General features: G+C 38.8%; 2 protein-coding genes across 3 annotated transcripts; one reads left to right on the top strand and one right to left on the bottom strand.

The window, feature by feature from the left end:
* The first annotated feature begins 29738 nt into the window (after positions 1-29738).
* LOC114313183 (cyclin-C1-2) lies at positions 29739-36284 on the top strand. Of its 2 annotated transcripts, none has more exons than XM_028259553.2 (9): positions 29739-29934; positions 30092-30198; positions 31903-31942; positions 32764-32808; positions 33777-33895; positions 33993-34107; positions 34960-35004; positions 35473-35623; positions 35865-36284. In XM_028259553.2, exons 1-9 carry the CDS (start codon positions 29903-29905, stop codon positions 35967-35969), a joined length of 759 nt encoding a protein of 252 aa, XP_028115354.2. In that variant the 5' UTR covers positions 29739-29902; the 3' UTR covers positions 35970-36284. The 2 variants fall into 2 exon arrangements, with proteins under 2 accessions (XP_028115354.2, XP_028115358.2); XM_028259557.2 differs by having other exon boundaries at positions 35476-35623.
* Positions 36285-36601: 317 nt separating this feature from the next.
* LOC114313197 (uncharacterized) lies at positions 36602-38795 on the bottom strand. Its single transcript, XM_028259569.2, has 3 exons — positions 38177-38795; positions 37168-37316; positions 36602-37089 (listed from the first exon to the last, which is right to left on the bottom strand). The coding sequence occupies exons 1-3, from the start codon at positions 38542-38544 to the stop codon at positions 37055-37057; spliced, it is 552 nt and encodes a 183-aa protein (XP_028115370.2). The 5' UTR covers positions 38545-38795; the 3' UTR covers positions 36602-37054.
* Between the last annotated feature and the right edge of the window lie 33294 nt (positions 38796-72089).

The following is a 72089-nucleotide window of genomic DNA, read 5'->3' on the forward strand; positions in this document are numbered from 1 at the left end:
CCACACTCACATAAGATGCCGATGGCTGAAAATGAAGTGCCTCGAAATGCGTGCACACGGGCACGCAAACCGAGGCAATGCAAAAAATGCAAATTATGGCATGGGAAATGATATGCAAACATAGTAATGGATTTTCAGCAGTAAAATATGGGCGAAAACAGTTCCGAAATGAGGCGAAATGACATGAAATGCATGGAATTGTCCCGAAATGCGACATTAGGCACCCGAAATGATCTATAGCTATGCTAAACATGCACAATATGGATATGCAATGCAAAGACAAAAGCTAGACAGTCCCAAAATAAGCACTTTTCCAGTTATAAACATGGCCAAACAGCAAGTATAAGCATGGCAAAAATAGCATACAAGAATAGGGACCAAGATAGGGGTTGTGAAGCAAGTGGTATAAGCTAAACCCAAACTGAAAAATTTCCTTCTACAACACTGAAGATGGACCAAAAATATGAACATTTACAGTATATGGCAGCCTCAAAATCAGTATACTAATATGCTAAAAATGGGATGCAAAACAAGGCCCAAAAGGTGCTATAACATGAAGTATGTAAAATAATCACCAAACAGAAAAAAAGTGTGAATGAAACATGAATTATAGGCCAAAATAAGACTACTTTCAGTTCGGACCAAGGTCCAAAAACAGAAGCAAAGAGGGCTACTAATTTATGCAAAAAATGGGGCCAAATAGGGGATATAACTACAAGTGACATATGGAAACACCAAACAATGTTGAGCCCTTCTCCAATGTTGAAGAGGGGCTCAAAATATGCCTCATATCAGTTTACAACATGCTCGAAAATAAATTTCTCATGGGTCAAAAATAGCATGCAAAACTATGACATACAAGATGGTCAATGAAGCAAGTGTATTATGGAGGGCTCAAACAGGGTTGAGCCCTTAATGAGAAGTGAAGATGAGCTCAAAATATGGCCCTTTTCTGTTAGGGCCGAAGCTTGAAACCAAAAAGAAATGAGGCTTAGAAATGGAACAAGATAAAGGGTCAAAAGGGTAAAAGTGTAACTTACCCTTGAAGATTCGAGATTTTGTTGCTTCTTGGGTTGATTTGCAGCTTCTTTAGCCCTCAAGAATCCTCCCTTGCTGCTGGAAATGAGATGGTGGTGGTAGAGCTTGGTGGTGTAGAAGGAATGAAGGTTAAGAAGTTAGGGTTTTTTGGAGAATTGAGAAGGATGACAATGGAGTTTAGGGTTTGTGCTTGGAGAGGAATTTTTCTAACCCTAAAGAAGAAGACCCTCCGCTGGTTATAAGGTCAAGAAAGGGGTGTAAAAGGGGGGTGAAATGGAGAGCATAATTCTCTCCCAAAATATCCCCCGGATACAGAAAATATCTGGGGGATATTGCCCCACAGCTGGAAAGGGTACAGTGAGAAGAACACGGCCGGCCTCTCACTTTGGCTGGAGGTGGCCGGCCGGCCACACCCCCTAGCCGGCCGGCTAGGGGTCAAAAGGGTCAACAAGCTTTTCTGGCCGGCCAGGTATTGGGGAGGTAGCCCTATGTGTGTACAACACAACCATGTAATTGAAGTTCCAAGAAAGTGGGCCCAAGGGGTTCAACAATGGCTCGGAAAGAGGGGGTCAAAAGGGTCAAGTTGACTTACTGGCCGGCCATGAACTTTTAGGGGCCTCTCAGGTGTGTACATCACAGATATGTGGTTCAAAGTTCAAGAAAAAAGGTCCAAGGGGTTCAACATTAGCCCGGAAGAAAGGGGTCAAAAGGGTCAGGTGACCTTAATGGCCGGCCACCAACTTTTAGTGGCCTCCCAGATGTGTAGATCACAGATATGTGGTTGAAAGTTGGCAACACTAACCCCAGGGTGTTCAACATTGGCCCGGAAGTCAGAAAAACGGGCGCCGGGAGGCTCCGGAGGAGAGATAACTGGTTGCTGCAACAATTACTAGCCTCCCACCCTTCAGTGACCTTCCTGGTGATAAAACAGAGGTACCTGCCAAAAATGAACGAAAACCGATGCCAAACGAATGTTCGGGGGCCAAAACACGCAGTTCGGGGCCCCGAAAACTGCCCGTTAAACACCGAAAGTGGCGTTCGGCCACGAAGTGGGTTTCTCAGACCCCAGTGTCCCTCAAAAGGGAGAAAATAAGATGTATGCCAAAAATCAGAGCAAACGGAGATGGTTAGGCGGTCCCGAACCGAGGCACACGGCCTGACGGCTCCGAAAATCGGAAACCGGGCTCCGAAATGGGAAAAATGGCCTACGGCCACCAAATGTAGCCCACGGGCATTGAGAGATAGTCTACGGGACCTCTCCCTTCCGCCAGGAAAAGAAACAGAGAAAACCGAGTCTGGTTCGCAAACCGAGACAAGGCACAGAAGAGGGTTCGGAAATCCGGAGGCGGGGCTCGCAGCCAAGACTCTGAAACTTCTGAACGAGCACGTTATGCAATATCACCGAGTGCTCAACTGGTGATGTCTGAGTCTTAAGGTCGGTCAAAAATGGGGTGTCTACAACAGTATGGGAACACAAACCCCGGTTTACCGGGGCACCCTTTTTGACCATTCGACCTAGTGCATATTCGGAATCCATAGTGACCATTCCAAATTAGGACAGGTTGCTTACCCGATGTTAGGTTGTTTGAAAACCGCTGTGTGCGTAGTAAAACCCTAGCTCCTGACAAAATAGGACAGGGAAACCCTACCCCAACATAGGGGTGATTGAGTTCTCTTTACTTGCTATGTGCTTCTAGAATATATTTCTACAGGGAAAGTACATGTCAGTTTGCAAGTTTGAGTATCAAACCTGAGGACACCAGTATCAGTGTCAGTTATAAGGATCAGTTATCTGCGGGTATCGGGTTCAGTTTTTGGGAACAGTGATTTCTGGGAACAGTGATCAGCAGTAGGGTACGGTTGTTTGGCTACGCCCGTGTTTGATCAGTTTGGGCTGAAATGCTGCCTGTTTCTCCTTTCAGTTCAGAGAGTCGCAGAGTTGATACAGAATAGTCAGTGTCTCCCCTTGCCGATGCAAGATTTATGGCGGCACAAAATTCAGAAGAAGTTGTGGTTATGACGGCTGCATTGGAGCAGGGGACCGCTCCGCAGAGTGAGGCCAGCATCAGTGTGTCGCACCCACCCAGGTCACCCGTTGTGCACCCGGTCTGGGCTCCCCAGTTATATCAGGCTCGTGAGCCCACCACCTTCGAATTGATGGGAATGATAGGTGACCTCCAGAGGTCCGTGGCCGATCTTTTTATGGAATGTCGGCTTCACCGCCAGCGGCGCCATATGCCGGGAATTTCATACCACAGGAGCCCCCGCTACTGGGGCGGATTGTGATAGAGCTCAGCCAGCCAGAGGTGGCTTCCAGCTACAGCCGCGACATACCAGCACCAACCTAGACCCTTGATCAGGTTGAGGCCAGAGGAAAGGACAGGGCAAAGGTAGATGCCGATCCTATTGAACAACTGCTGTGGGCAGTCGAGGCTCTGAAAGTCAGAGGGATGAACAAGCAACAAACATCTGCGATCGTGATCAAAGCTGTGGATGATGTTTTCCCCGCTCCAATCAAAGGCAGTTCAAGCCAGGTAGAAAATCGGGATGGGCCCCGTCATGCCCAGACAATTCCTGTCGTTCCCAACCCTGCACCGGGAAAGGTTCAAAAAGCCAAGGTAGTGCTAGCCGACCCTTTCGCTAGCGCATCTGGCAAGAATCCTCAAACTTCAAAGTACCTGCCCCGAGGGCGCAGGGTCTTTCACGACCTCCACATGCCTTTGTCTAGGGCATTGCTAATATTGGCGAAGAATAGGCATCTTAAACCTTTGGAGCCTCGGCCACTCCCGAAGAATCTCCCCGTCGCTCATGATGCTACCTTGTACTGCGCGTACCACCAACAGTCCGGTCACAGTACCGATGGATGTTCCCGCCTTCGTCATGAAGTGCAGGATTTCATCGATAATAAGGTTATCCTCCCACCCACCCCGGCCAAGTCCGTTACCACCCAGTTGTTGGATTTCGAGGGCTCAGATACTGCGAGAATGTGAAGCGAACCGCCTACGGGCGACATTCGGTATATTTTGGATGTAGCGTCTGGCACGCATTTTTGAGCATCGGTGAAACCGAGTTTTGTAAATCCTGGCTTGGATATCGAGTCAGTCTTTTCTTTGAGTCTGTCTCTTTGTCTTGAGTCAGTCTTTTTGCTTAAGGGTCTGTCTTGTTGTGTCGAGTCAGTCCCCTTTGTATATAATACCAGGTGATTCTGGGGTTGTTGTCCCGAACACCGTTTTGTCTTGTAATTATCTGTTTTTGTTTTGAGTCTGTTTCTGCCGAGGGGCCAGTTGCACCAACAAATCTGAACAAAACAGCTGTTGCTATTTCAACTTCGTGCTTGCTTTCAGCATAAGTGCCAGAGAATTTGATTGGGTTGACAACACATCTCGTCTGCTCTCCTGCGCGCCAAACTCATTGCATTAACCTAAGTTTTTCAAAAAAAAAACCTTTTGAACACTGTGGTGATAAAAACGAAGAGGAAGAATTCCTCGGGTTTTGCAAATTTTGATCATTTTGAGAGAAAGAGAGGCGTGCTAAGCCTTCTTATGAATGAAACCATGCTTGTCGGCATGAGTACTGAGAAGGATCCTGGCCTGATCCAGATTGGTTCCACACTATCTTCGGCGCGAGCGATTTGTCGCTTTCTTAAAAACTTTCAAAAACAAATATTTTGCGCGGCCCTGCGAAGACCTGTGTGGAATCCCTCTTGAGGTCGCGCAGCCTAGGATCGCTCTCAGCCTCAAGATTCAACCCGTTTGTTTTCCGACTTTGAACCCGTTCAGAACGTTCAGAAAGTTCAACGGACAAACGCCATGAAAGGCCCGTGTGGCCAGTTTTGAAGTAGCCTTCGATCAAGAAGCATCAAAGCCGAATCAGAAGAAGTAGATCTCGCCGGAAGAAGCTCGTAGAGCAACCATGATGGACTCTCCTATAAATCATTGCAACAGCCGTTCTCCTAGACACAGAGAGGCTTCAATTCAAAAAAAAAAAACCATTTGGCATGGACTTGCTACACTGTTACCCTTTGAGAGGCTCGCTGGGCCGAAAACCCGGAAGGGCGACCCAGGCAAAAGTTAGAGCAAGAGAAAAATACAAAAAAAGCAAAAAATACAAAAAAGAAGAAAAGAAAAGAAAAAAAAAGAAAAAAAAAAGAAATGAACAAAAGAAAATGAAAGAAGCTCGCAAGGTCGAAAACCCGCATCGGGCACCTTGACAAAAGTGAGAGCCTAAAAAGTGAAGGTTAAAATACCCGAGTGTACCTTAACCGGAACTACGTGAGGCTTGATTCCCATGTTTGGGATACGTAGGCAACTTCATCATGAAGTCCAGCCCCCAACGCTTTCATAGCGTCTCAGTCCATGCAATGGTTTCGATTTCATCCCAAAGTCCAGCTGCCAACACCCTCCAGAAGCGACTGTGTCCATATATTTGTTGTGACCGTCTTCGTCATCGTTGTGTCCAAGAGCTCGACCACCGCCAATGAAGACTGTCTACGGATTGCCGCAGCATCATCCCAAACAAGGGGCAACTTTCCGTTGCCACGAGCCGCTGTGAGCCGCCATTCAAACTAGGGGCAACTTTCTGTTGCCTCCCACCCCCCTTCAAACCAGGGGCAATTTTCCATTGCCTCCGATCCGAGGTTGCGCATCTCGAAGGGTAAGTTCTATGCTTGTTGAGCATCAACTGTTTGAAAAATAGTTTTTGAAAATTTTTACTGAGGTTGACTATTTCCTCGAAAACTATTCCATTTTCCAAAACTGGACCATTGTCTTGGACCCAAAAAGGAAAATTTTCAGTGCTTACAACCTGACTCGCATGGTTTTCAAATAAAAAATCGAACGAGTACGTTAATCCGACTCTCATTTTGATCAAAACTGTTTTAGTAGAAAGCAAAAACAAAAAATGGTTAAAATGATGAACTAGGGGCACAGTTGAGCCAGGCGTTCTGTCTTTCCCCCGTCCTCGACGTACTTACCAGAAGAGCGCTCTACCCGCCAGAAGAAATAGCCGTGAGCTAACGGCATTGGGCATGAACCCGCAACTTCCTATTCATCCATCAATCACCCCGGGGAGGGATGAAAAATGAGAGAATGAAGAATAGAGAGGTGTAAATTGAGAGAAAAGTGAGGAATAGGGTTTTGAGAGAAAATCCGAGCTCGAGAGCCGAGTGATGTGAGAATCACAAATCAGAAAGGGTGGGAAACAGTGCCTAGAGAAACTGGCTCCTCGTGATCTGAGGTCCCCCGTCTTCATCAACGCGTCTGTATGTCATGTCTTTTGTTTTGTTTATCTCAACTTGTGTTTTAGGTCTTTCCCGAGCGTGTCTCGTTGTGTTTAGGTCGTGTACCCCTATATTTGAGTCCTCCCCGCTGTGTTCAGTTGTAGGCTCGATATCTCGGTTTGAAAAACCCTCATTCGATTTCAAAAATCATTTACACTCGGAATGCTATGCCATTCTCTACATTTGAACGTGTTTCGACTCCAACCGGTCTCATCTTTGAGGTCCGTCCTGTTAGATTGGGCCGTTTGTTTAGAATTTGCTGTGTGCAGAATGAATCGAATGCTGTGTTATGGGCTGTATGCAGATTAATCCCTAACAGAGTAAGGGCTGTGCGTCCAAGAACCAGGCAGTGGGTTGCTTGGGTTATTTTGCTGTTGGCTGTTTAATTATCTGATTATTACAGTGCAAGTGTTCAATTTTCAGATAACCAATCAATTTCATCTACATGGAGGTGTGGCATGATAGAATGCGATGCAATGCATGAGATACGTAAATGTAACACTTTTTAAGCAAAAATCTGTTCATTTCATAATCTTTTTCAAGTACAAAACTTTGAAGAAAACAAAATCTGCCTGCGGCAGTACAAGGTAATCTATCTACCGACAAAAAAGGAAAAGTACAAGGAAAAAGAAAAATAACAAAATCCGCATCTGTGTCAAGCAACTCCGAAGGGCCGTCAGTCTGTCCTGGTCCTCTTCCTGGACGAGGGTCCAGGAGCATCATCAGCGTCGTCGTCAGAGCCCAAGCTAGAACCGCCTCCGGACTCCTCCTCCGATGACTCGGACTCCGCCTCGGCCTCCGCCTCTGACTCCTCATCATCATCATCATCCGGGACTGGAGCTCGCGAGCTACTCCCGACATGAGTACGCCCTCCCCTAGTACGGGGAAATATCCGGCCCTCCTCATCTCTCCCTCGAGCCGGGACAGAAGGTCCAGCTGGAGCACCTCCTGCCATGGGAATCTGGAAAGGGGGCTGAAAAAGTACATAAATGGGAAATGCATCAGTATACTGTGACAGTTTATCAGTGCAGAATGCAGTGTATGAGTACAGTGTATGAATGCCGTGAGCAGTTTATCAGTGCAGAATGCAATGCCGAGTACAGTGTATGAATGCCGTGAGCAGTTTATCATCGCAGAGTATGGTGCAGAATGCAGTGTATGCAATGTATCAGATACTGTGAGATCAGTGTATCAGGTGTTGTGCCGTGCATCAGATTATGTGAAGCAGTGTATGAATGGTTTGAGGCCAGTGTCAGAAGAACATACCGGTATGCTGTAGAGGGCTAGGAGGTCAAAAGTCCGCTGAAGCATCCCCATCATCGAGGCATTCATCGCCAACGATTGACGGGTATACCCAGAAGAAGCCTGCAAAAGTGTCAGATGCATTAGTATTCTGTGGAATATCAAATAAACTGAAATAAAATGACTGTACGAAATGCAGTAATACATACCGGAGGTAAGTCAGGGACATCGATGAACTCATGATCAGCTGGCGGAGGGGCGAAGGGGATCTGATAGGTCGCCCCACCCTGCCCCTGAAAAGTCAGTACAGCAGGCAGGGCGGGCCAGCCAGTCCCCCGTCCTCCCTGAGCTCCGCTCCTGCCACGGACTCGGGCCCTCCTCGCAGCCCCTACTCCAACTCCCGCTCCGGCCCCAGCCGCCGATGCCACAGGCCTGGCCCCCTCTGCTCGACGGCCGCTCAAAGGTCGCATCAGGTACGTCCGTACGTACTCCTGATAGTCTCCGGTACCTCTGAAGCCGGCCTCCTCCCAGCCGATGGTGTAGTCGTCCATCTGCTCGCTGGTGAGCCTCTCGGTCTCCCTCATATCCGCAGGAGGGGGAACCGGGACTATCTGCTCAGGTAACCCCAGGGTCTGGCTTAGAAAACGCTCCCCCAGGTACCAAGCCCGACAGACCGGGCCCTCAAGCAAGATCCGAAAACGCGAGGCCTCCTCCGCACCAGCGAACCGATCCCGCATCGCCGCCAGCAAGGGAGCCCACGGCCGCCATGTGATCTGAAATGGCAGACAGTTTGTTATCTACTGTTGTGAAAATATACAGTGAAAAAGTGAAGCTTAAATGAACTGTACGTAAAACATACCTCGGCAGGGGTAATGGTATCGAAGTATCGGCGGAAGAAGCCGAATGTCTCCCGTGGTCGCCGGGTGCATCTCCCGTCAAAACGACTTGAAAACGGGACGGCCAGAGGAGTCTCCGCAACTGGCACAGGGGCAAGCCTAGGAAAGTAGGCGTAAACCCACAGCTGCAAGGTAAATACCAGTGCATTTATCAGAAAAAGCAGAATATATAGAATAAAGCAGAAATAGCAGAGTCGTGTGTTGCGTAGTGTATAGTGTACAGTGTACAGTGTGAGCCGTGTGCAGTCAGTGTAAAGCAGAATGTATGTGTGTGCCGTGTGTACAGTATACAGCAAGTGTAAAGCAGACTACAGTGTGTGCAGTGTACAGAGTGTAGAAAGTACGAGACAGAAATGAAAAAACGGAGAAGAAGTGTACCTCCCAAGCCCGCCAGTAGCCTCCAAGCAGCTGGCCGCTGCCGCGAGAAGTCGAGCTCATGTATCCATAAAGGGTGGCCAGAGCGGCGCCACCCTAGTCATAATGCAGGATGTCCCGGACGTCCACCAGTGCGCTGAGAAGACAGAGAGGCACGGTGTTCGCCTGATCGGCGAAGATGGTAGTCCCAAACAGGAACATGAGGAAGCCGCGAGCATACCTCTCCACGTCCTCCTGGGTCATCTCCGCCTCCACCTCCAACACGGGCTGGACTCGAAACTGGACCTCGAACCAGGAGTATCGGACGAAACCTGGGCGAGCTAGGGATGGCGCCTCCCCCAGTAGATGGACCTGAGCGGCGGTCCACTCATCCATGTCAATGTCGAAAGGGATCGGATCACCCCCCACCCCGATGCCTGTGAGCATCGAGAAATCATGAGGGGTCATCGTCATATCCCCTACAGTGGAAAAATGAAAAGAATCGGTGGTGTCCCACCATCTCTCCGCCAGAGCAGCAAGGAGAGGCCTGCATGTGGAAAGCCTGGAGAGTCCTCGGCAGAAGGCGCCGAAACCCGCTCGGTCCACGATGCGCCGGACTGCATCTGGGAGCTCACCGTACCACTCCCGAGCGCCAGTATTCCCATACCCGCGGATGGTATGGGAACCCTCTTGTAAACAGAAAATAACAATTGCAAGACAACATTCAAAATGCAGTTCTGAAAAAAACAGATAAAGCATGTGTGCAAGTTTGTCAGATTCAGGCAAATACCGGGTGCCGGTGTGCTTACAGTGAAATACGCGTAATGTGTCAGCGTGTTTGGGTGTTTCAGAACAGATATAGCATTGTGTGCAAATTTAACAGATTCAGACAAATACTGGGTGCCAGTGTGTATGCCGTGAAATACAGTGAGTGCAGTATGTTTGAGTGATTCGAGGCTAGTGCAGTGTGTGTGCATGTGTCAGTCTCAAGCAGATATCAGTTGTATGTATGTTTACAGTCAACTACAGTCTACAGCATATTAGATTCAACCAGTTAAAGAATACAACTAGCTGTGATAGTTTTTGTATCCTACATTGCGAAAAGTGAAGCAGAAGAAAGAAAGTTACCTCAGAAGTGCCGAATGAAAGGTGAGAGGTAGGCTCACGCAGGCCGTCGGGGGGCAGAACATGGATCGCCGGTCGGTAGGTCGCCGGGTCGAACGGGCGCTCGCTCGGTGGTAGGAGCTCGACCCCAGGATCCATCTCGTGGTTCGGGGGAGTCCCGCCACGTGAAATATCGTCCGCCATATCGAAAATGATGAGAAAATGGCCGGAAGAAGGAAAACCGGACCGGAATGCGAAGAGTCAACCGAAAAGTCAACTCCCGAGAGGGTCAGAAATGGCCGGAAAGGCCGGAATGTGAAAAGGTACGGAAATGAAGAGGAAAGCAAGGGGAACAAACCCCGAAAAGGCGGGAATGCCAAACGAGGCACCGAAACAAAAATGTGATCGGTTGAAAATGTCCGAAACGCGAAGGAAATCGCGAATCCGACGACGAAACGGGCGTAGAACGCGAAGAAACGGAGAAACGGGAAGAAGAAAACACTCTAGAGAGAGAAGGTTAGAGTTTTCGGCGGTGGAGAAGTGAAGAATAGGGTTTTGAAACCCTATTTTAAAACACCCGAAGTGAAAAGTCGAAACTGCCCCGATTCAGCAACTGTTTGCCGGTCGACAATGTTTTGTGCCGGCCGGCACTTTTTTGTGCCGATGGAGTTATTTTTCAGCCGGTGGACAGCCGGTGGCCTCCCCTCCCGGCCGGTGATGTTCCCACAGCCTTGTTAAGGCCATATGAGATGTTTTTGGTCTTCATAGCTCAAGAAGGTGCAAGAAAGTGCATTTCCGACGCTCAACCGGCCTCCGTTTTGACCTCGGGTCGTGTCTTCCGTGCGTAGCACTTCAACCCATGCAAAGTGTATCCTTTTCGTATCGTTTTGAATTTTACAAGGTCCAAAAGTTGCCCCATGTATATCGCATATCATCGCACTGTTTTGTGCATTTCAAACTATCGCACTGTTTTGTGCATTTCAAACTATCGCACTGTTTTGTGCATTTCAAATCGTCGCACTATTTTGTGCATTTCAAATCATCGCACTATTTTGTGCATTGTATATCATTCGCGCTGTGTTGCGCATCGCACTGTTTTGTGCATTATATTTCTATCGCGCTATCTTGCGCACCTCGCTTGTACTTATTAGTACATTGCATTGTTTTGAACACAAACCGGCTTCGCGTAGCGTATAAGTCCAATTGTCAAAATCTTTTTTGCATCTTATGAGGCGTGCGTGTCTCATTTGTATCATCTTACATTCCGTATGGCACGCGTGCCGCATTTGCATCATGTGCATCTCAAAAAACACACAAAACAAAAAAAACAATCATAGTGCATTGTCATGCATTTGCATTGTAGCTTGCATGCATCCATTGCATTTTTCCGAGTAGTCGCATCGCACTGCATTGTCATGCATTTTTGTATCCATATCCATTCCATTGCATATTTGTAGATATTGCATTGTAGATTGCATGCATTCACTGCATCGCCGATTGCATGCATTCACTGCATCGCCTTCCGCCTATGGCTTGCGCCTTTCCAGGTTGAGCTTGGTCCAGTATGTGCCCTTACTTTTCATGTTAAAACACAGTTCTGCATGTGTATCGCGCCGATTCCACGCTGATATGTTGGTTGAGGGTTGCGGCACCTTTTCTGTGTTACACATGACTCGTATGTGTACATGCCTTTTCTAGGCAAGATTTGGTTTGGCTTGCGTGCCATATCCATTGTATCCATATCCATTCCATTGCATATTTGTAGATATTGCATTGTAGATTGCATGCATTCATTGCATCGCCTTTCGCCTATGGCTTGCGCCTTTCCAGGTTGAGCTTGGTCCGATATGTGCCCTTACTTTTCATGTTAAAGCACAGTTCTGCATGTGTATCGCGCCGATTCCACGCTGATATGTTGGTTGAGGGTTGCGGCACCTTTTCTGTGTTACACATGGCCTGTATGCGTACATACCTTTCCTAGGCAAGATTTGGTTTGGCCTGCGTGCCATATCCATTGCCATCTTCCTAGCATATCCATATATATTACATTGTAGTGTAATTTTTGCATCCGGCATTAGGATCGTAGTGCTTTCTCCAGCGGGTCGTTTCCCCACTTATGTCGATTCCACCCAATACTTGTTCTTGTGTCTGTCTACAATACTCATAGTTCAGTTGACCGTTCTATGGTAGACAGACTTGTTATCTCCATCAATCTATTTGACATAGGTGTGGTTTCGAACCGCTCATGATTGGATCATGATTCAAATGCTTTGCATGTAGTTTGTATTATTTCAATTACATTGCATCTTCATTTGCATTGTTTATACATTGTTTTGTATATATTGCATTTCGTTTTGCATCCACATTTGCATTGTTATGCATGTTACTAACGATATTGTACCTGTTAAGTTTGTTTTCTTTTCAGGCACGATATTGTATGTATGGTTCATTTGAGGCTGGTGCAACCAGACGAGCCGCACAGGTATTGTATCTCCCGAGTGAGACGTATTGAGAATTGCATAATTCTCTTACATCCTTTCTGCATTGTAGTGTAGTTCGGTGTATGCTAGCTTAGAACTGTCGCATGTATGCTTCATTACAGCTTTCTTTGCATGATCATAAGTTATGTTCGGCTTCGTGCATTGTCTTGCATTTTGCCCCTGCCTTCGAGCGCATATCTTAATTGTCTTGCATGTTTGTCTAAGTCTTCGGCCTCGTCAAAAATGGGTCGTCTTTGGGCTTTGACATTCACTCCCGTCATTGTTATGACTTTCGAGTTCTGTCAAAGAGGGGCAACTGTAGACACCCCATTTTTGACCGTCCTCAAGACTTGGACGTCACCGTTTGAACACTCGGTGATCATCCATGTTTGTGTTCGTTTGGAGTTCACGGAGGTCTCGGCTCGCGCGCCTTGCCTCAGGATCTCCGAACTCGACCGTTTAGTGTCTGGTTTTGCACCAAACACTTGTGTTTTGCCTTGGAAGGGCAGGGTAGGGCTTGTGGACCATCCCCACCCACCACCGGCAGTGGCTAGAGGCCACCGGCTGGTTTTTGCTGCTATCGGCATGAATATTGCCGGCCGGCACTATTTGTTGCCGGTCAGCACTTTTTAGTGCCGGCCGGCACTCTTTTTGGCCAAGATGGCATTTTTGACCGGCCGATTACTGTGCATCTACTTTTGCAGATATTTTAAGACAGCTGTCTTGCTTTTGCTCCCCTCCATACACGTGTATGGAGGGATCTCCCTCTTATGAAGCTTGTCCTGTAAGCTTTACAAGACAAGAAGTGCCATATAGAGAGAGAGAGGTCTCTTGGCTTGAGAGGTTAGACATTTTAAGATATTTTGAGAGCTTAGACAGCCATTGTTAGGGTTTGAGATCTAGGGTTAGGGTTTGTTACACCTTATCTCTCTCTTTTTCCCTCTTGTGTGTGTTTTAGTGTGTTTAGTCCATACTATTGCACACAAACACATAGTGTTTCACCTTCCTCTTGGAGCTGAGGTTCTAAGGGACTGATTTTGAAGTTTTGGTGTTGGATTCAAGCTAAAGAAGGCCATTGGAGCACCATTTGTGAAGGGGTCTTCAAGGGTGAGAACCTAGTCTCCTTTTTCCCCATTTTTGCATTGATTTTCTACCTATCTTAGAGCTGTTTTTGTGCTTATTGTATAATACAAAAAAGTTCTGTTTTTAGGCCCTCTTTATTGTTTATTAAGAGTGTTTTGTGGTTTGAGGGTGGTTGACCACCCTTAGGCCCTAAAAGGCCTCATTTTGAGCCATTTTGTGCTAACTCCGGGATTTTGGTGTTGAGGTCTCTTCACCACTGAAATCTTGAGGGATTTCAGTGGTGAAGGTGATGCCTTGAAGTCCCAAGAAGGAGAGGGCCACCCCCTCTCCTTGTTGTCCTTGAAAAGGGCATGTTTTGGCCTCTTGAGAGAGCATTATGCTTGAGTGTGTGTTGAGCATGTTTAGGCTGTTTCTCATGCTTATATATCCATAATATAACATGATTTTAAATTGGTTTTGGTACTCCATGCATGTTTAGCATAGTTGCCTTGTAATGCCTTGTTATGCCTTAACATGTCTTAGGTTGTTAGCCTTTGTTGGAGCATGTTTTAGGCTTAGTCTTGTGAAGATTTTGTGCATGTTTTGCCATGTTCTAGGTCTGTCCTAGGTTGTTTGGGTTGATTTTGGCATGCTTGATATAGCTCCTTTGTATTTGGGCTTGTTGGCCTTGAGTATGTGCATGTGTAGCATGACATCTTTGCATCGATTTGGTGATTTGGGGTCCCCCCACATGTTATTTCAGTCCCATTTCCATGCTTGTTTGATCGCCTTGCATGCCTCTTTAATGCTTTGGAAGCTTGTGTAGCAATGCTCCATGTTTTGGTGTTTGTGCATGCCTTTGTTTTTGAGTCATTTAGATGCCATCTAAGTGGTCCTTAGGCCTTGTATTAATGTCCCAAAACTCTGTTTTTAGTCATTTAGTCCATGCCATGTTTGGTCTTGCTAAGTGTAGTTCAATGCCCCATTGGTTTGCTTTGAACACTTGGACTATTTGTTGCATGTTTGGCTTGATTTTGTTGCTTGGTTTGGCACCATCCTAACATGCATTTTTAGAGCTCATGTTGCATATTAATTGCCCATGCTATCCCCCTTTCAAATGTGTTTGAGGGTTGTTCAATTTGTGCTTAAGTGTTGGTCCTTCAATTAGGTGCATGTGTGCATGTGTTTGGTCCCTCATTATAGCTTTTTGGCTACTGTTTTAGGCCTATTTAGAGCCGCCTAATTCATGCATAAGTCCATCTTTGCATCCATTTGCATTGCCACATGTATGCTTGTATGCTTGCATAAGCTTGTTACCATGCCATGTTGCATCCTTAGCTTGTATGCTTAGGTTGCATTGCATTTTGCATGCATTCCTTGCCCCTTGATTTGGTGATAGGGATTAGGACTTTGGTTTGATTTGGTTTGCATGCATTTGAAATTGAAGTTGCACACTTGATTCTTTGGGCCATCATGCATGGAAATGCGTGATTGGTGGTCCGAGAATCGAGGCACATGCCCCTTCGAGTCGTTATCATGATAAGGGACATGGTTGGTGCATATATGCCTTGAATTGTGTTGCCATGCTTTGCCTTGCCCTCTGTTGCTGTCATTTGCAGATTCTGCAGGAACACTCTGCCGATCGGCAGTGTAAGGTGCCAACCGGCAACAATTACCCTGCCGACAGCTTCATTTTGTGCCGATGGCCACACACCACTGCCGGTGGTAATTCCACTCAGCCGGTGGCACTCTCCAATGTCCAGGGACGCAGTCCTGAGGTTTTGACGGCCTCCAGAGGAGTGAAGGAAGGAAAACAGAGGCAGCCTATGCATGGCGGCGCGTTTCCCGAGGCGGTTTATCTGTTTTCTTAGCTTAATTTAATTTGTTAATTAAATTAATTAATTTGTAATATTTAATTAGCTTGCGTAGTTAATTAATTTGTAATATTTATTTGGTCCCTCCGAGTGAGGGCAAATCTGTAATAAGTGCGCGTGAGTGTGTGTATGTCTTCCAACCTCACGTCTTTCTTCCCTTTTATTTACCTGCTTACGATGGTAGATTAGGGCACGTTTAATTTAGCATACCTTATGCTATGCATGTGTGCATCCATTTGTATTACATGCATTAGGCTCGGTACATCACGCTAACTGCACTTGTACTTCAATTCAAAAATTGACTATGTGATAGTTGATCGCATTTCACATGCCATGTTTAGGGTTAGCCGAGCCTGCCTAGATTGCATTTTTGCATGTGATGCATTAGCCATTTTTAAACTAGGACATGCATGTTTGCTAGCTAGTTTACTGTTTTAGCACGGAGTACGATGTAAGTATTTATGCTTTAGCATCCCGCATGCGTGTGAGTGTTGCCATGACAGTATGCTTGCCATGCGGCTAAATGCTTATATGATAAACTGTTTGAAATGCCTGTGGGTGAAGGTTGGATTGTTTGAGTTGGAAAAACTCATTGAAAATCCGTGTTTTAGCCTACTTGCGAGTAGCAAATTCCAAAGCATTTTCAAAACAAACGGATATGCAATGTTTCCTTCCAAATTAGGCAATCTAGTCTATACTTGTTTGCTGTGCGCATAACACAGTAATTCTAGGCTAATAACCGGAATAAGAACACATAAAGTTTTCAAAATCGGATATCATGGTTAGTAGAGGCCGGTCTTTGAACCGGGCGAAAGGGGGTGCTCATAGCTAACCTTCCCCGATTGTACCCAAGCTCCCGAGCCGAGACAACTCTGGTGATGACGGACATGTGGCCTTCGGCACCGAGTCAGGGTTTCCTAAACTTCCTCATTTTAAAAAATATTTAGGTGGCGACTCTGTATCTGGAAAAGCAGTCCATGTTTGGCACTACTTTTTCAAAAATCTGTTTCTCAAAACGATTTGCCAGATTTGGACTCTTTGGTTCAGATTAAGAACCGTGACACAAATCGAGTCCGAACTGTAGCATGAGGCCCACGCGGGCGCGTCTACAGGACCTTGCTCGCCTTCTTTGGAGTTCCTTGCCGAGCTGATCTTGCTCACCAAGAAGGAAGTCGCGGAGCGGACCTTGCTCGCCTTCTTTGGAGTTCCTTGCCGAGCTGATGTTGCTCGCCAAGAAGGATGTCGCGGAGCGGACCTTGCTCGCCTTCTTTGGAGTACCTTGCCGAGCTAATCTTGCTTGCCAAGAAGGAAGTCGCCGAGCGGACCTTGCTCGCCGACCTTGGAGTTCCTTGCCGAGCTGATGTTGCTCGCCAAGAAGGAAGTCGCGGAGCAGACCTTGCTCGCCTTCTTTGTAGTTCCTTGCCGAGCTGATGTTGCTCACCAAGAAGGAAGTCGCGGAGCAGACCTTGCTCGCCTTCTTTAGAGTTCCTTGCCGAGCTAATCTTGCTTGCCAAGAAGGAAGTCGCGGAGCGGACCTTGCTCGCCTTCTTTAGAGTTCCTTGCCGAGCTGATCTTGCTCGCCAAGAAGGAAGTCGTGGAGCGGACCTTGCTCGCCTTCTTTGGAGTACCTTGCCGAGCTAATCTTGCTCGCCAAGAAGGAAGTCGCGGAGCGGACCTTGCTCACCGACCTTGGAGTTCCTTGCCGAGCTGATGTTGCTCACCAAGAAGGAAGTCGCGGAGCGGACCTTGCTCGCCTTCCTTGGAGTTCCTTGCCGAGCTGATCTTGCTCGCCAAGAAGGAAGTTGCGGAGCGGACCTTGCTCGCCTTCCTTGGAGTTCCTTGCCAAGCTGATCTTGCTCGCTAAGAAGGAAGTTGCGGAGCGGACCTTGCTCGCCTTCTTTGGAGTTCCTTGCCGAGCTGATCTTGCTCGCCAAGAAGGAAGTCGCGGAGCGGACCTTGCTTGCCTTCTTTGGAGTTCCTTGCCGCGCTGATCTTGCTTGCCAAGAAGGAAGTCGCCGAGCGGACCTTGCTCGCCTTCCTTGGAGTTCCTTGCCGAGCTGATCTTGCTCGCCAAGAAGGAAGTCATGAAATGGACCTTGCTCGCCTTCTTTGGAGTTCCTTGCCGAGCTGATCTTGCTCGTCAAAAAGGAAGTCGCGGAGCGGACCTTGCTCGCCTTCCTTGGAGTTCCTTGCTGAGCTGATCTTGCTCACCAAGAAGGAAGTCGCGGAGCGGACCTTGCTTGCCTTTTTTGGATTTCCTTGCCGAGCTGATATTGCTCACCAAGAAGAAAGTCGCGGAGTGGACCTTGCTCGCCTTCCTTGGAGTTCCTTGCCGAGCTGATGTTGCTCGCCAAAAAGGAAGTCACGGAGCGGACCTTGCTCGCCTTCTTTGGAGTTCCTTACCGAGCTGCCAAGAAGGAAGTCGTGGAGCGGACCTTGCTCGCCTTCCTTGGAGTTCCTTGCTGAGTTGATCTTGCTCGCCAAGAAGGAAGTCGCGGAGCGGACCTTGCTCACCTTTTTTGGATTTCCTTGCCGAGCTGATATTGCTCGCCAAGAAGAAAGTCGCGGAGTGGACCTCGCTCGCCTTCTTTGGAATTTCTTGCTGAGCTGATGTTGCTCACCAAGAAGGAAGCCGCAGAGCGGATCTTGCTCGCCTTCTTTGGAGTTCCTTACCGAGCTGCCAAGAAGGAAGTCGTGGAGCGGACCTTGCTCGCCTTCCTTAGAGTTCCTTGCTGAGCTGATCTTGCTCGCCAAGAAGGAAGTCGCGAAGCGGACCTTGCTCGCTTTCTTTGGAGTTCCTTGCCGAGCTGATGTTGCTCGCCAAGAAGGAAGCCGCGGAGCGGACCTTGCTCGCCTTCTTTGGAGTTCCTTGCCGAGTTGATATTGCTCGCCAAGAAGGAAGTTGCAGAGCGGACCTTGCTCGCCTTCTTTGGAGTTCCTTGTCAAGCTGATGTTTCTCGGCAAGAAGGAAGTTGCGGAGCGGACCTTGCTCGCCTTCTTTAGAGTTCTTTGCCGTGCTGATATTGCTCACCAAGAAGGAAGTCGCGGTGCGGACCTTGCTCGCCTTCTTTGTAGTTCCTTGCTGAGCTGACCTTGCTCGCCAAGAAGGAAGTCGCGGAGCGGACCTTGCTCGCCTTCTTTGGAGTTCCTCGCCGAGCTGATTTTGCCCTCCAGAAAGGCAAGTTGAGGCTTTTGCCAAGCAAGCCAAGAAACCGAGCGAGAGGAATAGCGCGGTTGATGTCTTGCAAACTAAAGGCCGAGGAAGAGTCTACCCCAATCAGATCATGTAATCCCAGTCACGCTTGTGCGGACGGAATTAAGAGGTAGTTGAGAGAGAGATTTATGAGCTGAATTGGGCCGTGGTAATGGCCGGGCAAATTGTGGGCCGAGTACAATTGGGCCGTGGTAGCTTGGGCCTGTCCGGAAGGGTTTTGCTTGGTTAAGGCACAGGGCATGTGGGACCGAGCTACTTGGCTTGTTGGTGCGGAAGCCGGTCTACTGGGAGTTCGACCGAGATGTCTGCCTGTCTCCACGGGTTCTACGGTTCGTGCGTTAGCTCGGCAGGAAGATCGACGGCTAACCGGCTCGACCTACCTCGAGCTTGGCTTGCCGGAATGCAGCTGAGTTTGGTTGTACAGGAGCTCGGTGAATGGTTCATTAAGGTATGCCGCGCAGCGCGGTTAGGAGAAACCGAGGAGGTTCCGCCGGTCTGTCGAGCTCCGCCGAGGTATCCTAACAGTTTGGTTAGGTGGTGGTTACTAGATTTGTGCTAACAGATGGGATAGCAACACCACGTGTCGAGAGACTAATGGGAGTAGATTTGGGGCGCAGAAGGTATATAAGCGAGTCTGCGCCCCCCATGCCTGACAGATGACAATTTGGTGAGAAAAACACTAAACACTCTCTTCTCTCTCTCTCTCTCTCTCTATCCCTGTGTGTGTGTCTAACTTGATCGTCGGACGGGTTTTCCCGGCCACACACCGCCGGGTAGCTCACCGCCGTTGTACTCGTAGGTCGATCGAACAGACAGGAGCTTGGAAGAAAGGAGTGCGGGCTTGCCTGAATATTTGCTCCCCGCACATATGATATAGAAATATTTTTGAAATTAAAATTTTTTGATTTTCTTTAGATAAAGTTGGAGATGATTTTTATACCAAAGAAAATTTTTCTATCTTTCTTTTGCTAGTTCTTTCTTTGGTTCTTGTTAGAGAGAGTAAGTGTTGTCATTGTCAAGTTCGCCGAAGCTATTTAGAAGGTGTTTATACATGAGCTGGTTTCGACCGTTGTATTCTGGGATATAGACGTTGGCATACCTCCAGCACTCATCAGGAGGTGGTGAATCTGTTTTAAGGAAACTGTAGTATCACACAAGTTTCGGTTTATATCCGTTATCTTTTGTTCTTCAAAATTTTAAATTTAAAAAATTTCTTGTATATTATTTTATATGTCCATTTGAATCCATATTGTAGTATGTTCTATGATGTAATCTAGTTCATCGTTGTGTTTTTTTAGTTCTATAGTTTGTTGTATATTTCATTCTTTAATAATAATAAAAATAATTGGTTTGTCATTTCTATTTAATTTAATTTTATATATTTTTCTAGTATTATTATGAAAAAAATACCAACATTTGGATCTATGAGCTCATCACGGGTTCTATTTTAATGATCTGAACTATTTATTTTATCGAAGTGTTCATGTATTTCATTCATACAAAAATTTAAATCTATTTGATAATCGTAACTTATTTAATTTATCATGTTTATCACAAAAAAATAAATGATTTTACTTTTAAAAATATAATTTTTTTGTGTGTGTGTGTGTGTGTGAGAGAGAGAGAGAGAGAGAGAGAGAGAGAGATAAATACAATAAATTGATTTGGTTACAATTATTCAATCGACCCAATTTTTTTAGATGAAATACATGAAGTGTTTGACGAAATGACCAGCTTAAATTATCGAAACGAAACTCATAATGAGCCCCACGAGCCCAAATCACCCTCTCTAGTCTAGATTATGGATCAAAGAGAATCCACCTCTTTGTATTTTAGCAAGTTCTACTAAGCAATTTACATATTATAATATTAATTTCTTTATTATTTACTGTTGGTGAAAATACCAAAAAAAATTATATTTTATTGATAAATGATGCAAAGAAAATGAGATACAAATAGATCAGGCTAAGGCACGGATATCTCGTTTTCTTTAAGGAGATCAAGCCCACTGCAGTAGGAAAAACCCCAATACCGATGCAGCAGCCACAAAACTATGACTTGTTCCCTCTAGGATACAACAGTCCGACCACTTGTCGTATGGTTCAGGCCAACTCTGCACAAGATGGTGAACCCAAAGCTCTACCAATAAAAACACCCTTCTTTGGTAGTAATCTCTCTTGTATATAAAATAGTTGATGTATATAGATAGAAAATAGTTGATGAGATGGACTATTTATAGGTCACTAGGACCTTACAGTTACACCAAAAAATAATGACCATTAAATAAAAGAAAATGGTTACACCAAAATAATGACCATTAAGTAAGTTCATGAATTCTATTTAACCTCCATTCATGACCAAGAGGTTATCAAAGTAATGAAACCCCATTTATGAAAAAGATAAATCAATAAATCAATATAAGATATTAAAATGGTCCAACATTTACTTTTATTTTTACTTATCTGAATTGCATACGTATCGTGTGTGCCACCTACTAGTAATATGTAATGTCAGCCGAATATGGACAATTGCGGCAAAGAAATAATTTGCTTAAAAAAACATTTAAAAAAAAAACTAAGCATTTTTATATAAATCTATCTTTTTTGGATGAAATTTTTTTACAAATTCAAAAAATGTTATTATTATTATTATTTATTTTTGTCAAATTATTATTATTTTTATAATAAATTTCAAACGCACTCTTAAGATTTGTTTAAAATACAGGTTGTATATGAAATTTTGAAAATTACAAATACTCATTTGTCACAATTTATCATTTAGCATAGATGACAGAAAAAATAAAATTTCTAACTATCCTCTTATATAAGAATGAAATTACTAGAACTGTTTTTTTTTTTTTTTTTGGTGGCAAATGTTAGTTATTAGTTATTAGATTAGCACTTATGAGAGAAAATCTTCTTACCCTTCGCAAAGCACTTAAGTGCTTTAATTCAACCTCCTAAGAGGAATTGAACTTATGACCTTCTTTGAACTAAGCCCTAAAGAAGGTATGGTGGCTAACTAGGCTAGACCTAGTTTGTTAAAATTACTAGAATTGTTAATAAAATATATTGTTAACATTATTAAAAATATTTAATTAACTTAATGATTGATTAATAAATTGAGCTATTTGTTACATGATTATAAATTTTAAGGGACAAAATATAATTTTCACAATTATAGGGACAATCTATATTTTACACAAATCAAAGTATAATGTAATTTATCCTTATTTTTTATAAAAAAAAATTGACATATTTTAAAAATCAAGCTAAACAAAGCCTTTTAACGTGGTGAGATTAACCCTTGTCCCAGCCTACTATCTCCTTGATGGCTAATGCTAACGAGTACCATAGGACCACTTGTTAAGTTGTATTTATAATTATGTTAATTGACACTGGTTTCAATAACTTTTTATTTTTAACTTGTGCATTTAATTAGATGTATTTATTATTTGATTATTTTAGTAATTTTTGTATTTATATATAATATTTTATAATTAATACTTTATATTTTTTATACATAAAACTAATTATTAATTAAAATTTAACAAATTTTAACATATATTTAGGAGTGATTTGGGAAGTTAATTAAAAACTTATTTTTTTACTTTTTTGACTTTTTTATCCTTTTGTGTAAAAAAAATATAAGAGATAATATGATCCAAAATGAGTTAAAAATTAAAAACTAACTTTTAACTAGTTTTTCAAATTGCCTCTTAATGAAAACAAATTCATTGATTAGTCCTTCTCAACGTTCCGATTTCATTAATCTTCATTCTCCAATGCATGTGTTATTTGCACACAATAATTAGTCCTTAATTGGACTTGATGGTTGGGTTGATGAAAGATTATGGTGTACCCTTTATAAAAAATATGTATAGTATGTATTTTATAATTAAAAAATGTATATATAATATTATATTTTTTAAATTATAATTAAAAATATTATAATCAAATAACATATGAGACATAATTAAAAATCTTATAAGACATAATTAAAATAAGATTATTATTAAAAAAATGATATATTTTAAAAATGTATATGATGGGGAGTGGTATAATAAAATTTCCTTCTTTTTTATGCAATTATTGGACTTAATAATTAATTAGATTGGTGCAACAGTGATGATAACACTTCAAACATACTCGAATCGTACACTATTCCAGAAAAGAAAATTTGTGGCTCATCTTCTTCAATGGTTTTACACCATTTGTTTGCTTTTACCTTTTTTCCCCCTCTCTCGCCGAAGTATCATTCAGTACATGACATTTGTGTGAGAAACACGTTTTTTGTCACTATGCTGGTCGGGAAGTCAAATTTAAACTTTATTTATTTATTTATTAAAATTTATAAAAAGATAAACTAAATTAAAATAATTAATAAAATAAAATATCATATTAAATTCATAATTATTATTTTTCTTACAAATATCACATCCAATAATAAAAAAATCTCATTTTTTTCTAAATATAAAATTTTTGACCTACTAAAATAATTAAAAATTAAAATAACTAACTTCCCAAATAAGGCCCATGACTAAAGCTTATCAAGTAGGATTGTCCTGCATGGTTTATTCTGGGTTGGTTTGGGACGAAAATTTGGACTAAAATAATTATATAGGACAAAATAGGTTATTGTAATTAAATATGATAAAATATTACATCTAATTCATAATTATTTTATTTTTTTTCATATAAAAGTCAAAAAAAATAAAAAATATATCCCAAACGAAAGTTTTTAACCCTAGATAAATAGGAAAAAAGTCAAAAAAATAAAAAAGTCAACCTACTTCCGAAACAAGCTCTATCCATTTGTTTGTTGGCTTTGAGGAAGAGGAAAAGATAAGGAATAAAAAAAAATTAAAAATTGTTACATTATTTCAACTGAATTTTATAATTGCCGCATGAACATGGAGTTTTTTTTTAAAAATATTTTAAAATAATAATAATTGAGAGAATTAACCAACTTTTCAAATTATTTAGGAAATTAACTTATTTTTTAAAATCGCATTTTGAAAATATAATTTTAAATTGAAAATTATATTTTCAACATGTAATTTCACCGTGAAATCACATATTGAAAATGTAGTATATCTTAGTGAAATTTATATCATCATAAAATTACATTTTCAACATGTGATTTCAAGTTGAAATTGCGTGTTGAAAATGTGATTTCAATTTAAAATTGTATTTTCAAAATGTAATTTCAAAAAGTATGTTAATTTCTTAAATAATTTGAAAAGTTGGTCAATTCTCTAAATTATTATTTTTAGAATATTAAAAAAAAAAACTCCCATGAACATGTACATCAGATGTAAATAAAAATTTGTTATTTTTGTTTAATACATTGGAAATAAAAACAAAAATTTGTTATTGTAGCAAGGTGGTAGGGGCTTTGATTTCTTGAAAAAAAAAGGATGGGTTCAAGTCTCACCTTATCGTAGCTGGAATAACCCTTGTTTGACATAGGTTAAAGTAAAATTTTTTAGTTAAAATAGTTATAAAATGACAAAATAAATTAAAAAGTTAATAAAATAAAATATTATATCTAAATTATAATTATAATTATTTTATTTTTTTCTTACAAAAATTAAAAAACCAAAACATTCAATCCAAACAAAATTTTTTTGCTCTAAACTAAAGTAATCAGAAAAATTAAAAAATCATAAAATATATCTCACATCTCAAATGAAACCATAGTATTGCTGGGACTGTACCCTCTATTATTGATGATTTTTATGCAAAATAAATAAATTAAGAAAGAAAGGAGAAAATTGTTTCTATCGATCTAGTCAAGTCACTTGATCACAGGCTGACGCACTATTGTTGGGACGCTACGCTACCGTCTCTCCTCAATGTTTTTCATGCACTTGGTCTAGCCCAGTCTTGTGCCACAAGTTTTGAGATTTTGCCTAGAGATGGTAATCAGAATCCGGCCTGACAGGGACTCGATTCTCTGATCCCGAATTGAGTGGTGATTTTTCGAAAAATATCCTCAATGGATTGGGGTGATATTAAAAATTAAATCCCCGATGATATACGGGCCGGGAAAGGGGATACATGTTTCAGTCCCGATCCCTGCCCCAATCCCGGCCCCATTTTCCCCGATATAAAATTACTATTTTGCCCTTGTATATATATATAACATATATAGGGTTTGGTTGAACCAAACCGCAGCCTCTTCTCCTCCCTTCTATCTTCCTCTCTCTCTCTCTCTCTTCTACTCTCACTCTCGCACCTTTCTGCGACGCCGATTGCCCCCTCCGCTGTTCGTCCTCCTCCGACGTCGATCGTTCTAATCCATCGTCCTCCTCCGCCGATCGTCCTCATCCGTCGTCCTCCTCCCCCCCGATCGTCCTCCACCGACACAGATCTTGTTTTGAAACAGATTTTGTGTAGAGGGTTTGTATGAAATACCATTAACCAAACCTGAACGAATACAGATGTAACAGATCTGTAAGTGAATTTTTTTATGTAACAGATGTAACAGATATGTATGTATACAATTTTTTTTTAAATTTTTTTTTTGAACGAATACAGATCTGTTTGTGTATGCAATTTTTTTTTTAAATTTTTTTTGAACGCAGATCTGTAACAAATCTGTAAGTGAATTTTTTTTTATATTTTTTGAACGAATTTTTTTGGTGTAGAGGGTTTGTATGAAATACCATAACAAAACAAATCTGTTAATTTTTTTTTTTTATCTGTTATTGATTTTTTGATCTGGTGGTGGTGATGATGTTGTGTTTTGTTCTGTTGAGGAGGATCGGGGAATTTCGGGGTCGAGGAAACCCGATCCCCGTTGGGGATGGGGATGGGGACTTTGATTGTTTCCCCATCGGGGATCGGGGCCGGGGACGGGGAAGTTTTGGTCATTGGGGATCGGGGATCGGGGACGGGGAGGGTGATCCTCGGCCCTGCCCCGCCCCGTTGCCATTCCTAATTTTGGCCTTGTTTGGTTTGTTTTTTAAAAATAAATTTTAGAAAAAAAAATTTAAAATTTTGTTTGATTTAGTGATTTTAGAAAAAAAATTTCAAAAACATTTTTCCTCTTCTATATATCAATCAATCACTTTTTCTCTCTTCTCTTTCATTCTCAATCACTTTTTCTCTCATACACATCTATTCAATTACAACAAAACATTAAATCATCCAAAACTCCCATACTGCAAAACTATTTTCAAAATATACAACCAAATAAATCAAAAAAATTTCTAAACTCTCTCTCCAAAATCTTTTTTGAAAATTTATCTCCAAAAATCAAATCAAACACACCCTTTATGTTTTTACTCACTCTAGGGTTAGTTATATGTTTTTACTCTCTCTAGGTTAGTTATTCGGATAATAGTATATATAGTTGGTAAGATCAATTTTTGAAGTTTAGACGAATCATACTCAGTATCAAGAGTGTGGATTTGAATCCTTACCTGTACGTGAGTTCATGATTTACCACTATATAATTGAGTGGTCCAACTATATAAAGGTGACCTCTGAAGCCTTGTTTCCTTTTAGGATTTAACTCCAAAAATTATCTTTATGTGATTAGGTTTTTTTAGTTCAGTGTTGTGGTCCAGAGGATCTAATAAAATAATTTAAATAATTTATTTTATTGAAATTTCTATGTAGATTATTTATTATAATAAAAAAATTATTAATTCGATAATTATAATTCCATAAATTTATTACTTTTTTGTTTAAAAAAAAAAAAGAATTGAGCAATTTGTAAGAAAATCACATTTAAGCCAAATGTGATAAAATCATTTGAACCCTCTTTCCTCTTTCCTTCCATTCGCGATCGCTTTTCCTTTTACCTCCTAACGGCCTCTGCTTATTCTCTTTACCTCTCTATAATATCATTCTTTTTCGCAATTGCCCATCATTCCTCCATTATACTTCCTATCACCTTGTCGTAGACCATTTTTTTTATTGATTTCTTGTTACCCCTCTTATTTTCTCTTTGACACCATCTACTCCCCTTTCCCTCTTTGATGTTTGTTGTTTATGGATAGGCAAGCATCCATTCCACTCACCAAAACCAAATGGCTCGAATCAATCTATCACATAATAGACTGTTCCGATAGTTTGAGCAAACGAATGTATTTTTTTTAATCCGCTTAAGTTCGGATGAATAGCAGATAGGAGACCACCAACCCAATCCACAAAATACTCTTATGCTGTGTTTGGTTGGGAGATTTGAAAGAGATTTGGAAAGGGAAAGAGAATGTGAAACTAGGTGAAAAGTATGTATATTTTATTCACATTTCACCTAACTTTTCCCTTTCGCTTTCCAAATCTCCCAACCAAACACAGCGTTAAGAAAAATGATGTTACACTTTTATGTTTTTGTGTTAAAAAAATGACTTTTTATTTAGTAATTATATTAGTTGTTTATGAAATATGAAAGTTGGGTCTCTATTTTTATTATAAAAAATGAAGAATAAAAAAATTTGGATCTAAATAAGGCCCAAAACGGTAAAAATAATTACTGAAAAACAATTCGAAAAAATGTCAAAAATAGTAAAACTCAAATTGCCAAATCGATTTCCGTCTAACTGCCAACCTGTATAGCCTACTTAATCTACATCAACTAACTAAGGCCCCGTTTGTTTCCAGAGATGGAATGGAGGGGATTGATAGTGAGGGGATTAATAGTGAGGGGATTGTTAGTGAGGGTCGTTTGTTTTCAGAGATAGAATGGAGGGGATTGATAGTGAGGGGATTAATAATGAGGGGATTGTTAGTGAGGGGATTGATAGTGAGGGGATTAGTAGTGAGGGGATTGATAGTGAGGGGATTAGTAGTAAGGAATTGTTAAATTATTTTTATATAAAATAATAAAACAAATAAAAAAATATAAAAAATTAAAAATTATATTTTAAAAAAAATTTCCAATATATAAAAAATAAAAAAAAATAAAAAAATTTCTAATCCCCTCACTATTTTTCTAATACCATCTCTACCTCCTCACTATGAATCCCCTCCCCAAGGGTATTAGTAATACCAAGGTATTAGTAATACCCTCCTTATCTCTCAAAACAAACAAGGTATTAGTAATACCAAGGTATTAGTTAGTCCCAAGGTATTAATAGTCCCAAGGCTATCTCTCAAAACAAACACCCCATATACTAATCCCAAGGTACTAGTAATCCTAATCCCCTTGCTATAACCCAAAACAAACGGGGCCTAAATGGATAGATGCAAATTTATTTTTTTTTAATCAGCCTAAATTCATACAAATGATGGATGAGAGGCCATCCGAACTAACACTATTCATGAGCACCCTTCATGTTGTTTTTTTCTTCTTTTTCAATCTAAAACTTTAATCCAATGCTAACCTTAAACTCTTCTAGTCACCCAAAAAGTAAGTAAAAAATGTTAAATTGCAGATATAACTTATGAGATTTATTTAAAATATAAATTATCTCTTGTGATTTGAAAAATTATAAATGTTTTATTATTTGAATTTTTTATTTAACAAAATTAATTAAAAAAATAAAATTTTAACTATTCTCTTATATAATAATAAAATTACATGAATTATTAATTAAAAAAATCTCGGACATTACTAAAAATTATTAATTTACTTAATAAGTTATTAATAAAATGAATAATTTATTATGAAATTATAAATTATAAATAATAGGGTAAATTACACTGACACTCTCTAAGGTTTAGGTTTATTACAATTCCCCCTCACCTTTTGAAAATTACATCTTCCCCTGAGGTTTAAAGTTTCATTACAGATTTTCCCCCTTCAGCAATTTATTTATTTTTAAATACAAATTTTACCCTCATTAGGTAAATTACTTTGACACCCCTCACATTTTAGAAATTACAATCCCCTCTCTAAGGTTTAAAGTATCATTACTAATTGCCCTCTCGGTTAGTATTAGTTGGAAAAAAAATTCATTAAAAAAAATTAATTGGAAAAAAAAATTAATTGAACAAAAAAATTAATTGAAAAAAATTTTTGTTAGTAAAATTTTGTTAGTAAAATTTTTGTTTAAAAATCAACATAAGCTCATTTTTTGAATTTACGTTTTTTTCTTAAATTTACAAACTGAGACAACCATTGATAAAGTAAAAAAATTATCAAACAAGTTTTTATGACAATTTTTAAAATTTTTGTAAATATAAATTAAAAATTAAAAACGAAATGGTTACCACACAGGCCTCAGAAGGTAAAAATGTGGTAAAATTAACAAATAATTAAATAAGTTATCAACGTATGAAATGACTTATTAAAATATTCTTAGGTTATGTATGGTTTGATTTTTAGAATTTTTTTTTTTTAAAAATTAAAAATTAATTTGGTTAAGAAATAAGAAATAAGAAATAATTATCATTTAAGGGTAAAAAATAATTATCATTTTAACTTTTGGGTAGGTTATATACATACGTATGACTGCTTCAATTTAATTTGTAAAAAATTATTTCTAACCACTCGAAAGATAAAAATTATATAAAAATGATAATTATTTTTATTTTTTATTTCTTAACCAAAATAATTTTTAATTTTTAATTTTTTTTAAAAAAATTCTAAAAATTAAACCATACATAGTCTAAGAATATTTCGATAAGTAAATTCTTACGTTGGTAACTTATTTAATTATTTGTAAATTTTACGATATTTTTACTATCCGAAGCATGTTTGGTAACTATTTCGTTTTCAATTTTCAATTTATATTTACAAAAATTAAAAAAAATGTCATAAAAACTTGTTTGATAATTTTTTTGGTTTATAAATGCTTGTCTCAGTTTGTAAATTTGAGAAAAAAAACGTAAATTCAAAAAATGAGTTTATGTTAGTTTTTAAACAAAAATTTAAAAATTTTACTAACAAATTTTTTTTTCAATTAATTTTTTTTCCAATTAATTTTTTTTCAATGAATTTTTTTTTCCAACTAATACTAACCGATGGGGCAATTGATAATGCTACTTTAAATTTTAGGGAGGGGATTGTAATTTCTAAAATGTGAGGGGTGTCAATGTAATTTACTCAATGAGGGCAAATTTGGTATTTAAAAAAAATAAATTACTGAAGGGAGAATCTGTAATGAAACTTTAAACCTCAGGGGAGATGTAATTTCCAAAAGGTGAGGGGAGGAATTGTAATAAACCTAAACCTTACGGGGTGTCAGTGTAATTTACCCTAAATAATATTTATAATTTTCCAAACTATATGGAATAAATCGTAATTTAAACAAATATAAGGGATGAGTTTGTAATTTACCTAAAAAATGAAAAAAAGAGGAATGAGAGAGTCGCGAGAGACAAAAACGTCGATGAAAGTTTCATGTGATTATTCGCAATTGAAGCAAATCTAGTTTCAATCTCTGCAAACAAAATCAGGAAAAGATGGCTGCCAATTTCTGGACTTCATCGCACTAGTGAGTGTTTCAGACTCATCTCCTTCCCAATCTTGGGGTTTTTTTATTTTTTTATTTTTTTAAATATTAGTTTTTGTGTTTGTTTTGATTTATTCATTTATGTTTTGATTTCGTTTGATCGATTTGATTTATTTTTTAAAATTGTTTTGTTTTATAGCAAACAGCTATTGGACCAGGAAGAGGTGGATGTTGTGCAGCCCCTTGATAGGGAAAAGGGCATCACTCTTGAAGATTTCAAGATCATTAAGATGCACATGGCCAATTGTATGTATTTACTTTCTCTCTCATCCACACACACACATATACATAATTGTAATCATCAACTGGGTTTCAGCTCCTGTATATAAATTCTGGTTGTTTCATGGTAATCCTGATGGGTTCCAAGCTTCTTTCCATGGTTTTTATCTAGTTTCTGCAATTTTAGGCTATTATACGAAATTACTCTCAATTGGGTATTCTTCAGGAATAATCTTTGTGGTTTTTTTACTCTATAAAATTTGCTTTTCTGCAATTTATTATCTGTAAGCTTCGTTTGTTTTCTGGGGTTATGTTATGGCTTGTATGTGGAAAACATCAGTTTAATTCATATGGGCTCCTAGAATCAAGTTAAGGCTCATTTGGGAGTTGACTATTTTAGTTGTCTCTTTGGCTTTTTACGAAAGACGTGCAGAGAGACATGTAAGAAAGTAGAGATAAATAGTTGACTTTTTGGCTATTTTAGCCAATTGCCAAACATGGCCTAGTCAAGCAAACATACACAACTTTTTGAAATAGAAGAGAGGAAGACTTGCTAAATTGCCTTAATTTTCTTTTTGCTAGTATGAGTTGAAGATAAGTTTTTGAAATGGATCACCTTTATCAATTGTATCAGGGTTTGTTGAAGAATTCCTTATGAATAAAATCTTATTTTCATTTGAAACTCGTACTTGCTGATGAATTGGAATGTGTAGTTTGATTTCTTAAATGCAAACGGATGGAATGAAATGTGAAATTCTTTTTCGTTTCTTTGGATATCTCGATTCTCGACTCTTACTAGGGCATTTAGATTCCATTATAGAATCTTTTGTTTTTAAGTACATATTTCTTACAAGTGCATAGATAGATTCAAATCTATATATAATATTTGGATATCGAATCTATATATAATATAGATTTGATACTGTCCCATTATTTTCTGGGTATGGTGAGTCTTACATGGACACGTAGAGTGTGTTTAGTTTGGTTTTGGGAGAAAAATTTTCAAAAATTTTTTTGGGGAAAGAGTTTAGAAATTTTTTTGGTTTGTTTGGTTTGTTTGGTTGTATATTTTGGAAATAGTTTTGGAGTAGGGAAGTTTGGGATGATTTGATATTTTGTTGTAGTTGAGTAGATGTGTATGAGAGAAAAAGTGATTGAAAAGGAGAGAGGAGAGAGAAAAAGTGATTGATTGATGTGTAAGAGAGAGAAAGTGGTTTTGAAATTTTTTTTCAAAAAATTTTCAACCAAACAAAATTTTTAATTTTTTTTTTCAAAAATTGTGTTTTGAGAGTTAAACCAAACAAGGCCGTAGTGTTCCTCTCATGTCTTATAGAATTTAGTATGAAGAGTTTTAGCTGACATGATGGTATGCGTTTTTGTTGTTTTGCTTGAGATGGTCATTTAGAATGAAGCTTGGGTTATATTCTCAAATGTTTAGAACCAACAATTCATTATATATTGCTGAATATTTGCAGGAAATTAATAGCAACTTTTCTTCTTGGATCTTACCTTTTTATGCTCTACTAAGCAACCTTTTATCATGTAAAATCAATTGTTGGAACTTGTGTGCCTGATAATCATATAAAAAAGTCACTGACAAGTATGCATGCATCACAGTTGATAATCTTGCCTTGCATTTTCTGATCTCTTTCTCTCTCTCTCTCTCTCTCTCAATCTTCTTTTTCTCTTATTCTTTTTTTTTTTATTTTTATATATATTTTTTTTGTCCAGACATTGGGAGATTGGCTCAAAGTGTGAAAGTGAGACAAAGGTTTGACTTCATTTTTGTTGTTGTTTATACTATTTGCCAAATATGTACATTGTAGATTCCTTCCAGAGGGAAATATATACATATATATTGCAAGCTATAATGAATAATATCAGATTGTCATCAGTGTTAGATGCAACCAATCACTTGGTATTTTCTGTTATCAAGGTTTAGGAGGTAGTATAAACTTATTGTAGTTCCTTGTTATATCACGGGAACCACTCCGTGCAAGGATGTGCAAAATCTTTTAAAACTGATCCTGAAAGCATTTTAAATATTTAGAACTGGTTTGAAGTGGTTATTGTTTGGTTTTTAAATTGTTAATGATTTCTCCCCAAATACCTTACTTCAATGTTTCAATTAAAAGGCATTTAATTGAGTTCCATCAGGCATACACAGAGTGTGTATTTTATGATTAAAGTCATGGGTTCTTAAAATAATTTATTGAGTGAACACGGCTGAAAAACCTGATGTTGATGAATTTTGCTTGAGTTTGAGTTGGCTGGTCGATGTTCCATTGGTGCAATTGTTTCTCCCGTCCAAGCCTCTTAATCAGTTTCTTACTCACTTGAAGATATTAGTCATTACTACTGGAACACGTTCACATAATTGTAATATTAACTACATACCATGAAATTTTGCTTCTGTTGTTCCTGAAAATAATTAGCATTCCTGCAATGTTATTAATTTGTCTGTCAGATTTCATCCATCATAATCATAACCGAAAATTAATTTCGACATTCTTGAACCTCATAAAAACATTTCAGCACATTCATGATAACTGCAAGTTGATGTCATCTCTAATCTGTTGGTCAATCTTTCAGGGTTGTAGCCACTGCTGTTGCGTACATGAGACGTGTATATACCAGGTATATCGAACAATTTCCTGACATAGGGAAAAAAATGCTCTACTAGTGGCCAAACACCACTGGCCTTTGCTTCATATTAACTGTTCTTGTATTTTATCTCAGTTATTTGTGAATTTGTGATGCTTATATGTCATGCATGCATTTAATTGTTTCAGAACCCATGCTATGTAAACACTTACAAGTGTTGAGTGAAATAAAAAATTTGAGGTTTGAGAGTGAGAGAAGTTAACATCTAATGCATTTGCACACAGTTGGTGGTATGAACCAATATTTATTTGTTTATATATATTTTTGTGAACTCCATCAGTGAAAAGGCAAACAGAAACAGACTACTTGAAAGCACATACCAAACTTGCTTTGAGGAGTCGTCCCAATACTATTATATGACTTTTAAATGGGAGAGGCACCCTTTAACCACAATACAATCCTTTTTTCTTGTTCTTTTTGTTTTCTTTTGGAACACACACACACACACACATTTTATTTTTTTAAAAGAAAAGAAAATATAGGGACTATAAGAACTCCATAAAGATGTGAAAATTTAATAGACAACAAATTCATATCAATTAAACGTGGCATACAAAAACAAATAAACTAAAATGGGAAGGAAAAAAAAAAGAAGAAAAAAGATCAGGTGCAACCGTGAAACAATTGCCCCAACCCAACGTTCTCCTCATTAAAAAGAAAACTAAATTAGTTTCATTATGTTGCGTATTACATCATGGTTTCTACTTTGGATGGGAGGATCCTCTCTGATTTGTGGGTGTGTGATGGTGGTTTTATTTTTATTAGCATCTTCAACTCTAACAGGTTGCTGCATATATTAGCATCTTCAGAGTGTTTCATTATGAAGCACATTCAAGCATATTTTAAACCCTATGACATAGCTTGCTAAGAATTATCTCATTCAAGCATATTTTAAATCTTATGACATAGCTTGCTAAGAATTATCTCTCTTCATGCTTCAGGAAAAGTATGACTGAATATGATCCACGTCTGGTGGCTCCAACCTGCTTGTACTTGGCATCAAAAGCTGAAGAAAGCACAGTGCAGGCTAGGCTGCTTGTATTTTACATCAAAAAAATATGTAAACACTTGTTATATTGAGCCAGTCTTAGATTTGTCATTTAATTATCTTAGAATTCAAATGTAGCTGCCGAGCACCTGCCATTTTTGTGTTGCAGATTTGGATGAGAGGTATAGATATGAAATAAAGGACATACTTGAGATGGAAATGAAGATTTTGGAAGCACTCAACTATTATCTAGTTGTATTCCATCCTTACCGTGCATTACCTCAGTAAGTATTTCTTCATGTTAAAGATTGCATTGCAATACACTTGACAAACATGTTACAAGACTGCATTTGTTTAAAATGGTTTGACCATCCCCATTTTGATGTTTTCTCCCAAAATTTAACACTTCACTTGACGAAATAGCATGCTTGATTTCCCCACTTTGGTACATTCTAGTAGTCATCACATGTGGTTCCTACTCATTTCTTCTATAAGCATATGCCATCCCCTGGGGCCTTTTTTCCTTTCAAACTCTTTTTGCTCCTGTGGCTAATTTCATGATGAGTCCTTAAACAAAAGTAATCTCAACCCGTTCTCTAATATGACACGACATTTTGTGGGTATGAGGCCATGCCGTATGTCTCTGACTCTCTATTCAAGATAAATGAATATCATGAGGTTAGTGTGCTTTAGCTTGATCTACTTTGTTACATTGTCTATAAAGTCAGCACAACCATCTCCCCGAGATTCCCCATCAGCCTTTTAAATGAACTTGTTATGTTCCTGCTAAAATTCAATGCTTGTAATTATTTCCAATCCATTTGCAACTTCTCTAGATTTATCAGGTAGCTTTATGAGATTCTGGTAGGAATAGAATTGTAGGACGCCATGGGTTGGAATTTTTAGTGCCTCAAACCAACTCTAAGCTACCTCAGGATATGTGGATGCTTTTTGCTGGGCCTGGGTGCATACCTTGAAGCCACCTCTAGTTGGTCTTCCTCGTGATGCTAGGCTTGCTAGCAAATCAGACTTTCCTTAAAATAACATTTGAGTTGCGATTTCGTTTTGTCTTCTTTGTCTCATCCCCTTCCTCTTCTTCTTTTTATTTTTTATATTTTTTATATTTTTCTTGGCAGGTTGCTTCAGGATGCTGGCATGAATGATTTAACTCAGATATGTTGGTAAAAACCAAATCATCACTGTATTTAACTTTCTGGTAGTTGTTTAAAAATGTCTTAGCATTCTTGGTTCTTTTGGTTTTCTTATATTTTTTTTAATAAAAAAGTCACTTTAAAGGTTCAAAGTAATTTTCTTCTCCATTGCTTGACCTGCTACTGACACCCATTCTGCAACTGTGCTAAGTGCATAGTAAAGTTTGAATTAATAACTCAAGAAGAATTGGTTGGTTACCTGATTATGTTGTTTTGTTCTTCTGACAAAGTTCTACTCTGTTCATTCTTCATCAAAAAGAGAAAAAATAATGTTATAAAAAGGAAGAATTGATATTAAGAGAGAAAATAATGTTTTGTGAGCATTCTATTCTTTAAAAGAGTAGTCTAATGTTTGTCTTGCAGAATTTTTCCTTTGGTTCATTAAATGCCATGGTCAATTTAAAACTTTGTTGAGCTCACTCTGGCATTTTAAACCAGCAGGGGACTTGTTAATGACACATACAAGATGGATCTAATTCTCATTCATCCTCCACACTTGATTGCATTAGCTTGCATATATGTTGCAAGCGTGCTCAAAGATAAAGAGAGCACTGCATGGTTTGAAGAGCTTCGAGTTGAGATGAATGTGGTAAGCCTTTAAACCCGAGTATTCACCATGTCATAGCCTCTCTCTCTCTCTCTCTCTCTCTCTCTCACATTATTGATACATCTGAGTGCTCCTCTTCATGCGTGAATTGCGTAGTGGCAATGGAGCTTGAAGGGCTCCATTCGAGTTCCATGGAGTGCATTTTATGGTTGTCACTATGAAGTTTAGAAAACGATTTATTTCTCCTCATCCTAAATCTTTGATGTGTTTTATGTTTTGACAGGTGAAAAATATTGCAATGGAGATACTAGATTTCTATGACAGCCACAAAATGATCACAGAGGAGAGAATTAATGCCTCAATGAACAAGCTTGCTTTAAGACAGTAGAAGGTTGGGCTAGTCAGCTACACGTCAATGGGAAGGAGGGTATCAACCCATTGCTGTGCTGAAACGAAGGATATGCTTTGAGCAGCATAACATTTTCTCTGAAAGGTTGATCTGTTCAATTCTGTAATGTCACTCGGGAGCTTTATGGGCTATGCAAGATAGCAGACATTTTAATTTAACTGGATTCATTCGGCAAGAATCCATTGTTATGTTTTTGCATGTGCAATTGTTTCTTTGAACATATATGCTCTCAATGAGGCAAGAATGGTGTTAACTTAGAATCTTGAAATTAATGAGCCTAGTTGATTTGGTCAAGTACTTTGAGAGTAGTTGTATTTATTTGCATACCTTTTGTTCCTCCTGAGCTGCTCATAATTCTTTTGATTCATAATGCAATGGGTTCATTCTAGAAAACGAACATAACATCCCATGCGCGCGCACACACAAAAAAAAAAAAAAACCCTTACTAATTGACATGGAAAGGAGTTTGAGCACTAATTTGGGAATTAGAACAGTTTGATTTATCAGCAAGCCACGTACCAGAAATACATGTGCATATAAGTAATCCACTACACAAAAATAATCATATTGTGATGTGGATAAATCCACTGCCCTTATTGACAAACAACTGATTTAACTTGAATTTAGTTAAAACAAATTTTATTGAACACTATAAAATCTTTTGCATCATCAAATATTGTTTACATGGATGAAGCATTTCAAGAGTATAGCAGAAGAAGCTAAATAAGTCTGATTATGACTTTAAACACAGCTTTTCACATCACACAGAACCTTGAGAAGCAAACTGAAAATCAATGGATACTCTGAATTTGATCTCAAAAAGAAAAAAGAATGAGAGATGTAACAAAAATAAATAAATAAAATTGTACAACTTGGGGATAAAAACAAAATCGTGCAAGTGTCTCATGCAGCTTCATCACCGTCTTCACCATCCCTCCCACTAGACTGTCCCCAAAACAAGAAGGCTCTGAGTCATTCCTTCACAGAATTCTGAATCTCCCAGCACCACCTCTCACTTGAAGAATGACTGAATGAATGATCAAGAATGCTTCCAAGTTCTCGGCCTATACTTTTCCCTTTTTTCTAGCCTGCTTCTTTGCTGTGCACAATTCACGTAGATGATTAGAGACAATGTTTCAAAGAAAATTATTAAGATAAAGCAGAGGAATCAGCTTACCTAATTTCCTTTTAGCTTCAGATTTTGCAAAGAACTCCTTCCATTCATCAGTCAAAACAAAAACAGGGTCTTCTTCATCTTCATCTTCATCTTCATCTTCATCTTCCTCTACCACTCCCTCCTCGTACCCCTCCTCCTCTCGCATCATCCTATCAAACAGCCAAAATGGAATTGAATGAAGTGGCATTTGAAAGAAAAAAAAAAAAAAAAAAACTATGAGAAACTCAACTAGACTCTGCTTACAGACTACAGTCAAAAGGAATTCCCAGTTTCTCAAGTCTCCAAAGTTGCAAAATTCAAACTTTTTAAGTCTTTCCTCTTTTCACATTCTCTTGTAATTTGTAAACCAAAGAACAAATGACATTAAAAAAACAAAATCTGATTTTTGGACACTCCATTGAAATCGAATAAAGAAAGTTCCTTGTGTTTTAGATAAGATCGTTTGGCAAGAGGCTATTTTAGCCAATTAGTCAAAAAGTTACTAAATTAGTCAAAAAGCCAACAACCCATACCAAAAAGTCAAAGATTCTCTTTTCTCTCTACTTTTTGCACATCTTTTCGTAATTAGCCAAAAAGTCATCCCAAACATACAAGTTTTTTTTACCTACCTTTTTAGCCAAATAACCAAAAAATTACTAAATTAGCATGTTCCCAAACGAGTGTGCTTCAAAGGATTTCAACGCATAAAAACCAAATAAGACGTAACTTTGAATGGACATCCGAGTGTTGGCATATGAATGTGAATTCGAATTAACCCAACTGAATTAAAACCGAACATTCAAATATCCAACACAATACGAACACGTTTTCGACTTGTCATCAAAAACAACAATTAATAGAAAGAAAAAAAAGCCCAACAATTTGAGCAATTCAATCTGATTCGCTGCAAGTCCAATGCAAAACCCTAGTTCGAACACAACCAAGCACAATTAGATGCATAAAAAAAGAAAAGGAAAAAAAGACACCGAATAAAAAAAGCGATAGAGAACAAAATTGAAGGAGCACTTACGGGGCATCCGAAGGGGGGTAAGTTTGGCGTAACCCAGAAACCTGCAAGTTCGATTGGTTAGGCAAAGGGAGAAAGATAGGGCTTGCAAGGGAGTGGCTGTTTGGTTGGAGAAGGTAGCTGTGATGTGGGCACTGTGGTGAAATATGAAGGTGGTGGTGGTGGTGGTGGTGAGGGAGTGGAATAGGGCAGAGGAACAAGTGGTGGTGGTGGTGGTGGTGGTGTAAGCATGGCTTCCATGGTCCGCATGGCGGTGAAGAATCCATTTCTATGTGAGTTTCGGTGGGAAAGAAAACCCCTTTTTTTAGGGCTAAAATTCCAGGGCTTCTACCATTTCTGATCCTAATTTCTCTTTTCTCTTTCTCTTTCATTTGAGAACTTTTAATTAGAAATCATAAATAGTCAAAAATATATTTTTTGATTTTTAAAAATGATTTCTGTCTTAAGAAAAGAAAATTATATGGAAATATACAAGTGCTTTGATTTTTTTTTCCATTTTTTTACTAAATTATTTTTAGATTACCATCTAACTTTTTTTTTTTTAAGATTTAAAAATTCAAGAGTCTTTTGGTCATGGCTAGATTGGACTCTTTCTCTTAAAAGACTTTAATTACTCTTTCCACACAACGAATTTCCAGTTGTTGAAGTACTTAAAAAATTCATTTAAAGCACACCTAAGACCATCTCCAACGGTGAACTAAATCTGGCATCAAATTTAAAATTTGGTGAAAAAGTCACTTTTTGAAGCTCCAACGGTTTCACCAAATCGATATCAAATCCAGAATTCAGCAAAAATGGTACCAAACTGAGTACAGGCGAAGCATTTCACCAAAGCACTGTTCCTAACCGTTGGGATGAGAGGAACGGGTCGACCATCCGGTTGACCAACCGGTTAACCAACCGGTCGCCCCGGAGAAAGTTCAGACAGTTCACAAAAAGGTTCAAACCATTCAAAAAAAAAAAAAAAAATTTTTTTGCCTAGGTGGTCGACCACCCGGTCGACCGGCCGGTTGACCACCCGGTCGACCACCAAAAGTTCAAAAAATTCAAAAAAAAAGGCTCAAACAGGTAAAAAAAAAAAAAAAAAAAAAAATTTTTTTGCCCTTACCGGTTGACCGGCCGGTCAACCAACCGGTTGACCAACGCAAATTTGATGAAATGGATTCGATGTTGAACCGTTGGAGCGTGAAGTATCAAATTAAGGAAATGACCCACTTTCGACTCAGATTTGGTGAAACATTTGCTACACCGTTGGAGATGCTCTAAGAGCATCTCTAACCTTGAATTTCTTTTTTTCATTAAATTTGATAAAAAAAAGAATGCTTTTCTCAATATGATACTACTGGCTCCAACGCTTCACTTTTTATCAAATTTGTTTCGGGAACAATCGGTTGGTCGACCGGTAAGAGGAATTTTTTTTTTTTTTGGAACTGTTTGAACCAATTTTTTTGAACTGTTTACACCGTTTAGTGGTCGACCGGTAAGGCGAATTTTTTTTTTTAACTGTTTGAACCTTTTTTTTGGAACTGTTTAAACCATTTGGTGGTCAACCGGCTGGTCGACCGGTTGGTCTCCCCAACGGTCATGCACAGTATTTTGGTGAAATGCATAGCCTGTCCTCATTTTGGTGAAACGTTTGGTGAAATCTCGATTTGATAGCAATTTGGTGAAATCGTTGGAGCATAAAAAGGTACTTTTTTCACCAAATTTTAAATTTGATGCCAGGTTTGGTTCAGGATTGGAGATGATCTAAGACATTTCAAAAGTCACAAGCTTTTAGGTATGGTAGCTTAAAATCATCTCTTCAAGTGCACTACTAAAAAAATTAGGAATATTTTGACACGAATCGAAAAACTTTATTTATTTATATATTAATATTATGCAAAATAATTTAAAACGTCTCAATCAACCACAAAATTTATTATATTGAAATTGTAGAAAAATGAAAATAACTAAAAGTAATTTAGAACAAATAAGAAGTTTTCTTAACTTAACCATGAAAACAAAAAAATAATAACAAAAACAATTTTCGGTGGTCTAGGGTTTAGAAAAGAGATTTCCGGCAGCTCATCTGTATTAAAGGATTCGTTTGGAATGTGGGTTGGTTTTTTGATTTTTTTAGCTTAGGGCTAACAAATCTTATTTGTGATAGACTTTTTGATTTTTGTGGCAGAAAAAAATAAAATAATTATGATTTAGATATGACATTTTATCTTATTGGGTTAAAAAACATATTTTGTCTTTTTTGTGACTATTTTAGCCAAAAAGTCCCATTTTAGCTCTTGCCAAACGAAAGCAAAGTTGACTATGCTTTGAGTCGATGAAGGCATCCATTCTTCGACGTTAACCGATCTTTTCCTCCCTTTTACTTGTCGATCTGTTCTCTTCTTCTTTTCTTTCCCTATTTTTTGTTCTTTCAATATCGATCTTAGCTGTTGCATTGCAGATCTAGTCCTTCTCTTTTATTTTTCACAACAGATCCTAGTTTTCTCTTCGTTGGCTACGTTTTTGACGATCTAAACTTTTCCCCTTGACCTTTAGAATCTTTTTTGGCTTGTTTTTGTAGGGAGATTTCTAGGTGTGAAGTGAGTTGGCTTTTTGGCTTTTTTGGCTATTGTAACCTGGGGCTAAAAAGCTTAGTTTGGGAAGGGTTTTTGGCTTTTGGCTTTTTTAGTTTTTTTGTGAGAGAAAAAATATAATGATTTTGGGTTCGATGTGATGTTTTGTCTTATTGGATTAAAAAAACTATTTTATTTTTTATGACTAAAATAACCGAAAAAAGCCTCAATCTTGCCTTCCCAATCGAAGGCAGTTTCTTTAGTGTTGGTTGTTTTTCCTATTTTAGCTCTTTGCTTTGTGAGTTATCCTTTTTCTATAGTCATTGTTAGTTAGGCATCTGTCCTTGTTTGTGTTTTCTATCTGTGTGTTTTGGGGTATTTGGTATCTATGTTGAAAAAGGGATTCCTTCTTAACGTTGGGCCGGCCACTAGGCGATTGTCAAGGGAAGAGAAAGGTAAAGTTATTGCCCTTGATTCAGATTGTAGTCCAAACAATAGGAGATCTATGTCACCACAAGACATGTTCTCATATATGGACCTGTACGGGGAAGAAATAATTCTCCTCGTATAATCCTGTCTAAGTCCACGCTCCTCCGTACGACGTCGCTTTGTCACCTGAAAACACAAATGTGAGCTAGCCGGCGGGTGTGTGCCGGAAACCTCTCCGATGCCTAAGTCAGAAAACTTGACAAATAGACAAAGCTCAATGTATTCAGGAAGCAAAATTGTATTGTGTTATGTTACCTCCACCAAGGTGATATTTGTGAGCTTTTATAAGTTTCGAGTGGCCCAATCCTAGTAGGACTTTTATTCCTCCATGCAGAGTCCTCCTAGGATTCATACTCCTAAGGATAATGTTTATCCTTTTACACCCCCCCCCACTGCTTAAACCAAGTGGGATGGTTTTCATTACGGCCGAACTGTCATTTGACTGAGATAAACCTGGCTTTGTAGAGCCGCCGAGTAGGCCAAACTTTTCTTAGTTCGGCTCTGTTTTTACTCCTCATCTCGGTTCTCCTCTGCTCAACCCATAGCACGGTTGAACCAATCTTAACAAGTCGCGATCGGTATAACTCCTAGGTCGGTCTAACTCAAAGATACTGCTAGACCGACCTATTCAAGATATATCCCGATCGGACTAACTCCGAGACCGGCCTAGCTCCAACTTGCCCGGACTAAAGTAGCTTTACTATTCTTGAACCGAAGTAACTTTATAATTTTTGGGCCGGAGTAACCATTTCTATTGGGCCGAAGTAATCATTACGGCCTTTTTACTTAGTCCTTCGCACTTTGGACCACAAAGCCCAACTCACAGCTCGGCCCAATTTTTCCCAAAAATTACCCTCTCAGGACCGATTTGAAATAGCTTTAATCAAAGATACCCTTTGTGATGATTTTTTGTTTTGATTGGGAATCTGTCTAGCGATCTCTAAAAAATGGTCCACATTTTATCGACGAAGATTTAGAAAAGAAGGTTGCTTCACCGAAGAAGAGTCAAGCAATACCTTGCCTTGCAAATTGTGGTGAGGGTAGTAGTTCTGCTCAAGATGTTGATGCTGGTAAAAGTAGCCCATCTTGGCTTCAAGGTTCTGTTGTAGCCTTGTAGATAGTGGCAGTAGGTTTAGAGGGGATATAACTAAGGAGGTTGCTCCAAAAATGCCTTTGAGGTGAAGGAAAAAAGTGATCATGGGAAAAAATTATCTACTCATTGATCGGAATTTGTGTCAGTCTCTAAAAGAAGGTAAATTTCAATTTTTATATCGGCCTAGTTTGGTTGTGGTCGAGGTTCAATCAAAAGAGTTCTCAAGCACTGGATGAACAATTGCAAGCACCAAATTCCCCTGTTGCGCTGTTAATAGCACCCAACTCTACTCATTTTGTTCATGTTTGTGCGGGTGGTTCTAAACATATTAGAGCTCCAAGACGCTGCTTTCCAGGTCCAGATGTATTGATCAATACAACTGATGCTCTTCAGCTCCACGCCCCTGATCCTAGCAAAAGCAAGAGGGAGTCAAGGATTGAAGATAGCTTCAACAACCCAAGTCTTTTTCGACCAGCTCGGCATCGAGCTTTTTGATTCAATACCTCGGATTGTGCTAACCCAGTTATGTGTGTTCTTGTTGTAGGACAATTTTCACTGTATTTAAATAAATTAAATTCTGTTGTGTACTAAACAACAACCAGAATATAAAGAAATAAAGGAAATGAGAGAATTTGTTTGATTACAAAAATCAAACTCGAAAAAAAAAAAACAAATTTTATTTTGTTACAAAAACAAAATTAAAATCTGATTTAAATAAATAACAATAACACTGAAAATAAATTAAATAACTTACTTGATTTAATTTGTTCGAATTATAATCTGATCAAGTCCAGTGTTTGACACCGTGTCCTTAAGACAGATTCGTTCTCTCCATGGTGCTTTCAGAATTTGGACGTCTATCTCCCAGGATGAAATGCTACTACAAACAATAGCAGCACTACAAATTGTTTTCCTTACGAACACACTAAGTGTTTACACTCTTTTTTTCAGAAATTAAATACAGGAAAATGCAGAGATTTATAGCAGAGGATGGAGTACGAAAAATTGGAGTAAAAATCCAAATGGGAGGTTAGTCTATTTATAGATGTAAAGGTGGCTGCTGGTTTTGAATTCAAATAGATTTGAATCTGTTGGGTTCAAATATAAACAGATACAAAAACGGGAAGGACCCTGCTTGGATGTACGTTAAAAACCAGACTAGTTTATTTCGGGAAGGGCCCTGTTTGGATGTACAGTAAAACCAAACCAGTTTATTTCCGGTTTAATTTGAATTCTGGATTTTATTTTATACAAAATAAAATTAAATTCAAATGTTTTTGGCCCAAAAAGATTAGTATTGGGCCGAACAAGCCCAACCCAACCTTACACCACGCACCTGCGCCCAAGCCCAGCCCACCTCACCGGACGGACGGCGGCTGTAGACGTCCCCGAACGCCCCGGGAGGAACGAGCTCCCGTTCTGTTCATTTGGGGTCACTACAGCTCGGACTCTTAAATGTCACGGTTCCTAATCTGAACCAAAGAGTCCAAATCCGGCAAATCGTTTTGAGAAACTGATTTTTTGAAAAAGTAGTGCCAAATATGGACTGTTTTGCCAGATACAGAGTCGCCACTTAAATATTTTATTTTGGAAAATTTAGGAAACCCTGACTCGGTGCCAAGAGGCCACGTGTCCGTCATCACCAAAGTTGCCTCGGCTCGAGAACTTGGGTACGATTGGGGAAGGTCACTTCGTGAGCACCCCCGCTCGCCCGGTCATAGACCGGCCTCTACTAACCATGATATCAATTTTTGAAAACATTGTATGTTCTTATTCCGGTTATTAGCCTAGGTTACTATGTGATGCTCACAGCATATAAGTATAGACCGGGTCGCCCAGATTGGAACAAAACATTTCATGCTTGTTTTTGAAAATGGTTTGCTACCCGCAGGTAGGCTTGAAACATTTGATGATTTATTCCAATTCAGATAACCCAACCTTCACTCACAGGCATTCAGGCAGTTATATCACATAAGCACATAGCCTCATGGTAAGCATGCTATTCATGGCAGCACTCACACGCGTGCAAGGATGCTAAAGCATAAAACTTACCGGGTACTCCAAGCCAAAATAGGAATTCATTAGAAATCATGCATGATCCTAATTATACAGAAATGCCTAATGCAACACATACAAAATGCAATTATAGCAGGCTCGACTATTCTAAGATGGTATATGAAATGCTACAGCTATCATGTATTCAATTTGGAATTGAAAGTACAATGCAGTTAGTATGATGCGCCGAGCCCGGTGCATGCAATACAGATGAATGAATGCAAACATGCTGTCATATTGTATGCTAATTGAAACATGCCCTAATCTAACCATCATAAGCGGATAAATAAAAGGGAAGAAAGACGTGGGGTTGGAAGACATACATCACACTCACGCACACTTATTACAATTATGCCCTCGCAGAGAGGGTCCGAATAAATAATACAGTCCAAATATTACAGTTCCGAATAAAAGAATATTACAGTCCGAAATATTACAGAATCCTAATTAATTAACAAATTAACTAAGAAAACAAGTAAAACTGGCGTGCAAGCCAGGGACTGCCTTGCTTCTGATGGATGATGCATGTCCGGATTGTCTTGCGCGGAAATCCACCGGAATGCCCCAATTAGCCTCTGTTTACACCTGTTCTTGAAATGCGTGCCAAGCCCCAAAAAGTTGCTGATTCTTCGTTTTGCTGCAACAGAGAGCAGGAAAGGGGCATAGCAATGTATTTGCACAGATATATGCATGTCTCGATCCTCGTGCCACCAATCACGCATACCGAGGCATGATGGCCGAGGAGTCGAAATGCACAACTCAATATAGAATGAATGCACATGAAATTACAGCTAAAACCTAACTCCATCATGGATAATCCGGAGTGTCGGTGACTGGGGAATTGAGATACATTCCGTCACTCGGAGTACGAAATGTACCTCGTTTCCCGTGCCCGGGCTAACTCTTATTCCGGACATGACGCAATATGCATGATATGCATGAAATGCAACTAAGATACAATCCTAACATATATAATGCTATGGAAATGAAATGCCTCGAAATGCGTGCACACGGGCACGCAAATCGAGAAAATGACAGAATGCAATCTAAGATACAACCTAGTATGCACAATGCTCTGAAAATGAGATGCCTTGAAATGCGTGCACACGGACACGCAAACCGAGAAAATGCAAGAATGCAATGAAAATGAGACGCCTCGAAATGCGTGCACACGGGCACGCAAACCGAGGCGATGGCAGAATGCAAAGAGGTGCCTCGAAATGCGTGCACACGGGCACACAAACCGAGGCGATGGCGGAATGCAATGAGATGCCTTGAAATGCGTGCACACGGGCACACAAACCGAGGTAATGGCAGAATGCAAAGAGGTGCCTCGAAATGCGTGCACACGGGCACGCAAACCGAGGCAATGACGGAATGCGATGAAATGACATGGGAACATGATATGGGCTTATACCAACATGAGTGAGCCTCAGTCACACTCACATAGGATGCCGGCGGATGAAAATGGGGTGCCTCGAAATGCGTGCACACGAGCACGCAAACCGAGGCAATGACGGAATGCGATGAAATGACATGAAAACATGATATGGGCTTATACCAACATGAATGAGCCTCAGCCACACTAACATAGGATGCCGGCGAATAAAAAAGAGGTGCCTCGAAATGCGTGCACACGGGCACGCAAACCGAGGCAATGACGGAATGCGATGAAATGACATGAAAACATGATATGGGCTTATACCAATATGAGTGAGCCTCAGCCACACTCACATAGGATGCCGGCGGATGAAAATGGGGTGCCTCGAAATGCGTGCACACGGGCACGCAAACCGAGGCAATGACGGAATGCGATGAAATGACATGGAAACGATAGCAATCATTCTAATGGAATTTCAGCATATAAAATATGGGGGAAGACAGTCCCGAAATGAGGCGAAATGATATGAAATGCAAGGAATTGTCCCGAAATGCGAATTTAGGCACCCGAAATGACCTATAGCTATGCCAAACATGCACAATATGGACATGCAATGCAAAGGCAGAAGCTAGATAGTCCCAAAAAATGCACTTTCACAGTTATAAACATGGCCAAACAGCAAGCATAGGTATGGTAAAAATAGCATGCAAGAATAGGGGCCAAAAGAGGGGTAATGAAGCAAGTGATACAAGAAAAACCCAAACTGAAAAATTTACTTCTACAACATTGAAGAGGGACCAAAAATATGAATATTTACAGTTTATGGAAGCCTCAAAATCAGTATACAAACATGATAGAAATGTGATGCAAAATAAGGCTCAAAAATGGCTATAACATGAGGTATGCAAAATAATCACCAAACAGCCAAAGACCCTTAATAAAATATGTAGAATGGACCAAAATAAGCACTTTTCCAGAACTGTAAAATGGCCAAAAACAAAAGCATGGTAGGCTAACTAAACATGCAAGAATGGGGAATAAAAGAGGGATATAACATGAAGTGACCTATGGAGGCCTCAAACCATGAAAGGACCTAAATGAAACATGAATAATGGACCAAAATAAGCACTTTTTCAGAACTGTAAAATGGCCAAAAACAAAAGTATGATAGGCTGCCATTGCATGCAAGAATGGGGAAGAAAAGAGGAGTATAAAGGTAGGTACAACATGGAAGTCCCAAATGGTGTTGAGCCCTTCTTCAATGTTAAAGAGGGGCTCAAAATAAGCCTAATATCAGTTTACAACATGCTCGAAAACAGATTGATCATGGGTCAAAAATAGCATGCAAAACTATGACATACAAGAGGATCAATGAAGCAAGTGTGTCATGGAGGGCTCAAACAGGGTTGAGCCCTTAATGAAAAATGAAGATGAGCTCAAAAGAGGGCCCTTTTCAGTTAGGGCCAGAGCTTGAAACAAAAAGCATGTGAGGCTTACAAATAAATCAAGAAAAAGGGTCAAAAGGGTAAAAGTATTACTTACCCTTGAAGACTCAAACTTTTGTTGCTTCTTGGATGAATTTGCAGCTTCTTTAGCCTTTGGGAAACCTTCCTTGTTGCTGGAAATGAGGTGGTGGTGGTAGAGCTTGGTGGTGTAGAAGGAATGATGGTTAGGGACTTAGGGTTTTTCAAAGAATTGAGAAGGATGAAGATGGAGTTGTGTATGGAGGTTTGAAGGAGAGTTTTTCTAACCCCAAAATACTACAAGGCTTGCTTGCTATATAGGCCAAAGAAGGGGTGTAAAGGTGGGGGAAAAGGAGAGCAATATTCCCCCACGAAATATCCCCCAGATAAAGATCTTGTCTGGGGGAAACAGCTTCACAGCTGTAAAGTGTACAGTGCAAGGAAGCAGGCCGGCCTGGTACTTTTGTTGCAGGTGGCCAGCCGGCCACACCCCCTAGCCGACTAGGGTCAAAAGGTTCAATCATATTTTCTGGCCGGCCACCAACTGGTGGTGTTCTCCTATGTGTGTATAACACAACCATGTGGTTAAAAGTTCAAGAAAAAAGGTCCAAGGGGTTCAACATTGGCCCGGAAAGAGGGGGTCAAAAGGGTCAAGTTGAATTACTGGCCGGCCATGAACTTTTAGGGTCCTCTCATGTGTGTACATCACAAATATGTGGTTCAAAGTTCGAGAAAATGGGCCCAAGGTGTTCAACATTAGCCCGGAAGTTGGAAAAACGGGCGCCGGGAGGCTCCGGAGGAGAGATAACTGGTTGCTGCAACAATTACTAGCCTTCCACCCTTCCATGACCTTCCTAGTGATGAAACAGAGGTACCTGCCAAAAATGAGCAAAAACCGATGCAAAACGAATGTTCGGGGGCCAAAACACGCAGTTCGGGATCCCGAAAATGGGCTGTTAAGCACCGAAAATGGCGTTCAGCCATGAAGTGGGTTTCCGGGACCCCAGTGTCCCTCAAAAGGGAGCAAATAAGGAGTATGTCAAAAACCGGAGCAATAGGAGATGGTTAAGCGGTCCCGAACCGAGGCACACTGCCTGACGGCTCCGAAAAACCGGAAACCGGACTCCGAAATGGGCAAAATGGCCTACGGCCACGAAATGTAGCCTGCGGACATTGAGAGATGGTCTACTAGACCTCTCCCTCCCCTCAAGAAAAGAAACAGAGAAAACCGAGTCTGGTTCGCAAACCGAGATAAGGCACAGAAGAGGGTTCGGAAGTCCGGAGGTAGGGCTCATGGCCGTGACTCTGAAACTTCTGAACGAGCACATTATGCAACATCACCAAGCACTCAATCAGTGACATCTGAGTCTTAAGGTCGGTCAAAAATGGGGTGTCTACAGCGACGGCCGCGCTTGTATGGTGATTTTTTGGGTCCAATGGATCTTGCCCATTTTGCCCATAACCTCTCCCTCTAAAACACTTGGGTACCCCTTGGGGCACACCCTAAGTACCAAACCCATGCTTTATAAACCCATTCAAAACTTCCCATCAAATCAATGTGGGACATGCCATTTTACAACCTTAAGGAATTTCCACCAAAACTCCATTTCCATGGAGCACACTTTGGCTTCAATTTCCCATTCACTCGGTAATGGTTTTGAGCAACCAAATATACCACGTGAATCACAACGCGGCATTGAACGCGCTACCACTTTGACCCGTGAAAATCGATGCACGGGGCCCACCTAAAAAATAGACCAAACTTAGAAAAAATTCTGGTTTTACCCAGAATTTTATAACCATTTCCAACAATCCCCCACATGAATGGAATTTGATGACAACGGAAATGCAACAATATGCAGACTTTATCGAAAGAGTATAAGTTGAAAATATCTTGCATCAGGATAGGTAGCTTTCAGCCTTGAACCTTCCCTAGTGATAACCTATCGGACTTACTGGCTAACCAATGGACGCGATGTCTTGAATTGTTCAGCCGTTTGTGTAAGCTAAGACAATAGATTTCACACAAAATATTTTCTAACACATCGTGGTTCTCACTGTTGTGTTCATTTTGTCCTTGAACGCTCCTGATTTTCATGAATGTTTCTAGAGAATTTAGCCTTTTCATTCTCATAGAACCGGCCTCAGTTCGACAGTCATATATGTGATTCTTATTGTGAGTATCTCCTTATACTCGTCTTGATTTTATGCCTTAATCAAGATATAAGCAATCATTAAAAGCAAAGCTTATCCTTATACCCCTGCAGACAACACATGTTGCAGATATCACTCTCACCATAGGAATGGGTAGGGAATTTAATCATTTGGTGATTTCTGGCGAGCCATACATAACTTAGTTGTCCCTTCGAACTTGGTTCTTGGGATCTCCAATCATATAAGTAGGGTTACCATTATGGTGACTCTTATGTAATAGGCTTTAATCCCATTCCCTTTGATGAACTATACACTAGCTTTTTTGTCAAACCTTTTGTTAACAGATCCACAATATTTTCTTTAGATTTTATATAATCTATTGAGATTATTCCGTTTGACAACAACTGCCTAACGGTATTATGTCGACGACGAATATGTCGTGACTTACCGTTATACATATGATTCTGTGCCATGCCTATTGCAGATTGACTATCACAATGAATGCAAATAGCTGGCACAGGTTTTGGCCACATTGGAATGTCTTCTAAGAAGTGACGAAGCCATTCGGCTTCTTCCCCTGCTTTGTCTAAAGCAATGAACTCGGATTCCATTGTGGATCGTGAGATGCATGTTTGTTTCGTGGATTTCCAAGAAACAGCAGCGTCTCCCAGAGTAAAGACATATCCACTAGTGGATTTTGAATCTTTTGTATCCGATATCCAATTTGCATCACAATAACCTTCAAGTACTGCTGGATATCGAGTAAAGTTCAAACCATGATCACGAGTGAATCTTAGATATCTAAGAACCCGAAAGATCGCTTTCCAATGGTCTTCTCCGGGGTTATTAGTGTACCTACTCCAATGATTTGGGAGTATTTTAACTGAGACACTGCATCATCTTTATTTTTCGATAAATAAAGATTGACGTCTACAGGTGTTCTAGCTAAATTCATATCATCCTTGATAAATTTACCAAGAATTTTCTCAATATAATGTGATTGAGATAATGCATATCCGTCAGATGTTTTAGTAATTTTCATTCCTAATATAACATCTGCGACCCCTACATCTTTCATATCAAATCTTTTGTTAAGCATTTGCTTAGTTGATTTGATCATGTTTTGACTGCTTCCAATGATAAGCATGTCATCCACATAAAGACAAACTATGACATATCCTTGGTTAGTGTTTTTAACATAGACACATTTGACACATTCGTTTATCTTAAACCCATTAGTAAGCATTGCATGATCAAATTTTTCATGCCATTGCTTAGGTGCTTGTTTTAATCCATGAAGGGATTTTACAAGTCGACAAACTTTCTTTTCTTGTCCCGACACTACAAACCCTTCGGGTTGCTCCATATAGATCTCTTCATTTAGATCACCGTTTAAGAAAACTGTTTTAACATCCATTTGATGTATTTCTAAATTAAACAACGCTGCTATAGAAATAAGCATGCGAATGGATGCTATTCTTATCATAGGGGAATATGTGTCAAAATAGTCTAAACCTTCCTTTTGTCTGTAACCTTTAACTACAAGTCTTGCTTTATACTTGTCAATTGAACCATCTGCTTTCATTTCTCTCTTGAATATCCATTTATATCCAAGAGGTTTAGAACCTGGTGGAAGATACACCAATTCCCAAGTATGATTTTGCATAATGGATTCAATTTCATTATTAACAGCCTCTTTCCACACAGGTGCTTCAGGATCTGTCATTGCTGCCTTAAAGCTTTGAGGTTCATTTTCTAACAGGTATGTCAGAAAATCTGGACCAAAGGATTTTGATGTCCTCGCTCTCTTACTTCGTCTTGGTTCATCATCAGTTAAATCCTGTTGGTCGAGACCATTACTAGTCTCTTGTGTTTGATTGTCATTAGTCTCTTGACTTTGTGTACAATCATAAGTTCATTTCTGTGAACTTAATTCCTGTCCTTTCTTGTAAGGAAAGATATATTCAAAAAACACAGCATTCCTTGACTCTATAATAGTGTTCACATTTATATCAGGTATTTCTGATTTATAAGTCAGAAACCGATATGCACTACTATTCTGAGCATAACCAATAAACACACAGTCTACTATTTTTGGTCCAATCTTAGTCTTTTTAGGAATAGGAACTTCAACTTTTGCCAAACACCCCCATACTTTTAAGTATTTGTGGGAAGGTGGTTGACTTTTCCACAATTCATAAGGAGTACTGTTGGTTTTCTTGTGGGGTATTCTATTAAGAACATAATTAGCAGACAATATTGCTTCCCCCCACAAGTTCTGTGGTATACCTGAACTTAGTAATATGGCATTCATCATTTCTTTTAGGGTTCTATTTTTCCTTTTAGCAATTCCATTTTGCTGAGGAGAATAGGGTGTTGTAGTTTGGTGAATAATGCCATGTTGTGCACAAAATTCATTTAATGGTGCATCATATTCACCACCCCTATCACTTCTAATATAAATCAATGAATTTCAAAACAAATTCAAGGAAAAACCAAAATAATTTTGACTACTTAAGTCAGAATTAATGTTTTGACAAAATCATATCCTCATAAAAATTTTTGCCTAAGAATCAAACAATTCAAAAACCCATTTGATTGTATACATTCTTGCAACTCAATAACAAATAAATGTCACTGTCATAAAAATATTTGTGACAGAAGAAAATTAAATTATCTCAACTAATGCAAGAGATACACCCCCTTATTAATAAAATGGTTTATGGTTTAACAAATTCTACTATGCAAGTAAAATAATTATTAATGACATCTCATGTCACATAATTCAAAATAAACTAAAAATCAACATAAAAGATTTCTTAAATTTACTTTCCAATTAAATAGAACGATATAACTACATACATCTTCATGTTTAAATTTCTCTGGTGTTTAAACACTCATTCAAAGTTGATTGGAAAAACTCAAATTAATCAACATATCAATTTAACATTCCAAATCACATGAAATTTTTGTTAAGAAATAACTTGAGTTGACATCATACATGCATATCAAACGCATCATCTAAAAATAATGAATTAACAAAATAGATTAATCATGCATGATCCCAAAATTTGCATCATGAAATAAAAAGATTCTCAACTCATAAATAAAATTCAATGCGTTTTGAATTTTAAACTCAAAAATGACAAAACATACCTACATTTAATAAGTTTAATTTGTACATAAATAAACTAATTAAATATGCATGCAAAAGTCCTTGTGAATATATATATATATATATATATATATTATTCCGACTCATATGCAAAAACTATTCACGACTACAGATCCACACACAGAAATTTAAAAATGATTCAAAAAACCAATAAAGAAACTAAACTTGCCACAAAGGTTTCTTTGTAATAAAAATGAAATTTGTTTGTAAATTAATATTTTACTCCAGAAACAAATTCTCCCATGTACTACGATAAAGCCAAAAGAACTATGATAAATTAACAAAATTAATTTTCTAGTTACTAAAACCAGAAAATAAATTATAACATAAAATAATTTTATTTTCCTTGTTATTTAAACTAGTAAAATAAAATACCGAAATAATATCTGATTACAAAAAAGCAGAAAAAACCAACCACAAATTAATTTTCTAGTTACTAAAACCAAAAAATAAATTATAGCACAAAATCATTTTATTTTTCTTGTTACTAAAACTAGAAAATACTGTAATTTTATTTTCCTTGTTACTGAAACTAGAAAATAAAATACCACAAAACTATCTTATTACAAAAATCAGAAAAAACACAATATAATTTTTTAGTTACCAAAACCAGAAAATAAATTAAAACACAAAATAATTTTATTTTCTTTGTTACTAAAACTAGAAAATAATATAATTTTATTTTCCTTGTTACTAAAACTAGAAAAATAAAATACCAAAATAATTTTCTGTAACACCAAATAATATTCTACAATTGTTAATGACACCAGTATATTACTACTAGTTGTCAAAGAAAAGAGACAATATATTACTACTATCTGTCAAATAGCATAAATCACTATTTGTTTTTCCAACCAGAATATTACCTTGAAAACACAGAAAATTAAATACAATGAAGATACCAAAAACAAAATAAGAATCTGTCTTAAGATTGTAGGACAATCTTCACTGTATTTAAATAAATTAAATTCTGTTGTGTACTAAACAACAACCAGAATATAAAGAAATAAAGGAAATGAGAGAATTTGTTTGATTACAAAAATCAAACTCGAAATAAAAAAATAAAAAATAAAAACATATTTTATTTTGTTACAAAAACAAAATTAAAATCTGATTTAAATAAATAACAATAATACTGAAAATAAATTAAATAACTTACTTGATTTAATTTGTTCGAATTATAATCTGATCAAGTCCAGTGTTTGACATTGTGTCCTTAAGACAGATTCGTCCTCTCTACGGTGCTTTCAGAATTTGGACGTCTATCTCCCAGGATGAAATGATCTACTATAAACAATAGTAGCACTACAAATTGTTTGCCTTACGAACACACTAAGTGTTTACACTCTTTCTTTCAGAAATTAAATACAGGAAAATGCAGAGATTTATAGCAGAGGATGGAGTACGAAAAATTGGAGTAAAAATTCAAATGTGAGGCTAGTCTATTTATAGATGTAAAGGTGGCTGCTGGTTTTGAATTCAAACAGATTTGAATCTGTTGCGTTCAAATATAAATAGATACAAAAACGGGAAGGGCCCTGTTTGGATGTACGTTAAAAACCAGACTAGTTTATTTCGGGAAGGGCCCTGTTTGGATGTACAGTAAAACCAAACCAGTTTATTTCCGGTTTAATTTGAATTCTGGATTTTATTTTATACAAAATAAAATTAAATTCAAATGTTTTTGGCCCAAAAAGATTAGTATTGGGCCGAACAAGCTCAGGCGCGCGCGCGTGTGGTGATTTTTTGGGTCCAATGGGTCTAGCCAATTTTGCCCATAACCTCTCCCTCTAAAACACTTAGGTACCCCTTGGGGCACACCCCAAGTACCAAACCCATGCCTTATAAACCCATTCAAAACTTTCCACCAAATCAATGTGAGACAAGCCATTTTACAACCTTAAGGAATTTCCACCAAAACTCCAGTTCCATGGAGCACACTTTGGTTTCAATTTCCCATTCACTCGGTAATGGTTTTGAGCAACCAAATATACCACATGAATCACAACGCGGCATAGAACGCGTTACCACTTTGACCTGTGAAAATCGACGTACGGGCCCACCTAAAAAATAGACCATACTTAGGAAAAAATTCTGATTTTACCCAAAATTTTATAACCATTTCCAACACTTGTTATCCTTGCAGGGTTGTGATGTTGTTGCGTACAGGTTGTTAATTGAGTTGCAATTGCTAGTAACAGTCTTAGCTTTAGGTTGTGTGTTTGTTTTTGATTTGCACTTGTCTAGTTGGTTGCTATGGGTTTTGTGCTGTATGGTTTAATGCTGCTTGCTGTTTTTGACTATTTTGCTTGTTATATTAATGCAACATAACCTTTCCTCAAAAAAAAAATAAATAAAAAAAATATAGTAATAATAATAACAATAACAATAATTGTCAAGTTATAGAATAATTTATATAATTGCTTCGTCAATTTTGCCCTGCTAACTTTCTCTTCCATCTGCTTTTTCTCTTTCCACCTTCTCCTATTGATGGTCACCGCTCCTTTAACACCAATCTCCTGTTGGGAAAAACTACTCACATTATATAATTTCACATTGCATATCGCAAAATTATGAGATGAACAAAACAAACCTTCAATCCCAGGAAAAACAACATGCTAAATAAAATATAGATAAAATATAAAACGGTTAAAGGAAGCAAACCGAAGCCTGTGTGATACCACAGTCTCCTTAAAATAGATTCGTTGCCTCACCGTTGGGTGCTGGAGGTACGCCGGCGTCTACTTCCCAGGATACGACGGTTTTTACTAACTACAACAGAAGCACCTTCTGATTAGCTTAGCGAACGGACAACGGCAGCACTCTCTCTCAGGAAGAAAATTATAGGAGAAGTAGACTGACAGTGAATGGATATCAAGGAAAAATTCTATATCTCTTTTCAAGGAATAGGGCCTCCTTTTATACACCATGGGGGAGAGGGGAGGAGCCTCTAGCCATCAAGGCTGGCAACTAATGTTAGCAAAACTGCCCAATCAATTTTGTAAAATTGATAAGCCTTAAATGTGTGAGTTATATACATATTTATGAGGCAATTTCTTATTCAACCATTTTTCTCCAACAATCCCCCACATGAATAAAAATTGACCGAATATAGCAAACGTTCAACGTTTATCAACAAAGACTCGGAAAGAGAGAGAGCACATAGACTAACCCTGCATCAGAAAAGGTAGCTGTTGGCCTTGAACCTTTCGTAGTGAAAGCCTATTGGATTTACTGGCTGACCAGTGAACGTGATGTCTTGACCTGTTCTGCCGTTTATGTAAACCGAGACAATAGACCTCACACAGGAGTTAGTCCAACCATTGTTCTTGTTCTCACTGGTGCGTCCGGTATGGCCCTGGAACACTAGCCTGGTTCTGTGAGTGTTTTTAAAGAATTCGGCCTTGGCAATTCTTAAAGAAGCAGCCCCACTTCACACTCACATAGGTGACCTAGATACGGTATTTCATTATACCACATCACTAAGGTCATTAAAAGCATTAGCTTAACCTTCCACCCCCACAGGGCATCACTGTATAAAGGAATGGGCAAGAGGATTTACCTCTTCAGTGACTCACCCGTTACGCGAAGTTAGGTTGTCCCTTTGAACCTAGATCTTGGGATCTCCAGTCAACTAGGTTGGGTTTTCCGTTCCGGTAACCTTTACTAAAGGCCTTAACCCCATTCCTCTTGACGACTTTTCTACTAACTCTCGAGTTAACCATTTGGTTAGCGGATCCGCAATGTTGTCCTTAGACTTGACATAGTCTAGAGAGACAACTCCATTTAAGAGTAGTTGTCGTATGGAATTATGTCTACGACGGATATGTCTAGACTTTCCATTATACATATTACTCTGTGCCCGACCAATCACTGATTGGCTATCGCAATGAATACTGATAGCTGGCACAGGTTTCGGCCAACGTGGAATATCCTCAACAAACTGGCGAAGCCATTCAGCTTCTTCAGTTGCTTTATCTAAAGCAATAAACTCAGATTCCATTGTTGATCTCGAGATACACGTTTGCTTGGCAGATTTCCAAGACACGGCTGCCCCTCCGAGGGTAAACACATAACCACTAGTGGATTTGCAATCTTTTATATCAGATATCCAATTTGCGTCACTATACCCTTCTAGTACCGCTGGGTATCTGGTATAATGTAGCCCATAATCCAGAGTGTAACGGATATACCCCAACACCCGCATAATGCCCTTCCAATGAGTAGCATTAGGATTACTCGTGTATCTACTCAGCCTACTAACAACGTAGGCGATATCCGGCCTTGTACAACTCATCAGATACATCAGACTCCCAATGACCCGAGAATATTCTAGTTGAGAGACACTCTCACCATTATTCTTGGTCAAATATAGACTTAAGTCTATCGGTGTCCTAAACATACTTGTATCTGACTTTCCAAATTTCTCAAGTATCTTATTAACATAATGAGCTTGAGAAAGTACAATACCACCAGGTGTTCTGGTGATCTTAACACCCAGAATGACATCTGCAAGGTCCATATCCTTCATGTCAAATTTAGAGTTTAACAATCTTTTGGTAGCTTTAATCATTTCATCATTGCTACCAACAATGAGTATGCCATCAACGTATAGACACAAAATGACATAACCTTTGTCAGTGTCTTTAACATATACGCACTTATCACACTCATTGATTCGAAACCCATTTGACAACATAGCATTGTCAACTTCTCATGCCATTGTTTGGGAGCTTGCTTCGAACCATACAATGACTTGACAAGCTTACAGACTTTCTTACTTTTTCCTGGAGCTGAAAACCCCTCGGGTTGCTCCATGTAGATTTCTTCATCTAAATCTCCATTTAAGAAAGCTGTCTTTACATCCATCTGATGTATTTCTAAACCACGTAAAGCTGCTATTGCAATCACCATGCGAATGGATGTAATCCTTGTCACAGGTGAATACGTATCAAAGTAATCCAGGCCTTCTCGTTGTCTGTATCCTTTGATAACTAGCCGAGCTTTATATTTGTCAATTGACCCATCCGCTTTCATCTTTCTTCGAAAGATCCACTTACTCCCCAAGGCCTTACTGCCTGGGGGTAGATCAACCAACTCCCAAGTATGGTTCTGTAAGATGGAGTCAATCTCACTCTTAATTGTTTCTTTCCATAAAGGACTTTCAGGTGAAGTCATAGCTTCATGGAACGTTCGAGGTTCTCCCTCTAACATATAAGTCAAGAAGTCTGGACCAAAAGACTTTGTGGTTCTAGCCCTTTTACTCCTTCTTGGCTCATCTACTTCATCAGCTTGATCATCTACTTGATTAGTTATTTGATCAGCTGTTTGATCATCTATGTGATCATCTATGTGATCGTCTTCATGATCATCTATTTCTTTTATGGAACTCGGAACCCTGTCTTGGGGACGACACGAAAATACATCTTCAAAGAAAGATGCACTTCTAGATTCCATGATAGTATTCTTGTGTATACCTGAAATATCAGACTTGTGCACAAGAAATCTATATGCACTACTATTTTGTGCATAGCCAATGAAAATACAGTCCACGATTTTCGGACCTATCCTAGCCCGCTTGGGTGTAGATACCACCACTTTTGCAAGGCACCCCCACATTCGTAGGTATTTATATGAAGGCTTGTGACCTTTCCACAACTCATATGGGGTCTTGTCCACTTTCTTCCGTGGTATTCTATTAAGAATATAATTCGCGGAGAGAATTGCTTCCCTCTATAAGTTCTGTGGCAACCCAGAACTTATTAACATTGCATTCATCATCTCTTTCAGCGTCCTGTTCTTCCGCTCAGCAACACCATTTGACTGAGGCGAATAAGGCACTGTGGTTTGGTGAATAATCCCAAATTGAGCACAAGTCTCGGCAAACGGGGATTCATACTCACCACCACGATCACTTCTCAATGCCTTGATTTTCCGGCTTAATTGATTTTCAACTTCATTCTTAAAATGAATAAATTTATCAATAGCCTCGTCTTTGCTTTTAAGCAAATACACATAACAGTATTTAGTGCAATCATCAACAAAAGTGATGAAGTACTTGTTGCCACCACGTGATTGTACTACTTTCAAGTCACACACATCACTATGCACTAAACCCAAAGGCTGGGTACTTCTTTCAATAGAATGAAAAGAAGACCTTGTCAATTTTGCTTCTACACAAGTTTCACACTTGTGTTGTGGATTAATCTTGAAAGATGGTATGTGATCTAACTTGATTAATCTACGTAAAGAGTCAAAATTTACATGACCCAATCTACCATGCCATAAATTAGGGGACTCAAGCATATAAGCAGAAGAAGAAGTTTTCTCATTAATCTTAGGGATAAGTGTCATTACATTCAATTTAAACATATCACCTGACATATATCCCTTCCCTATATAGACCCCGTCCTTGGTCAACACGACCTTGTTTGATTCAAACACCATGCGGAAGCCATGCTTGCTTAGGAGAGACCCCGAGACAAGGTTCTTACGAATGTTCGGCACAAAAAGGACATCGTTCAAAGTCAGTTCTTTTCCTGGAGTCATCTTCAGGATCACCTTGCCTTTACCCTCAACAGCTGAGGTTGCAGAGTTTCCCATAAACAACTTCTCCCCGTTTGAAACCGGTTCGAAAGTTGTGAACATTCTCTTCTCTGCACAAATATGGCGAGTGGCCCCAGTGTCCACCTACCACTCCCTCGGGTTTGACCCCACCATGTTCACTTCTGACACGACGGCTGACAGATGCATGTCGTCCACATCGTGTGACAATTCCTCCATTTCAGCCATATGTGCCCGATTTTTGTGTTGGGGAGGGTTTTTCCTGTAGGGCTTCTTCTTCAGACAATCAACTGCCCGATGCCCGTCACTTCCACAGTTCAAGCATTTGCCATCGAACCTAAAAGTAGGCTCCTTTGGCTTGTAGGCTGGCCTTTTGGAGATTCATCCTTTAACCCCCAAGTTTGAGCTTTTGTCTGTCAGTGGTTTTTTCCTCGCCCCTGAGGACTCGCCATGCTCAACCATGTTGGCTTTGATAGTGGAGGTACTCCCTCCTTTCTTCTTGTTGTCCTCTTCAATCCGGAGCCTGACAACGAGCTATTCGACTGTCATCTCCTTTCATTTGTGCTTCAAGTAGTCCTTGAAGTCTTTCCAGCCGTTAGGCAGCTTCTCAATCAAAGCAGCTGCCTGGAATGACTCACTTAGGACCATCCCTTCTGCATGTATCTCCTGCAGAATCACTTGGAACTCTTGGACTTGACTCAGGACAGTTTTAGAGTCCGCCATCTTGAAGTCCAGGAACTGGCCGACAATAAATTTCTTTACTCCAGCATCCTTGGTCTTGTACTTTTTGTCCAAGGCATCCCACAACTCCTTAGCCGATTTCTTGGCATAGAACACGTTGAAAAGCGGATCCGCCAAGCCGTTCAGAATGTAATTCTGGCATAAGAAGTCTGCTTGTTTCCAAGCGTCCAGAGCCATGAGCTTTTGTTTATCTTGCTCATTCTCCTCTACGGCTGGTACATCTTCACTCAGAAACCTCGCAAGGCTTAGAGTAGTCAAATAAAACAGCATCTTCTGCTGCCATCTCTTGAAATTCACTCCCGTGAACTTCTCCTGGCGCTCGTGATGATTGAGCGGTCCTCCCGGAACAGCCGGAGTAACAACAGGAGGATTGACCACAGAGGTCACAGCAGGGGTTGGCAAGTCAGTCGCCCTGGGGTTCGGATCCCCACCAACATTAGTAGCAGCAGTAGCAGCATCAGAGACAGTTGCCATTTCTGAAAAATTACAGCCGAATTTTCACAATTTCGTATTTCCAGAAATCAAACTTAACACTAGAAAATCCCACAATTGGAAATTTAATTCAAAACTAGTCTCACCACGCAACCTAGAATCAAACATGGTCAGGAAAGTTTCCAAGAAGACTGGAGGGGTCACACCGGTCCCACTTAAAACCCAATTAACCTTAGACAAAACTTTCAAGAGCATGTTGACTCCTAGTCCATGGGAAACAACTTTAAGAATTAAATTTTTCAAGGGATGAACTAGGTTAAACACACCAAGTTCCAAACTGTACAAGCAATTACAACAAAATTGCTACAATAATTACATGCAAATAAAACGTGCTTTACATATTGGTGAATAACCACAAATGAACACTCAAGCAAACAATTTCTTCAAATATTTAGTCCAAATTAATCATTTTTCCCATTTCCATAGGTATTCTTGCAATAAAGAGTTAGCAGCAAAATACAACAAAACCTCCCTCAGCTTTTCTTTGCTTTTGGCAAAGTAGTGATTGAAGGGGAGGGTACTAGCAAATAAACTAAAAAATAACTGTAAGTAAAGATTAAAACCAACCCTTAAGTTACACATCTAGAATTTAAACTAAAAAAAATTGTAAAAAATTAATTACATAATAAACATGTAATTAACTATATAAGTTACAGACCTAAATTAAATATAATTAAACCATATTTTAAATTGGTAAATGTTACATATGAACTTATGGTACACTAAACATGTAATTAATTGAGGCAAGTTACAAACATTTTATAACTCCTAAATACTTCAATCACATTACTAGGCAAGAATTGCAAATGACATGATTAACATGCAAATAATTCCAGAGAAATTAATATGAATTTAAATATAGGCAAGTTATAAACTTTACAACTCCACACCTAAATTAAAGATTAATAGGTACAAGTTACATGAAAATTTACTACCTAATAAACATGCTAGAAATGTAAATTACACTAAAAATTAAACCCGAATGAACATGTAATTTATATTGTAAACTAGAAGCATGTGAACTAGAAGCATGTAAATCTAGAAATACAAGGCATGAACCGGTACACCATAAATTAATAAATTAATTAGAAAATACAGTGAATTAACGTTGCACCAATGGAACTCTTCTTCCCTATTGATAACAGTGGCCTATTCCATGCCATGGGAAGACCAAACAGTAGCATACACAAAATGGCAAAATCAAAAGCTTAACCCTGTGTACATGCATCTAATAAACCAATTAACTCGCTAGTACTACCAGTGGCCAATTACATGCAAAATTATTACACACACCTATGAATCTATTAATCTAATTCTACGGTGAGGCGGCGAATCTATTTTAAGCTTGTTGGGAAAAACTACTCACATTATATAATTTCACATTGCATATCGCAAAATTATGAGATGAACAAAACAAACCTTCAATCCTAGGAAAAATAACATGCTGAATAAAATACAGATAAAATATAAAATGGTTAAAGAAAGCAAATCGAAGCCTGTGTGATACCACAGTCTCCTTAAAATAGATTCGCCGCCTCACCGTTGGGTGCTGGAGGTACGCCGGCGTCTACTTCCTAGGATACGACGGTTTTTACTAGGTACAACAGAAGCACCTTCTGATTAGCTTAGCGAACGGACAACGGCATCACTCTCTCTCAGGAAGAAAATTATAGGAGAAGTAGACTGATAGTGTATGGATGTCAAGGAAAAATTCTATATCTCTTTTCAAGGAATAGGGCCTCCTTTTATACACCATGGGGGAGAGGAGAGGAGCCTCTAGCCATCAAGGCTGGCAACTAATGCTAGCAAAACTGCCCAATCAATTTTGTAAAACTGATGAGCCTTAAATGTGTGAGTTATATACACATTTATGATGCAATTTCTTATTCAACCATTTTTCTCCAACATCTCCACATTCCCTAGCCTCTCTTCAAGCTCTTTCGCCACCCTTAACCACCACCATTGCCACCATCATCCCTATGCAAACCCTATGACTTCATTTGACAAGTGATTATTTTGGCCAAACAATCACTAAAAAAACTTCAATTTGTACAAAACAATCAAAGACTATTCTCATTTACTTTACAAAGTTAAGAAATTAATTCACAATCATTTTACTTTTTACACGTTTTAACATAAAAAGTCCAAAAAAAAAAATTTATTTTGTAAAAAAAATTGATTTTCTTCACCTCATATTTTAATTAAAAAAAATCCCTTATGAAAAGAAACCTAACGTCAGCCCATTTCTGGATCCCCACCACCATCCCCAACCCTCTTCCGTCTCCCTCTCCTCCCTATGCAAATAGAACATACTCTCATTTGTTTGACTCATTAAGAGTACTGTGAGATTGAGTGAGGAGATTATTAATGTGGTGGTATTAGATTGTAAATGTAGGATAAAAAATGTTTGTATACACTACCTGATTAGTATTACTATAGATAGTATTAATATATAAAATTAATATTTTTTAATTTTTAGTATTTCTTTAATATTATAATAATAATTATTATTATTTTTGTACTTTTTAAGTGCACTTAATCTAGAGATACTTAAAAAAATATAAGTTTTGCGTAAAATTATTTAAAAATTCATTAAATATAAAAAAAATCAATTTTTTTAGTATTTATTAAAAAAACTAAATATTTCTTTCACAAACAAATTATTTTTTAAAAAATAATATTAAAAATGTTTTAATCTTTTTTATTTAATGTTTTAATCTATTAATCTCATGACTAGATTTCTAATCCTATATATTTTCCTTTTCAACGTTGCTAGGTAGCTTGAAATTCTTTTGGCCCGAGTAGCTCGACTGCCCAAAACGACATTGTTTTGGGTAGTTTTTTTTTTTTTCCTTTCTCTTTTCTCTCTGAAGATGAAGAAGAAGAAAAAAGAGAGAAGAGAGAGCCATCAACAACAACACATCATCATAAACAACAACCAACAATAATTTTTTTTTTTAGAATCTGAACAACAAACAACACCGCATCATCATCAACAGGTTTTGGCACCTTTTTTTTTCTTCTTCTTCATATCTGTTCTTCCTCTATTTTTTTTCTTTTCTTCTTCCATAACTTAGAACAGAGAGGGAGAGAGAGAGAGAGAGAGAGAGAGAGAGAGAGATACTGTCAAGACCCAAATCCGTCCCTATAGGATTAGCATTGTAACTGGCTAGTAATCTTGGGATTACCAAAGCCCTCTGAACAGATTAACATATGATAGGGGCTGCGGAAGCAGATAAATAAAACATACATAGTCCATTGAGCTGTGGAGATAAACATGGAATAGAAAATTTAAAACTTAATTATACATAGACATATGACGCCAATATTTCATAAGTCATGCATCAACATGTAGATACCACCAAAACGGATAACAAAATAAAGCATATACAGAATTCTATAATATGGTTCACAACTTGACTTTGGTAAAATGGGAACCTCCTCGGAAGGCACGGTGGCTGGCTAACAAAACAACTCTCCAGGCAGCAGCTTAGGCTTAGTTACGTGCCTGCTCACCTACATACATAAATAAATAGTGAGTGATAGCCTAGTGAATAATAATAGAGTAAAGGGTTTTAATGAATGTTGTCCATCACAATGTCAGAAATCCGAGGTTATATCAGGAACAGATTCTTTGAACATTAGATTCATGTACATATTCATATTCGCATTCGTATTCAAAGGTCATACATCTTACATGATGGTACGTGGTACATCCATTAGCGTTAACAAATTCGATGACTCATATTTGGAACGGCCATAAACGCATCCGATGACTCGTGTGCACAGAGACGTTTCCGATAACCCATAAAGGAACGGCCATAGAGGCATTCCAATGATCCATAGAGGGACGACCATAAAGGCATTCTGATGACCGACAAAGGGACGCGTATCATATGATGCTAAGGATACCACGAATACATTTTAGAAACTTGGACAATCATTCATTCATACAAAATATAGTATTTCAGAAAATTGATCATTTCATATCATCATAAAATATTTAAAGTTAAACATAACTTTATAGAGTCATTACTCACAGAGGGCTCCATTTGCAGTTGTAGAACAAACAAAGCAGACAAGTCAGATAACTTGTGGCGCATGACCTACACGAACAGAACAGACACACACATTGGAACACACACCCGGACATAACTTAACTTGTTTTATTTCATTCTTAGTGTGTTTCTACATTTTATCCTCATTATTATGTCTTAATTAGGGCTTAAGAATGCCTAAAATGTAATGAAGATACTAAAATGTACTTGGAAACACTTAGTTAAAGAAATGTGGAAAACAGGGATCTCGCTCGAGCGCAGATTCTTTCGGTCGAGCGGACATCCACACATGTGAGTGGTCGCCCGAGCAATCTGTAAACTTTGTAAAAGTACTGGTTTCCTGATTTTTTCGTTTGACGCACGCTTGATGGTTGCTCGAGCGTGAGACTGAGGTCTTTGCTCGAGCGGTTTGTAAAATATAGAACTTCTGGGGGCATGCATTTTACGCTCGAGCGTAGACTTCTTCGCTCAAGTGGCGATGCAAGAAAATACGTGTGGTCACTCGAGTGCATGTTTCGTCGCTCGAGCAGAGAGACAAATTATGGAATTTCCAAATTGATGCTCTAAGTCCAAAACTCAAATTCAAAGCTATAAATCATCTTCTTTTGGGCTAAAAACTTACGGAAACATGTGTAGACTTGTAAAACATGGTGAATTCAAATTCATCTAGCCACATAGTCAGCGATACTTTTCTTCATTCCAGGCCACCTGAAATTTTGTTTCAAGTCGTGATACATCTTTATGTTTCCCGGATGCATAGCAAATTTGGAATTATGGGCTTCAGTCATAACACGTTTCCTCAATTCAGAATAATCCGGTACGCAAAGTCTATTCTGGAACTTCAACGCATTGTTCCCAAATACAAACCCGGGCCTTGGTCTTGAATCAAACTGATCAACAATTTTATTCAAAATCTTGTCTTTAAGTTGCTTCTCTCTAATTTCTTCAATGATTGTGAGTTAAGAGGAAATGGCAACTCAATACAATTTCAATCTCATTTCTCTTTAGGTTGCATAACGATTCCCTTTGACTAGTGAGCAAACATGACAAATTTCCAATTGATTTTCGGCTCAAGGAATCCGCCACTGTATTGGCTTTCCTCGGATGGTACAAAATTTTCAAGTCATAGTCTTGATCAATTCCAGCTTTTCTTCTGTCTTATGTTCAGCTCTTTTTGGGTGAAGAAATATTTTAAGCTTTTATGATCTGTATAGACTTCACAAGTTACTCCATACAGATAATGATGCCAAATTTTCAGAGCAAATACCACAGCTGCCAGTTTAAGATCATGAGTCGGGTAGTTCTTTTCATGTGGATGGAGTTATCAAGAAGCAAACGCGATTACCTTCCCATTCTGCATTAAAACACACACCCCAAGCCTTTATAAGAAGCATCACTGTAAATCCGAAACCTATCAGTTCCGTTAGGCAAGGTCAGAATTGGTGCAGTTACTAGTCTAGTTTTCAGTTCTTGAAAGGCTGACTCTTGTTGATTATTCTAATCAAATAGTACATTTTTCTGAGTCAGTTGAGTGAGTGGCAAGGCAAGTTTAGAGAAATCTTTCACAAATCCGCGATAATAGCCTACAAGCCCTGGAAAACTTCCAACTTCAAACATATTGGTTGGCCTTGGCCAGTCTACAATAGATTCAATTTTCTATGGGTCCACAAATATACCATCCTTGTCAATCACATGTCTCAAAAATGCTACGCTGTCAAGCCAGAATTCACAGTTGGACAATTTTATATACAACTTCTTTTTTCTCAAAATCTGTAAAACAGTTTTCAGGTGATGTTCATATTCTTCCCTGCTTTTAGAGTAAATCAAAATATCATCAATAAACACAACGATAAATTCATTAAGAAATTGTTTAAACACCATGTTCATTAAGTCCATAAATGCTGTAGGTGCATTAGTTACTCCGAAGGGTATTACCAAAAACTCATAGTGTTCGTATCTAGTTTTGAATGCAGTTTTCTCTACATCTTCTGCCTTGACCTTTAATTGGTAATACTCGGATCTAAGATCAATTTTATAAAAGACTTGGGCTCCCTGGAGTTGGTCAAATAAATCATCTATTCGAGGCAATGGATATTTATTCTTGATAGTTACTCGATTCAATTTCTAGTAATCTATACATAACCTTAGGGACTCATCTTTCTTCTTAACAAACAAAACTGGAGCACTGTAACAACCCTGACCCATGATTAATGTTAATTCATGCTTAATTATGCCTAATAAATAATTGAAGTGAAATGTTGCATCATATGTTGCCTTGTGTGTGTATATATCTGTTTAACATAGAAAGATCTGTTCATGTTTTCATTTCGGTTTGCGAATTGAAGGCTGTATTGGCATCCAATTCAGAAATTGACTTGATTTATGTGTTAGTTGGAATTTTTAGAATTTTATGGTAGGTTCAATTGAAATCCAGTTCGGAACAATTAAATTGGATTAGGTTAATGCCCATTTGGTTAGCTTTATTGAACCATCACTAACTAGCCTATATAAGGCCACTACCAAGCCAAAGACTCCTTTTTACCCCTTTCATTTTTGAGCTCAACGCGTGAAAAGAGGGAGAGAGTGGGAGAGATTGACGCCAACATTAAAGGAGGAAGAGAATTAAAAAAAATTTGTTGAGAGTGAAGAGGATTTGAGAGTTTCAACTCCAACACTTGTGAACTCAAGTCTCTAGGTAAGAATTGCATTCTTAAGCCTTGAAATCTAGACTATAATGCATGAACACAAGAGAATTATGTTGATTGATGCAAGAATTGAGTTAGAAATGAAGGGTATTGAGCTATACCATGCATGCATGCATATTTTCTCACATTTTGAGTTTAATTCCCAAGAATTCCCTCATGCATGTCTTGAATTCACCTTTATTTTGGGATATGATCAAGTTTCATGTTGTTTTGTAGCATTTGATCATGTTTTAAGAAGCTTAAGTTCAAAGAAATTCATGCATGTGATGGTCATGGATCATACATAAATTTTAAGTTGAATTTTTGCACAATTGGCAAGCTATTTGGCCATGATTTCTTGAAAAGATCCTTAGTTCATGATGTATTATGAGTTTCTAAGTGTTCCTCAAGTTTTGGACCAGAAAAATCAAGTTTTGATGCTTAAAGATTGCGTTTTGAACTTGGAGATCAAATCTAAAAATTTCAGAATTTGCACCTACACTCGAGCGTAAGAGTTCACACTCGAGCGACGACTTTGAGTGCGTGCATTTCTGCTCGAGTGACCTGAAGCCCGCTCGAGTGTGAAATGCATGTTCCCAGAAGTTCATATGTTTTGTAGATCACTCGAGCGACAAAAGTCATGCTCGAGCGAAGGTTTGAGTCTTACGCTCGAGCGTGGATCGAGTATCCGTCAAGCGTGAAAAACAAGCAGCCAGAACTTTTTCAAAATTTACAGACCGCTCGAGTGAAGGAAGCTACGCTCAAGCGAACCCTCACGCCCACTTGAGCGAGGAAAGCCACGCTCGAGCGTGGACCCTGTTTTCAGCAAGTTTTGAAAAATGTTTTCAAGTACATAACATTTTTCAAAACTTGAAAACATTTTTGTCCTAAGGCGCGTGAGTTGCCTACTCTACTTATGTATCAATGTATTTTTAATTTTGTCCTAAGGCGCGTGACCTGCCTACTCTAAGCGAGTTGCCTACTCTACTTGTTTCTGCCTTCAAAACTTGAAAAATGTTCTCGAGCGTGGACCTTGTTTGCATCAAATAACTTTTCCATTTCCAATAACCAGGTTTCTGCCTTCAATGGTTCAATACCACCGAAGAAGGTCGGCGACTTCATTTTCATAAATTTCTGAGTCAAATTGATGATGTCATTATTGTCCGGTTCGGCTAGTACTGGTGGGGGCGGAGGAGGTAAAGGTTGCTGTCTTTGTTGTTGCATCATAGCTTCAATCAATGTCATAAGCATCTGTTCCATTCGTCTGATACGAGCCTCTGAAGGTTCGCTTACATCATTTCCCCTTGCATTCTCTATATTGCTATAGAAACACCAGATAATAATAAACATAGGAATGGTTTCACTCAGATTTACATTCAGTTTTTCATTTCCATTTGGATTACCACACACTCACACATGCAGATGGAATGCCCCTGCTTCTTACTAGGACATCCTAAGCTTATATGGACCCGTGTGTGCGGTAAAACATGTGCTCTGATACCACTCTGTCACGACCCAAACCCGCCCCTATGGGTTTAGTATCGTAACCGGCCAGTAATCCTCGGATTACCGAAGGTCTCTAAATAGAATAATATATATAACAGGGGCTGCGGAAGCAAATATACAAACCTACATAGTCCATAGAGCTGTGCAGACATACATAGGATAGGAAATTTAAACTTTTCATATACATATATACATACAAACAAATGTGGCGTCGAAAATACAGTAACCTTACATCACCCAAGCCACTTACACAAGCTTTCAAACGTGTTCAGACCAGACATAAACATTTAGAAAGTACAAAAGTCCTAGGGACACAAAAACTTGGGTAGAACTCAAAAGGGAACCTCCACGGAAGGCGTGATGGTTGGCTGACACCAAAACTTGCCAGGCAGCATCTCAGGCCTGGTCACGTGCCTGCTCACCTACATACATACAAATAATATAGTGAGCTACAACCCAGTGAATAATAATTAAGTAAAGGGTTTCAATGAATGATGTCCACCATAGTGTTAGAATTTAGAGTTTATAACAAAAACGTATTTTTATCGGAAACAGAGTCTTAAGCATATTCAAATTGCAAATCAGAATTGAATTCAGATTTATGCTCATATTTATATTCAGATTTTGCATAAGATCATACGTGGTACACCCATTAGCTATCATATCAACTTGGTCCTGAGATCCACATGCATAGTCGGTACCGACGACCATAAAGGTCCATATCTTGCGCGCAAGTAGCCATGGTATTGTTACCCCCAGGCGAGGGTCACGTGAATATAGGCCACAGTATTGTTACCCCTGGATAAGGGCCACGTGAATATAAGCCACAGTATTGTTACCCCTGGGTGAGAGCCACGTGCATATTGACCACGATATTGTTACTCCCGGGTGAAGGCCACGTGAGCTAAGGATGCCACAAATGCGTTTCAGAAAAAAAAAAAAAAAGACAGTCATTCATAATTCATAAAATAGCATTTCAGAAAACAGATCGTATCATACCAGACAGAAAATACTTGTAATTAAACATAGCTCTATAGAGCTATTACTCACAGTTAACAGATGGCTCCAAGTAAACAAGTAGAGTAGGCAACTCACTTATCCTGAGGCACGTGACCTACATAACATGACAGTGACATACATTGATACACACGTTCAAATTACGCATAACACATGTTCTTGTCCAAAGTGTGTTTCTAGCCTTTATCCTCATTATAGTGTCTTAATCATGGTCTAGGAATGCCTAGGATGGAATGAGGATGCAACAATGCACTTGAAAACATTTTTCAAATTTTGCTGAAAACAGGGTCCACGCTCGAGCGTGTCTTTTCTCCCTCGAGCGGACATGCACAAAGTGAAGGTTCACTCGAGCGTGACTTCCATCGCTCGAGCGGACTGTAAACTTTGGAAAAAGTACTGGTTGCTTGCTTTTCATGCTCGATGGACGCTCGATCCACGCTTCAGTGTGAGACTCAGTCTCTCGCTCGAGTGTGTTACAAAACATATGAACTTCTGAACATATGCATTTCATGCTCAAGCGAGCTTCCAGTCGCTCGAGCGGAAGTGCACGCACTCAGAGTGATCGCTCGAGCGTGAACTCCTACGCTCGAGCGTGAATGCAAAATCTAGAATTTTCAGATTTGATCTCCAAGCTTCAAACCCAAACCAAACACTTCAAAACTCAACATTTTGGGGCCAAAACTTTAGGAAACTCATAGAACAATATGTTTTAAGGATCATTTCAAGAAATCATGGCCCAATGACATGCCAATTGCACAAAATTCAACTTAAACTTTATGAATGTTCAAGAACATAACATGAATGAACTTTCTTGTACTCACTCACTTCAAAACATGATCAAATTTGGCAAATTGATAGAAAACATGATGAATTCCCAAAATATAAGTGAGATGAACACATGCATGAAAGGATTCTTTGAAATCATGCTCAATTTGTGAAGAAATGAACATGCATGTGAGAATCCTCATGAAAACAACTTTAAACTCTATGATATGGACATGCATGCATCAATTGACTTAGCTTCCTTACATTCTAGCTCAATACCCTCATGAATTCACCTAATCCACTTGAAGTCGTGTAGAGTCTAACTCAATTACACAATTAAGAGGTTGGTTCCTTACCTAGAGACTTGAATTCACAAGTGTGGAAGTTTAATCCTCCAAGTCCTCTTCAATTACCTCTAAATCTCAAGTAATTCCCTTGTTGAGTTCAATTTCCTCCCTACTCTCTCTCTCTCTCTCTCTCTCTCACACACACACACACACACACACTCACGTTTTTGTCTATGAGAGCTCAAATGTACTCAAATGAAAGGAAAGAGATGAGTGGGCTCACTTGGTGCCTAATAGGCTTGGTTAAAGTATAGTTAATTGAAGTTAAAATAAATGGGCACTAATTTAATCTAATTTAATCATTCCAAATCAAATTTAATTAAACCCACCATAAAATTCTATAAATTCCAAATAGCACATAAATCAAATCAATTTCAGAGTCAGATGCCGATAAGGCCTTCAATTCACAGAATATAGCAGAAACTCAAACAGATATTCCTACAATAAACAGATGGAAACATAAATAATGCACCATATATGCAATCAATTCAAAATCTGGTCTTAATATCTTATTAGGCACATTAAATCACGGATTATCGTTAATCTTGGGTCGGGGTTGTTACAAAAATTTCTGTCCCATGTATGTCTGCACAGCTCTATGGACTATATTAGGTTTGTATATTTGCTTCCGCAGTCCATATCTTATGTTATCCTATTCAGAGGCCTTTGGTAATCCCAGGATTACTGGCCAGTTACGACACTAAACCCATAGGGGCTGGTTTGGGTCGTGACAAGCACCCCAAGGTGAAGTGCTCGGGCGGATAAATTTCTTGTCTAACAATTCCTACCCAGTATACAGTCAAAATGATCAATGCTTAAAGGCAACAAATCAACGTACAATGTCATTTCACCAATCATGATATCACATGCTGGATAAATATAAGCACATATCATAGAACCTCCAGATGGTGTAGACACAGATAGTCAACAGTTCATAGGTTCTAAAGGTCTAGTTAATTTTCAAGAAAAAACATGCGATACAAATGAATGCGTGGAACTAGAATCTATCAACACATAGGCATTTTGGGCATAGATAGGAATTATACTGACACCACTGACTCAGTGTGAGGCCCTAACTTTTTGTAATGTCCCCAAACGCTTATGGTTGAAGAATTTCAATAAGAAACCTTGTTTTTCCATTTCTTGCAAATTAAACCCTAGAAATCAGAAACAACTGTGCGAGATAATCAGCAAACCCTAATCAACTCTGAGAAATTAAGAAGCATTTTAAAACCCTGAATTAATAATTTAGAAACCCTAGAATGAAAAATTATAAGAGAAAAATCCTAATTTTTGGTAAACGTAGTTTTAACCCGGTATCTCGCCTTTTGTTGCGAATCGGCACCATGTGGCCCGAATTATTTTTCCTATCAT

Source organism: Camellia sinensis, chromosome 14 (assembly GCF_055761805.1).
Source record: "Camellia sinensis isolate YWXY chromosome 14, ASM5576180v1, whole genome shotgun sequence".
NCBI classification, from domain to species: Eukaryota; Viridiplantae; Streptophyta; class Magnoliopsida; order Ericales; family Theaceae; genus Camellia; species Camellia sinensis.

Bases quoted from the DNA above. Each gene is read 5' to 3' on its own strand.
- LOC114313197 (XM_028259569.2), bottom strand. From the start codon at position 38,544: ATGAAAGAGAAAGAGAAAAGAGAAATTAGGATCAGAAATGGTAGAAGC. The intron at 37,317-38,176 runs GTAAGTGCTCCT...GCTGTTTGATAG, and splicing joins TACCCCCCTTCGGATGCCCC to GATGATGCGAGAGGAGGAGG. The intron at 37,090-37,167 runs GTAAGCTGATTC...AATTGTGCACAG, and splicing joins TGAAGCTAAAAGGAAATTAG to CAAAGAAGCAGGCTAGAAAA.
- LOC114313183 (XM_028259553.2), top strand. From the start codon at position 29,903: ATGGCTGCCAATTTCTGGACTTCATCGCACTA. The intron at 29,935-30,091 runs GTGAGTGTTTCA...TTTGTTTTATAG, and splicing joins TTCTGGACTTCATCGCACTA to CAAACAGCTATTGGACCAGG. The intron at 32,809-33,776 runs GTATATCGAACA...TTCATGCTTCAG, and splicing joins ATGAGACGTGTATATACCAG to GAAAAGTATGACTGAATATG.